Raw genomic sequence first — 72,089 nt, forward strand, 5'->3', positions numbered from 1 at the left:
CAAATTTCAGCGAGATCCATGCAGACGTTCTGGAGATACCTTCCAATATCTTATCTATCTATCCATCTAAACTTTTGCATTTATAATATTTGTAAGATAAAAAAAAAAAACTTTTATCTATTATAAACTCAAAATCTTTAAATGAACATTATGTTAGTAAAAACCATGAAACGTTACTTATGTGTGTTTTTTCGTTAAAAATGTTTTACAAGGACATCATTCAAGAAGTTGTAATTAAACAATTTTATTGTAAATATATTAAAAACATAACGATTTAGTTGTTAAATTTAATACATTCTATTATAACTAACGTAAAAAAAACCTGGAAATGTTACGTCAATATGGCGAGAGATGTTCGCGCTTTATATTCGTGGGTTATTTTAGCACATAACCGCTGTAGCACTGCCACTTTCCATAGTGCTTGAAGTGGCTCAGTTTTTCACATTTAAAAATGCCTTTTTAAAATGACATTTTGTGTACTTTTTTCAAATAGGTAACTTCACCTATTTTCCTTTTAATCACTATGCTTCAAATTGTTTTATTTAATTTCAAGTTAACATTTAAGCTCTGAATATTAATGAGACGTTTACTTTGAAAGTTTAATTAAAAGTAAGTAAAGTAAAGTAAGGAAAGCGTCAATAGCCTAATGGTTAAGAGTAGGGATTTACGATCACGAGGTCGGGGGTTCGAATCCCGCCATTCGACGATTGTCGTAAACCATATCCTAGCACAAGCTTAGAGCTTAGTTGGATTGGTACAAGAAATATAAGTAAATTTACAAACAAATCAGCTAATATTAAAAAAAGGTTCCAAATGAAAACTTCTAATCTTTGTCTATTTATATTAGGAGTTTACTAAAGCTAGGAAACGTTTTCTAACTTTAATAATAATAAAACCTTCTATTTCCATATCTAAATAACTATTTACATGAGTAGTATTTTGTTAGTAATGTTAATAATTCGCTTACATTTATTAGCATTGTTAGATTTATGTGTTTTCTAACATTATCTATCTCTAATTTGGACAACAGGTACAATAATAAAATATGTTTTATTTCAAAAGTACTAAAAAAAAATGTTTTGTTATTTTTTAAATCAAAATACTCGAATCGTAAAACAATAAATAAAATCACAGTATACAAGCCACAATCAACAAAATTAAACAAAACAAATGCTAAAAGTCAAACCAACGCAATCAAATACGATTAATTTTTAAACAATTCCGTTTTACAAAAAAGGGCAAAGCAAAAAAATTTAAACCCCTTTTTCAATTACAACTCTCCTTTTGCTTCCAACTTCAAAGCTTTGTTGGAAATATATTAACGCTTAGCTGCTGAATTATTCATGAAATCTCATGCCATTGTTATACACGATCAAAGCCTTTTTATATCAATTCCATGTTTTTGCAACTTTAATGCTCTTTGTTTAAGTAAGAAGTATTTTTTCCATAATACATATACATACATACATCTAAAATATAATCAACTATATATGTATGATTCTGAGCAAATATGTTCAAATACCTATGTATATTTACGTAAACATTGTACTACATTGGGCCTACTTAACTTATAAAGCAACCGTTAACTAAATTATGTTAAGCAGTTGCTTGAATGACTTAAGTTGACAGATCAAAGGTAATATTTAAAAACGATTTTACTTCTTGACCTATCAAATAACTTTAACCAGCCAATAACTTCCTTATTTGTAAGACCATTCGAAGAGCGTGTACGTGAGTGGCTCAAGGATCAAGCACTTGACTTGCAATGTGCAAGTCCTGGGTTCAAATCCCGCCATGTACCAATGTGTTTTTCCGATTTACATATGCCACTTTATACATTTATCCCACTTTCTTACGGTGAAGGAAAACATCTTAATACAACCTTCACATACTTGAGAAGAAATTCAAAGATATGTGTGAAGTCAACCAATCCGCACTTGGCCGGCGTTGGTTGACTATGGTCTAATCACCCTCAACTTAGGGTAGGCTCCGAGCCCCTCGGTGGGGACGTATAGTTAGCTGATGATGATAAGACAATTCAAACTGTAGTTTATTTGTTAAGCTTATTTGGAGATATCTAATTCTGATCTCAGACATATTGTTAAAGATAATTGCGTAATGTTGGTAATATAAAAATATCCAGACACCATCTGTTTGATGTTAGTGAACCAAATTCTTTGGTATTCGTAATTAATTTAGGGAGGTATGAATTCGTGAGCAACAACAATAGTGGCAGTGCCAGTCTTAATTTGGTTTTATTATCCAAGTAATTCCTTTGTTTCGTGTTCCCGTTGCTTATTAGATATTCTCTTATTGAAGCCTTTGTCGTGCCATCCTCCCCTACCATAGAATGAACTCAATTATTTCGACATACGTACAAAAGACCGTTTAGAATTAATATATTTTTATGAAGTAAGCATTCCACTGTAAATTTAAGTAACTGTCGCAAGCGACACCGTCTACGCGAAATTAAAAAAAAAGTTAATTTGTACTCTATGTGTTCTATCAGACTATGTTTCAGATCCATGCCAAATGCTATCGAGATCACTTCAGCCGTTCTGAAGATATCTTTAAACAAACATCCATCAACATAAGCATTCGCATTTATAATATAAGTAAGAGTTTATTTTTCAATTCCACATTATAACTTACTTAGATATTTTAAAAGAAAGATCCTTAGAATTGATTTTTTACGAGAAAACTCCCAGGAAATTTAATTTTCAATAAAGTTTATTTAATCATAAGTTGATAGCATAAGTCGTAAAATTTTCCTTCTTATTTTCCTCATTTCAATCAAAAGAACGACTCGCAATTGAAGAAAGTCGTTAAAATACTTTCCTAATATTCAAAAGCTTCTAAACTTGTGTTAGAAAGGTAAAAGATTTAAAAGTTTTTAAAGGTTTAAGTAAGTTAATGAATTAAAAATATACTGAGTTTTTTAAGTTTTGAATAAAAATAATTAGAAGTAGGCATTTCATTATTCAATATTAAAATTTCCAACATTTTTCATACAAATATTTAAAGAAGTTTTTTAACTATAAAGTTATTCTTATTATTTTTTGTTATCTGTTACGTACGAGGTCAATTATAACTGAAGCAAAAAAAAGATCAAAGAAATTGAAATGTCCACAAAATAAAAAGAGTTTGAAGCAACGTCCCTGTTGGCGATGTTATTGAGAAACTTTAGCTAAAGTGAACTGGATATTGAGAAATGTTTAATCAAATAGGAACTAACGGAACCGCTTTTATACTTTGTTGGGCCACAAGTTACTATGTCATGAAAATATCTTAATATATTGTATTATAAAACATTAACTAACCGTACAATTTCATTGCTGCGACACTTGTATGAATATTGTCATCTTTTTTATTGTTTTTGACAAACGAACTACGGCAGTGGAATACTATTATAAATAGAATGTCACATAAATTATAATCGACTTTAATATTTTTTCGTGTATATATTATTTTAATATATTTTTCTGATAAACTTGTCATTTAAATGTGTGATTTAATATGGAAAAATATCGCCACATTTAACAATAAACAAAAACAATAAAAAGCAATATCAAATGTAACCTCACGATATAAAACGCCGCAACCGTTTTATCAGAAATTCAATTTTTATTACTCGATCCCAGACACAAATTGTATAACAAATCATTTTGATGGCCATTTGAAAAGTGTTATAAATTTCAAAGAACGTGAGTTACTGCTACTTTTATTAACGACAGAATTAACACATACATGAATGAACAAACTCATTTAATATTAAGACAGGAATAAAGAAAACTTTTCAATTTATTCCCGACTTATGCAAGTTACATACGTTAGGTTTTGCTTGACGATTTTAACATGACATATATATAGGTGACCCTAGCGTGTGTATAACAAAACTATAAAGAATTGAATAGATACGTAAGTAACCTTTTTTTTCCCAGAGAGAAATGCTTTATGCATACTCCGCGCCCTGGGGGGACGCGGTAGTTATGTGGGATTCTCCTTCATAACGGAGGCATACCCACTAAACCTCTCTGTTCCTCCAACGCGTAGAGACGGGGCCGCTATCGCTCTCGTCCGCGACCCCGTTACTTAAGTAACCTAGCCTAACGTGTCTGGTTTGTATTAGAGGGGGAATATTTTTGGCGTTTATCTGAGCATATATGTACTTAGGTTTCAATGTGTTTTGTTTGGTTGCATTCGCTTTGTATTCTTCCTTTGAATATCCTACAATCTATTTGGCTTGTCTTCTTAAATTATTATTATAATTTGTACACGAGAGAGACAAACAAAAGTATGAAATCTGTGACTGCTTATCTGGTTATAATTCTATTTTGCAGAGATGCGGGCTCAATATCAGAATATCCTTTGAGTTTGAATTTTCAATTTTAAATTACAACATTTTTGATAACAGAAAATAATCTTGTACATTTTTAAGTAAGTATAGAATTTAAATGAATATTTTATTTAGGTTTTTTACTATTTTTATCAAGAAATCACTTTAAAATACGTAACTATTCACAGTTTGACATTAATATATCAAAATTATGTTTTGGATAATAATAACATGTCAGAGTTAAATAACTACGTTGGCGTTTGTACAATCGGCTTGAAAAATTACACAGGATTCGGTTATATTTTCTTTCAATTTATCATGATTAACTTGAATTGGAGTCAGATTACGCTCTCGTAGGAAATGGAGTGCCATTTGTACACTTCGTGACCTATCAGGGGATCGGTAGCACGCAATATTTTTTTTTTCATGTAAGCCAACATTAACATAATGCAAGATATCGGTGTATCGTGATGGGAATTTCAATTAACCTTGAAATGTTAATGAATATTTTTATTAGGGATATATTTCACTCCTAGGCCCCGAGATACAGGCCCAGCCTAGTTCGGGGTCTGCAAGATACTTCAATGTATATTATTCTAACGTGTTTTGTGAAATAAATTTATTCTTATTCTTATTGGATTGATGGAGGTCAGTTAATAAAAGTACAGTCGCCGTAGTTCGCGGTGTTACACTTTAACGGTACAAATGCGAGCTTCGTGTATGCTTTGAAATGATTGTTTGTAAAAGTTGTAAAAGCAATATATCACACTATACAATTGTTGGAGGCTGTTTTGAAGGAAAAAAAGGTAGTTTTTAGTTTGACCTATCATCAATAGTAGTCTAAACGTTTGTAAAAAGACAAAGCACATTTTCAACATGGCAATATTTCTGTAAATGGAATACTGCGGACGAAGGCGACTGTACAAATGTTTATGGAACGAGTGAGTTTGACCAATTTTAATGAGTAAATTGGTATTATTAACACCAGTATATCAGAAAAGATAAGAATTTTCTTTTCTTTTTTTTTAAACCTTATCTTTAATCAATCCACTCAATCTATTACAATTGTATGACGTAATCCATCCATTAAAAGTTTGAATGGAATGAAATGTTGACAGTAACAGGTCTATAATGGCGTCAGTAAGTGGCAACTGAGAATTATTCTCACCCTAAGCTGTATTATTAGGCCACAGCTGGTAAACATTTCTGCAAAACAAGTCATTCGCGTTGCAATGAATTCGTTGTATGGGAATTCTTTTAAGAGTGTTAGGAGCCACCGACGCTACGTGGAACTCGTTAATTCCATATCCCATTTTTTATAAGATTTAACGTAAGGCGGAGTTATTAATAAAATAATTGAGTTACAGGCTAAGAAAACAATGACAGAAGTTATAATATTTTATTATAGGTGTCGTTTTATATTACTCGTTTCTCATAAGAATAATAGTAACTAAAATATATTTAACAGTAAAATCTATATATATAAAAGAAAGTCGTGTTAGTTACACTATTTATATAATAACCCAAGAACGGCTTCACCGATATAGCTGTAAATTGGTGAGGAGGTAGCTTAGAGCCAGGAGACGGACATAGGATACTATTTATTCATTTTTTTTTAGAATTTATGCCTTGAAGAGCTGCTTTTTATTTAACTTACTAATATTATATTTAAATGCAAATGTTTAGATGGATGTGATGTGGATGGATGAATGGGTGGGCTTTACTAATTATTTTTTTTTATATATCCACGCGGACGGGGTTGCGGGCGACAGCTAGTGTATTATAAAGTATTTGTGTGTCTATGTGTGTGCGGTAACATTATGTTTCACATAGAGATTTCGGATTTAGAAGCCCATTATTAGTAACTGTGTGAAATTCTAGTATCAAATTATCGTGTCCTGGTTTACAGAAGAGGACGTGAATTTCCTGTACATTTCGATGAAATGTCATTTAGCGTTCAACGCGATTAGTTCGAATACTTGGTATAGGAATATACATAGATGCTAAATTATAGCTCAGATAGTGTAAGTTTGATTCCATAATCGGTGTAAAGCGAATTTATTTCTTTACCTAAACTTCCTCTTGATCTTACTAATGTTATAAATGCGAACGGCTGAACGGATTTCGATGAAATTTGGCGTTCATTTAGAACATAGTGCGGAAGAACACGTAGGCTACTTATTTTGTTTTTTTTAAATTCCACGCGTACTGATTCTCGGGCGATAGCTAGTAGTTTTAAATATAATTTGAGAAAATGAACACAAATATTATAGACAAATACTTCGAATCGGTAACGAAATCTTTGTCCGTTGTCAGTGTCATAAAACGTCACGACCGCTGTCTATCAGGGAGAATTGGATTTTCTTACTTTTTCCATAAATGTATTATTTATAACTAGGAGTCGCCCCCGACTTCGTCTACGTGGAATTTATAAGAGTAGATTACAATATTCCCGCGTGCACCAGTTACCTTCCCGAAGAAGTCTTGTCAAAATCGATCTAGCCGTTCAGGAGGTTACTCGAAACAAACGCAACCTTATAGACAGACATACAGACAGACAAAAATGTTTAAAAACTGATTTTTCGTTATAGATTACGATTTTTTCAATATTACATACAGACGCTACAATTCTATTAATATTTATAGATATACTAACTACGCAAGCACATAGACAGGCGTAAAGTGGGTGTATAGTTGTGTGATAAAACAGCATAAAAACTTCAACGGAAAATAGGTTTAAAAATACGTTCCATTCCAGAAATAGCGTTTCATTGTATTTATTCGTCGTTGTTGAATCAACTGTTGCGATGAAAAACTCATAAGAGTTGTGCCTTGATGCTACAGTGCCACAATTTTTCAAAATAACTATAGTAATTTGACATCAAGCAAAAGGATTAATTCTATAAAAAAAAACTGTACTATAATATATATGTCACAACGGTTTGTTTACCATATGTCTAAGCTTGGTTCATGACGTTTTGAATGTCAAAATCGACCAGCTCTTACTGCTAGAGCCATCTACTGACAAACAGCGACAACTTAGTTGCGCACCTAATATATTTAATTATTATAGAATTCTAACTTTTAAATTTATATAAATATAATTAGTTTTCTGGACTTGTTAATTATCCTCTTTTGTAAGTTCGGAATACATACACTTGATAACGTGATAGTGTTGCCGGAAGTTTTGTAATATTTGATACAAACGACCTTAAAGTTGCTGATAAATAAATTAGTTGGAAACAATTAACTCATAGCCGGGTAAAGTCGACAAAGATAAAACAAACTGTTAATTTTCTTATGATCATTACATTCATAAAATTAAAACAAAACATATTTCCATAACACTACAGATGAGTAATAATTTGTTTAGCAACTGCAATTTTAGGGAAATTTAAAGGTTATTTAACCTTTACTATAAACATATACTCTTAATATTTACAGATATTTACACTAAGGGACGTCCTTGACTAGTGAACAATTGAATAGTAGTAAACACATATATGGTTTAGTAAACCGCCATGACGTCATTCAATTTAACCATCATGTTTTGCTACACCTGTACATTTCCAGAACTCTAGAAATTTACATTCATATATACACTGACTGTACCTATAGATGCTACGAAAAAATGTACGCAATATATCGTTATTGAAGCTCTGATAATAAAATCAGTTCCCAGTAAAACAATTACAGCGCGGACAGATAGTGTCAGTTCGTATTACGTCCGGCAACGCCACGGTATTTTCCACAATGTTTAGCTTTTGACTATAATTATAAAAACTTCCTCCCTTCTTTCCCAATCGACTACTTACATCTTACTTATGTTATAAATAGGATGTTTGGACAGATGGATGTTAGAAGGTATCGCCAAAACAGCTGCATGGATCTCACTGATTTAGATGTAACATAGTCTGGAAGAACATATAGGCTACTTATCAAGTGTAGGTTGTGTCGCGAGTAAAAACTATTATATACCTTATATATAAAATTCTCGTGTCACAATTTTCGTTCCCATACTCCTCCGAAACGGTTTGACCGATTCTCATGAAATTGTGTGAGCATATTGAGTAGGTCTGAAAATCGGCCAACATCTATTTTTAATCCCGCGCGGACGGAGTCGCGGGCGACACCTAGTATATATATGTGTATGTAAACTGAAAATTCGTAGTAGTTATAAGATTCTATACATTCTCAAAGATAGTTAAAATAATTTGTATGAAAGGGAAAACAAAAATAGATCGATAGAGAAACGTTAGCGCCGGTTTTAAATTACTTTTTTTTTTGAAGCGTGTAAAAAAATGTTAATTAAGAATTCTTTAGATAGACAAATATTTTTAGATCGATTACGAGGCTCGGAGATAAAACCACTTAATTCTAAGCATATTGCTATAAACATTTTTCTTAATATATTTTTAAAGAACTTTCTCTAATGATTTCATAAATATTTTATATTACTTCTTTATCTAAAATTACTTCTCTTTGTGTTGATGTTAAGAATACTCTTGTAAGTTGCTTTTGAACTTATAAAGAGATGTTATTATTAAAACTAGACAAAAAGTATAAAAACTTTTTTATTAGCTTACAGGAATTCATAAAGCTATGAGAAAAAATTACTTATCTTTCCAAAAAAAAGAAAATCATCATGTATATCTTACTAATATTATAAATGCGATTATTTAATGGATGGAAGAGGTTAGAAGATATCCCTACAATGGCTGCTTGGATCTCGATACGAACGTAATCTGAAAGAACACACAGGCTACTTATGATCACGTTTAATTTACATGTGTTCTTAATCAATAATCTTATTGTTTGACAAATATTTAGAATATAGTCACGAGTAACACATGACATACTTTTCAACTATTTTTTTAATTCTGCGTAGACGAAGTCCTGTTCAATAAATCGTACTTTTACTAATATTATAAATTCAAATGTTTAATGGATGGATGGATGTTTGTTTAAAGGTAAACGACTGAACGGATCTCGGTGAAATTTGGCAAGTACAAGGCTACTAATTATGTTTTTTTATAATTCCGCGCGGACAGAGTTGCGGGCGTCAGCTAGTAGTCAATAAATACGAAAAATTAAATTCCCCACAAATAAACTGTAATTGAATTCTAAATAACAGTAAGACTTTCACTGTTTGAGATGTATTTGTTTTGTTAATGTAATGCACGCGGTAGTTCATGGAATACAACTAGAGTTCTGAAGAACGTCAAAATAATCTTGTTTATAAAAATGCTTTTAAAACGAAATGGAAAACGCGGTGTGGGTGGTTTACTTTTAAAACTGATGCCTACACTAAAAACAAAGTATACAAATATAATCTACAGTAAAATAAAGTGCCCAATCCATTGAATACAATGCTTGGGTCCAGTTTTAATCCTCTTCTTTTTAGTGAATAGCAATCTAGTGAGGAGTCACCTGATTTTATGAAGTTAAAGTTTTAATAGATATTTGTTATTAAATTTATTTTATTTGCTTGAAAATTAATTTGAAATAAAACGAGAATTATTGTGATTACGTTTATATTACTAGCAATAATACAAATATTACTGACAGATTTAATATTTCATAAATATAGTTAAATATTTTAAATTAATGCATTTTAAATACATTTATTTATATTTAATAAATGGTAATGAAAAATCAATAAGCCTTTTTTAATGTTTAAACACTTATATAGATTACTTATGAGTATATTTGACGATGTTCATAAAATTGTTAATTACTATTTCTAAGTAATAACTAACATTTAATGTTTTTTTACACTTCTACTATCTAAATAATTATGTTCTTTGGTAATTCGATGTTATATATCTACATTAACTACGTTATATATCTATATATAGACTATTTTATAATACTAACAACTCATTTACTACCATATTAGGGCTCATAAATACAGTAGTAAATGAGATAAATTTTTATTTACAATTTATTAAAATCTAAATATCTTATTCAAAACCATTTACATTAACAACCATCGCAAATTAAAAGTATTTTACAAATTTCTATATACATTTTAGTTTATTGTATAAATGTGTTATTTACAATGTATATATGTGCCATTATTTACATCTACAATATAATATATAGCATAGATAAAATCAACAGTAAAATCATTTAATCTTATATATTTAAATGCATTGTACATTGATATTGGATTATTTTATTTATATTATTTTCTTTCGTATTGTAACGGTTCAATATATTAGCAAAACTTAAATATTATATTTCAATTACGTATATAGAATTCTAAAGATGCTTTGGGTCGCATTTTGTACTTAAACGACGCTGATTTGCTCGTTACGCCGCCCGCGACCCGGCAGTGATTCTCAGACGATGTCGTGGCAGGAGTTACCGTTGCCCGTTCTGGTCGTCTTCGTCGGTTGGGGACGACCGGATGTAACGTCGGTGTATGGCGGCGGACAATACATTACCTGAGAACAATAATGTTACATTATTCAATAGTAATATAATCGATTGTAGAAAGACATAAAATTATCGAACACAGTAAAATATCCTTTTCGTGGGTGTTACAGTATAAAATGTGAAACTAACATAAAATGTAAAAAGAAAACAGCCGAATGTCAGATCCACTATCAGTATTTTTCTCACGAATCGCGAATAAGGAGATTTGCCTGCCCTTACGAAAAGAAAACAGAAAAGTATACAAAGATTATTGGAATTGATCCCCTTAAACGCCTTAATCTGAAGACGATAAACAAAATCATAAACTATATAAAGATATCAGTCTTCTACGAAATTGTGGTAAGTCACTAATGAAATTGGCGAGTCAAATATTTTCAAAGTGTAATTACCTTCCTAAAGGCAACCCTGAAGTTCTCGGAGAGGAAAGCGTAGAGCACGGGGTTGACGCAGCTGTTCATGTAGGCAAGCACGTGTGACACAATCTGTGCCGTCACAGAGAAGTACGTTATCGTATACTTGTCCAGCGCCTTCACCAGCAGGATTATCTGCGACAAAATATTTTAAGGTTACATTACCCATCATATGGCATTCTATAATTACGTCATCAAATAATTAGAGGTATTTTACCTGAATAGGACACCAGCATACTGCGAATACCACAACCACGACAACGACCATTCTGGTGACTTTCTTTCTTCCTCTCCTGCTCTCTGCAGACACTCTTCCCCCTGGAGCACTCTTCCATAACCTCGTCAGCATACACATGTATAAAACGCTTATCAACGCTAGAGGCACCACATAAGAGGACAGGAAGAAGGATAGTTGAAATCCCCATTTGCTGTATCCATGGTCTTCTAAAAACACGCACGATGAATGATTTCTATGGAAATAGGAGTATTCCCTTTCCCCGTGACAAATTCCAACAGGTATAGCTGTGGTCAGAATAACAACCCAAATGCAACCTATAGCCATTAATGCGTTTTTCTCAGTCCTGATAGACATAGAGGCTATCGGATGTACGACTGCCATAAATCTATCCAACGACATCAAAACCAATGTGTATACTGACGCATGTGCTGTCACCACGATGAAATATTGAACAACTTTGCACCACCAGTCACCGAATGGCCATCTTGGCATTACATAATCTGTGGCAGTGAACGGCACGCAGAAGGTTACGAACAGCAAATCAGCGACAGCAAGATTGATGATGAGTAGATTGGTAGTGGATCTCATACCAGGGTTAGCGGCCACCACAAGCACGACCAGCGCATTGCCGACCAATCCGACGATACCAATGAAACCGAAGAATATCGGAACAACTCGTGATACGACTTTTTCAAGGAGCTCGCCATTTTCATATTCAGCGCTATAGTTACATCCACTGAAATTGTTTAGTTCTTCGTCGGTTAGATTCAAGCATATGCTGAAGAATTCGTCTTCTGCTGAATCCATTTTTGGTTTATACTATTACCATGTTTGCTAAAATTGTATTTTTTAGTTTTACCTGAAACAAAAAAAAATCTTAAAGAATGATTGTAAAATGCAATAAAATCTTACAGTTATCCATTAAGATTTTAAAACTATATTTAAAACAAATTTAATTTTTTTAAATAAATAAGAACTAGCCTCGCAAATGACTGGCTTATTTCGAAGAAAATAAATATGAGGCAAAAGGCAACACTTAAAATTCTCTTCCGTTAGCTCACAGTGAGCTGAGGCTCATAAATTATGTATCCCAGATGAATTATATCCCTGCACTGACTTACAATGCTACCGAACATTATTAATTCAATGTGCATCTATAATTTCATCTTGAAATGCTTTAACTTGAGGTCATTCACTTCAAATGACACTATTTTAGTGCTATTAAGACGATTTAAACTTAGCTGTAAAATTAATACCACTTGTTATAAATATTTGTTTGTGGCGATTTATAAATCAACATTTTAAAGTTACAAAATAAAACATCGAAAGCCGATACGAAATGCAATCATGACGACAATTTATACTAACTAATGCAAATAAAATATAGCCAGGATTTTTTTTACATGACTCCAAAATTAAAATGCCTATAGCGATAGAGTAAGAACAATAAATTACAAAGACGTTAGACTAATCATTATTTAAAGGAGTTGAAGCTTATAAACAAGCTGTCCTGTCAGATCCAAAGTGTTACATGTTAAAATATATTTACTAGGCCGTTGATTGATTGTATACGAGTGCGGATTGAAGATAGTTAATAAACAGGAATCTTTGGTAACAATTCATCATGATCTAACGCTGTCAGTGCATAAATGTTAGCACGTACAAATTTATCTAATCTATGTTTGCTTGCTCTGATTTGGCCTTGATCTTTCAATAGATCGTTTGCATTTTCATACTAGTTATCGCCCGCGACTCCGTCCACGCAGAATTAAAGAAATCATATACATTAGAAGCCGATGTGTTCCACCAGACTATGTTCTATATGTACGCCAAATTTCATCAAAAGCCGTTCAGCTGTTCTGAGGATACCTTCAAACAAACATACATCCGTCCATCTAAATGTTCGTATTTATAATATTAGTAAGATTTGAAAATACAAGCAAGAGACTATCTACCATTTAGATCTTCATCGTGCTTGATTATGCAACAAAAAATGTAACATAGAATAATGGTTGTGATATAATTCAAGAAATTAATTTAATTAATAGCAAAATTGTCAAAAACAACGGACACAAATGTAAACAGTCGACTAACCCTTAGTGAAGAAGTACGTGACACCATAAAGGGTTGTAAGTTAACAAAGAGTTTTCAGAAAAATGTAACCAGGCACCAGCAACAAATGACTGTCGCAGACGTCAAGTAAAAATATCTTTCCTCATTCCTCTGTCCTCGTTACTCGATAAAGACAATGGCTGTCATTTTATACTTTTACACATGACTTGCTTTCTTTTACGTATTCTTATTTATTGTTTAAAATAAAATTGTCCCTTTGAAAATTTACTTCGTTTCTTTTCCGCTTACAAAACGGATATAATAATTTAAAATTCTAGATAAAATAAGTTTTTCATTATGATAAAAACTGTCAGAGTTTCTAATTATTAAACTGACGTTGAATTATTGGAATGAAAAAGATCCAACACTCGACCCAGTTGTTCAGTATAAGTTTATACTTAGCGTCGTATTATGCAAATAGAATGGACGTTTATAACAAGAGTTAGGGTTGTTTCTTTTTGTATCATAACTTGCCCATAGACATCCGCAATTATAGATGCCCACCTTTATTCAACGGAGAAAGGGACGCAGTAAGAGAACATTTTCTTCCTCCGTCAAATCCACTTTCTCTTCCCATTTTTTCCTAATAGGAAAGGGAAGAGGACTAATAATAGGCATTCGACACGCACACTCATCAGACTGTAAGCAGAATTGCTTCCACTTCGTGCTTGTCTTCTGTGTTGTCGTGGTACTGCAGCAGGGCCCATTTGTACAACATATGTTGTTGCTAGTGTCTACCAATATTAAACTTTTTTTGCATATTATTATCAGATAACTATACGTTCCCACTGAGGCTCGGGGTCTACTGTAACTTGTTAGCAACAAAATCCGACACTGTGCGGGTGTACTGGTGCGACACTAGCATTACAAAAATGTCGACGTTTATGTCCCCTCACTAATCAGACACTTGACTTTGTAACGAAAGCGCGCCATTCGCGCCAAAGAATTCTAACTAATAATGTCTAAAACTAAAACTAGGCTATTGTCAACCATGCTAACTCGTCGCGGGTTGGTTGACATCACACATATTTTTGCATATGCCAATTGTAAAAATACAGGAAAACAAATCAGATAAGCTATTCTGTGTTTTCATTGATTTGTGTAAAGTAACCTAAAATATATTGTATGTTATTCTTTGCTCTAATTTAATGTATAAAATTAGCTAATTAGTCCAGAGCGGCGTCGTCGGTGAGGCAAACATTGTAATTAGTGTCCATCAATCATTCACTAACTCACTTTGACATAGAGCAGCACAGTATACGTACGCTAACTTTAGCAAATGACTGGCATATCTCACCAATTAATTGCCTCTAGGTTTAGATTTATACATAAATTAATTTGGTACGTTTTCCTACGAACAATTACGTATAGACGACATATATTTTCTTAGTATTCAAGCCAAACAATGCTTTACCTCATATTTAATATTGAATATACCTTATAAATAAGTAATTCAATGCAAAAATAATATCGATTTGAAATTCAACGACAGTTTGAAAGTTTTGTCATGACTTACAATCATAACAAAATATAACATACAACATTGACCGATCTTATTCGAGTACATTTTCCGTCTCAAAATATACTTGGGATAGATCAAGAGTTTTCTACAAAGAATAAAAAAACTGAAGATTGAAACAAATTCTTTGATCCTTTACAAACAAACGTTAAAGGTATACAAACGATGAAACATACTTCTCTGGTTCAAGTGTAGTGTCGGCAGATGTATGTACAGTCAGAGAGATAATGGACTTTGATGAAATATGAGCAATTTATAAGATTTATTGTGTCCTTGCGGTTGTATTTGGCAACGGCAGGACACCTCGGTGACCATTAACGCAATCTTGTGTTTAATAACATGACCGGAATACAAACACAACATTGAATCGCATTGCAGCATACATGATTGGTCTAACATGACTATACAGAGAAAAAACTACTGGCTACTTTTAATTTAAAAGAAAAGGGATCAAATAACATGGAACACCTTTTAAAAAAAAAAGAATTATTTAAATCGGACAACTAGGGGCGGAGTTATCAACGAACAAAAATAAAAAAAACATGCAGACCAATTGAGAACGTCCTTTTTGAAGTCGATTAAAAATGGATATAAGAACTTTAAACTTGTAAATATGAATTACTGACTTAAACACTCTAGTATGACAGTAACTTGAACAAAGATTTGTGTACAGACTTCAAAAAACGTGAGATTTTATTCACAGGATTTTGTATTGTTTGTAATGAATCTCATGTACATGTTTCAATTCATTGGTTTCCATGAGGCTGTCGACAATATTACAGTACAGTTGGTACAGATAGAAGACATTAGATCGGTATATCGGTAGCCAGGCGTACGGCGCGGCGTGCGACGCAGCTCTGATGATGAATGAATCACGCAGCGCTGTCGTCACAATAGCAAAGCTTTGCAATTAGTGCTCATCAATCAACTCCATGCTTGCTGGTTATAATTTGTAAACCCTAAGCCTAGTCCTTATTTACCTAGTTTAATCTTGTATTTGATTTCAGTGTTGGTGAATTATTTAATGTTTTTATGACCCAAAAATAATATATATGAGTCAGCGAATATTATTTAACTTGTTGGTCAGTCCATTTTCGTATTTTATCCATACAAACTTTTACTGAAATATCTTTAGTGCGCAATAACTTTCTAACTTATGGAGTTTGTCTATGGGGAGCAGACAATGACTTGCGCTCATAGAATTTTCTCGCTTACCCTAGGTTCGAATGTTTTAATTTTCATTTCGAATGTTTTATTTGAAATTCTTCTTATTTTTCAAATAAAGTTATAATTAATCAATGTGCCAGCTTCATGAACTTCGAGCGCAACTAGCAACTGTTTTCAGGTTAAACCTATTCATGATATGACGTTCACTGGAACACCTTTGTTTGAGTTATCGTTCAAACGCTCAACACACACACATACACACATGTTCAACTTCGCAATAACATTAAGTACTACGTAATGGTGTGTTAATACGAATGGAGAGATTATAAAAATATTATATGGACGCCAGAAATAGTTCGTATCCTAAAAACTCTTGAAATTAAACAAAAATATTTAGAGACAATTTTTGTTTACAGCGTGACTGATTTGATTTTATTGTTTGCGACTCCGTCCGCGTATTTGTCTAAAAAATTAAAAAAAATTTAGTGTTGGACTACCCTTAACATTTAGGGGGATGAAAAATATTTGTTAGCCGATTCTCAGACCTACTCAATATGCTCACAAAATTTCATGAGAATCGGTCAAGCCGTTTCGGAGGAGTATGGGAACGAAAATTGTGACACGATAATTTTATATATAAGATTATTCAGACTAACATAGTTATGACTAACGTTACATTAAAACATGCCGTGTACTTACCTACTTGTATATAAATACATTGTTTAAATAATTGTTATTATATTGTAGCTAAACTTATGTAGTATAAGAATATGATTTGCTAGCAAACATATTGATTTTACACACGTCAATAAAGTCCAAGACAAAGATAAACTGTGCAAAAGACATTTCTACAAATAACATCCCGCCCGGACTCATCTCTCTACAAAAGTTTTATTAATATGGATAGGGTTTTAGTTCAGTTAGAAACTATATTACTTGGAAATTACGAATACATTTTATTAACATTTGGAAACTTGTTTATCTTTGTCGAGAATATAACAAGATCTTTTCTAAATAAATCCAAATTTATATTTTGCCAAAACCATACTGTACTTACTATACCAGGCTATAATTTATTAAGTATTGGGACCAACTAACACGTAACACTTTTCGAATAAAAATTGGACAACCAGGAGCTTTGTTCCGAAGTAACAAAAAATTACACACGAATTGCGAACATCTTCCTTTTTGATGTCGGTTAAAAATAACGCAATATAATCTGTGAAAGAAGTGTTGTCACTCAAACCAAACAGATACCATTTTTATTAACAATTATGAATAAAGTGTCATTAGGGAATGATTTAACAATAACACTTATGTTCAATTTAGTAAATTGAACTATAGAATTTCTAACAATGCTTGGAGCGACAATGAAATTTGACCTATATACCTCTTATTGGTCACATTTTACAATGTCCGCTCATAATGTCTGTGTACACACGTGGTCTAAAACGTAAAATATTATTTTGTTGAAAATAGTTGTAAAATGTAGGTTAGCGGTAATGTACAACTCTCTTCCATTTATGATTATAAACTACTAACTAACCTCCCATAAGTACTATTTAAAAGCCGGTAAAAAAAAGTCTGATCAAAATCAGGCCAGCCGTAACGTAGATTACCCGGAACAAACTAGGATTTGCGGACAGACAAACAGAATAGGGACAGACGAAAATGAATAAAAAGTGGATTTTCTTTATTAGCAACGCAAACTTAGTTCGATAAAGGTTTTTTTATTCAATATTACATACAGACATTCTTTTATTAATTTTATAGATTTAATTACTCACACAGGAAGATAATGTTTTTGTTTTTATGTCAAATTAATTGTAACATCCTGTAGCACTATCATGATATATACAGTCAGTTGTTTTTTCTTAGTTTTGAATTTCTAAATAGTGTAATTACGTATTTGATTTCTTAGAAATCTTGCTCCGTCAGTCAAAAATAAATGCGTTGTTTGTTTGTGTGATACGATATGAATTCGTAGTATTAGATCATGAGAATCAAATAGCTGTAAAGAGTGTTTTCGTGTACATATGTGTTTAGAGTTCATTTAGTAGACAGGGCTTGACTGTTGAATTTGGAGCAGGTTTTGTTAGTAAACATATTCAGTTCTTCTAAAAGTTATTTTTATAATCAAAATATATTAAGTAGTAGAAGTTCCTGTGCGCTTCGTTTAATGTTCTTTTTTCTTAAGTTCATCATCAGCTCGTCATTACTATACGTCCCCACTGAGGGGCTCGGAGCCTACTCAAAGTCACGGGTGACTAGGCCATAGTAATTTCTTCTCAGATATGTGCAGGTTGCATCACAATGTTGTCCTTCATCGTAAGAACGTCGGATAAATGTACATATGTAAATCGGAAATCAAAAAACACATTGGTACATGATGGGATTCGAACTAAGGACCTGCAGATTGTAAGTCAAGTGCTTGACCGAGTCACCGATGCTCTTTCTTAAGTTATGTTATATATAATGAAAAATCTATTTGATTTTTTTTATAAAGATTTTATTTGATCATGAATAGTATCTAGTTATTCTCGTCAGCTCCAGTTACACTGGTGAGTGCAAGTTGTACAGACCGGTGGTATCCAGGAGAATTATTACAAATGTATTCGAAAAACCGCAAAATTTAACTTCACTGTACACCCGCACTCGGCTCACTATTTCCGCAAATAAATGACTACTACAATTGCATTAACATCAAATCGATTTGAATTTTGATGATATTACGCATTAGAATTGTGTCAATTGTAAATATGTGTGTCAACCACGCTGGCCAAGTGCGGTTTGGTTGACTACACCCATATCTTTGAATTTCTTCTCAGATATGTGCAGGTTGCATCACGATGTTTTCCTTCACCGTAAGAACGTCGGTCTTATATACATATGTAAATCAGAAATCGTAAAACATTGGTACATGGCTGGGATTCGAACCCAGGACTTGCAGATTGCAAGTCAAGTCCTTGACCCCTGAGCCATCGATGCTCTAATTCAATTTCCACATCCGTTTAATTAATATCGATTTAACTAAAGGTCTATAGAAAAGATTGAATAAATTATACAAACGAATAACTTAGTCCGGAAATAATCTAGAATAGACCATGTAGTTAATTTAATAGTGCCATTAGCAATTGAGACGTATTTAAATTCCGGAGCAGCGGGCGTACAAGTTAATACACACAGAAATAGTTCGAAACTCAATTAGTGTTGGCTGAAAATGTTATTTGACGAGACAAAATGGAAGCGACAAACTAAGTTGCTCTTCTCAAATTGATTTTATGTCGCGGTAATGTTAAGGTTGAATATTTTAATTAAATACACACTATAGCTAAGCAAAAAAGTAACCAATCATTCAAAATATCACTTATTAATTTTAGTTTTTAATATAGTAGCTGTCGCCTACACCTCTGCCCGCGCTGAATTAAAAAAAAAGTAGCAGATGTGTTCTTAAAGACTATGTTCTACATCTATGCCAAATTTCATCAAGATGCGTTCGGCCGTTCCGGAGATACCATCTAACAAACATCTATACATACATCCAACTATTTAACATTCGCATTTATAATATTAGTAAGATGGTACGATGTATTTATTTCCATTGCTGCTATGTACATACAACAATATGTACAGTATAATCTTATGCTTTAGGTGCTAAAAGTGGTTGTAAGAATCTATTATCGTCAATATTTAATTACAGAAAATTTCTAATTAAGAAGATCTTACTCGTCATAATAAATCAGCGAGAACGAAGTAGGCGATAGCTATTTATAGAGATCAGAATATTATAAAGTGGATTTCGAAGTCGTTGACTTTGATTTATAGTTACCTCAGACTAGTTATTGCTTATTGGGGTTAGTTTCAAACTTTATCATAATTGCTGTATTTTGTAATATTGCAAATATGTTTTATTGTTCGTCGCTTAAACAATTATTAATTAATTTATTTTCATAGACAAGGCTTTAAACATGTGATCTTAAACCAAAAAAATATCTTTTACTATAAAATTAGAATTTCAACCAATGGTCGACCACAAGTTTATATGACCAATGCCTTTAATATAATCTAGTTTATTTAATTAATATTTATGTTATCATTATTTTAATGTTTACTTTGATATTATTTAGCTGTAAAGTAACAGTCGTCCCAATAGGGAGTCAAACGAGACACGTGTTCATAAATTGTTAATAAGCAAATTGAAGAGGGCACTTCTAGGGCACTTAACGTTTGAACGGATTACGTCGAACCAAATTATTCGATCGAACAAATTACACTCACAAACATTATGTTTGATGGTTCATATCAAAAGACCGTAGTATACATAAAATACTAATGTACATGTTAATGTATTTTAATAAATTCGATTGAAGTTATTAAAATACATTCAAATGTTATGACTTATAAAAATAATTAATTACGTATTTTTTAATGTTAATGAAGAAAACGAGTGAATTTAGCTTTTTATTAGAAATGCGCTAAAAAAATTACTTAGTCTACTTATATCATTCATTATTATTCATATTTGTGACTTTATTACTCTACTTATTTTAAATTTTCATCAAACAGATTTGTAAATTTTCTTTTAGCTTTAGAAAATAAATTAAAAGATGATATATAAACACGACTAAACACTCACGACTAGTTTCAAGCCCATCGGGGGCCCTTCATCAGGATGAGTGGTACTGGTATTATTTCGCGGACACGGACACTATATGAGTGAGCGACGGGCCACGTCCGCGAAATAATACCAGTACCACTCATCCTGATGAAGGGCCTCCGACGTGCTACATAACTGAACTAGTCGGTGCCACCACCGTACGTATATACGTGAGTGTTTAGCCGTGTTTATATATCAGTTTAGTATAATGTCTCACGAAAGTTTGAATAATTTAAATTAAAAGATATAATTATATTTCGTTAATCTGTAGATATATACAAAATATAAACCATTAAAAATAAGGAAACTTATGTAATACGAAGTTACCACATCAAGTAATACTCGAGTCACCGTCTCCATCCGTGAGGTAACATCTATTGTTGACAAGAGTACACTTACTTGCAGAGAGGAACATATACGAGTCCTCAAAACTTGAACACATTACTATATTGTAAGAATTTCTTACATTTTATTTCTATCGTTATTCAATATCCGAATGTATTTGAATTTTAGGAATATAAAATAAATAATTCACAATATAAAAATGAGATCGGTACAATATTTGACTTAATTTTTTCATTGTTCTAGATCAGTCTTCCCCAAAGTGGGCGATAACGCCCCCTTGTGGGCGCTGCAGGTTTCAAGTTGCGGGTTATAGTAAAATTTTCGTTTAGAATTCTGCGTTAATATACATATATAGGTCACTATAATTATTTAATTTAATTTGAAGTTATAGTGGTTTTTAAATATGTGAAAATATGGGCAGTAGACAAAATAAGTTTGGGAACCACCGTTCTAAAAGGTTAAGTTTATTTTGGAAAGAGGTACTTTTCAACCCTTAACATAAAATGTCTTAAATAATTTTACAACATCTACTAAAAGTTAAAAACAACCCCTTTTATTCGCTCGTAAAGAAAAGCATTTGCTTTTAAAAATCTGAAAGTAAAAATATTTTGTAGCAATTTTTCCACTAAACAGAATAATCATTTTCCAAGAACTACGACAAAATAATGTATTAACGTAAATAAATATTCTTAGTAAATTACTGTTTGGAAAAGTAAAATAAATATTTAGTAGAAAAAACAAAGTAATCTTTTATTAAATCAACTAAATATAAACAATTAATTAAGATATTTATTGTAACTAAAACAATTAACTTCATCCAACAGTTTAAATGTTTCATTCAAGTTTATTTGCATAGAATAAATTTAATTACTCGAATATTCTTAATTAACATTCTTCAGTTTTAACAAAGGGTTTAATATTACATTTCATTTCGATGACAATATTATAAATCCACAGAGAGTAAGGCTCTATAGGGATTAAGTTAAAAAAAAACTAATTCAGTTATTAAATTATTCAAATTTTCTTGAGACATTATACTAAACTGATATATAAACACGGCTAAACACTCACGTATATACGTCCGGTGGCGGCACCGACTAGTTTCGAGCCCATCGGGGGCCATTCATCGGGATGATTGGTACTGGTATTACTTCGTGGACGCGGCCCGTCGCGCAGCAGAGTGAGCGACGGGCCGGACGAATATACGTGAGTGTTTAGCCTTTTTATGGCAGTTTAGTTGAGTTATTTTGAGTACCTGTAAACTTTATTCGTAAACATATTAAAAATAATACTTTTAAATCTGTAACAAACAACAAAATGTTGTCCGTAACTCAGAAAGGTTAAGAGTTAAGAAGGGCAACAGATTAATTTTGCAAATATGTTAAATTACTGTTCTCAAAGTTCCGCACATCATTCTTAATAAAATACCAGTTTTTAAAACGACGAATACGAAGTTCATCTGCAAAAAATATTGTAGAAAAAAATAGATTTGTTCGCATTCAGATTCTTGGCATTGAATGATTCCGTTCGTGTTCCGATTAATTTCACCGCATTATTGGAATGCTTACATTACATGTCAACTTGTGCATTACCGTGTTTAATAAACAATCAGTAGGATTGTATTCGCTCATTCGCAATTATACATTAATAGAAATATTTGAAAACACAGAAAAATATCAGTCTGTCCTCATCCTAGGCTTTATTTAATTCTTGGTCCTGACGTCTTTGATTCGTCATTCGATCCATTTCTTAAACCTAAACCTACACAATAATCTAATTAATTAAAAATATGCAAAAGATAGCAAAATGTTTGTGTACAGACATATTTGCAAGAAAATAAAACCGAAATTCGTTATATTACAAAAAAAAGTGTAGTAGAAGTTTAAAAATATATGGCAAATATATTTATGGTCTCTATAACTTCATTTAATTATTTTTAAATTGTTTTTTCCATATTAAATAACAATACTTGCATGGTTTATGTCTGCGTATCGAAAATATTGCAAGGTATACAGTGAGTATTTCGAAAATTTTAAGCGGAAAAAGCTTAAAAATAGAACTAAATAAAATACAAAAGGCGTTCACAAACGTTTGTTTATTTCAGTTATGTAGATAAAAATCTAACTGTATTGTTAAAACGGGAATTTATATACTGCGTCTATAAAAATACATTTTATAGAATTTTCACACAAAACACTTTCGAGTAATTTCTATATTCTTTAGTTATTTTTGATTCATCACGCATCACAAGTATTATTTTTAAGAAAAATGACAAACAAGTGGCAAAAGCACCTAACCTATCGTCGACAGATATTAACACATCGGGTTTCAGATAAAGACTTGTAGAAATTATTATTACGGCAAGTTTCTACTGTCCTGACACTTGTAGGCAAAACACTATTACCGTCCTTATCACACTGTTTGAAAATATAGAGATAACAATACGTTTTAATATAAGATTTACAGTAGCGATAAGCAATAGTAAAACATATTCGCTCGTTTGCAGAAGGAACATTCCAGTTTATTGTTACGTGTAAAGTGTTATTTATTTGAAATACTTGGAAAAGCTCAAGGAAGGAATTTATAGCAAAATGCACTAACAGTTTATTGGAAAGTTTACACATACACAAACTAATACCGAAAGCTCCGCGTCGGGAGCTTTTATTTTAAAACTTACGGTAGTAGAAATCTGATACGTTATTAGCATGCTGCGCCTTTATTGAAAACTAAAAAAATATTTAGATGAAACTGTAATGGTATAAAAGTGTTTTTTAACTAAAGACGATTTACTTAGTTCTTATAATACATTATTTATTAAAAACTTTTAATTTGCCTTCAGTTGCGCAATAAGTATTGTATCTAACAGCCGTTCGCCTAAAGGGTCAAATCTCTTATGGTACGTTTCTGAGACCAAAGTCCCGTTTGAAATAAATCATTATCTCTGTTTTGTCAAAGATAATGAGAGGGATGACGAATACATAGATTTTAATCTCAGAAACCAACGGTTAAAAGGTCTTATGAGAGATATAACTATTTTCGTCTGGTAAATAACCATATAACTGACATCCTCTTAACTTTACGAGTACACGACATAAACTATAACCATTTACTTGGAGAAACCTTCTCAAAATCCATTTATGTGGCTTCTTGTGCGGGATTGATTGACGTCGTTTAGTAGCTTATGCAAAGTTGTACCTGACTAAACAACTTCGTTGATAACGCCCGCGTCTCACGGATATTACTTTCGTCATACTAAAATATCTTATATTTAACTAAAGAAAATTAATTAAAATATTTTTTTATATACAGGTGTATGTTTGTATGTTTTTACTACATTTTTAGCCGACTTCAAAAAGAAGGAGGTTATCAATTCGTTTGTATGTTTTTTTTTAATGTGTGTTACCGCGTAACTCCGCCCCTGGTGCTCCAATTTTGAAAAATTGTTTTAATCGAAAGGTTTCGTTTGTTGGTGGGTTCTGTTTTTTTGAAATAATGATGTTAATGATAAAGAAGCGATTGATTTCATCACAGTTCGCGGTTTAAAATTAGCGATAAAACTGTATACAGCTTCACGTCAAATATGAATGAAATTTATAGCATAATAAAATTAACAACGTTATGCAATTCTGTGAATGAAACATGTCGATACTGAACGACAAACTGTAAATTGAAAATACCTCTGAGCTTTTATTCAAAATTGTATTATTTATTGTGTGCTCTAATCAAACGCAATCTTGTTGCAAAAATATAATTTTGAAAATTAAGTCATAATCGACAAGTCAATCTCTTATGCAAGGAATTATTAATTAATAATAATAACTATCTGTGCCCGCGACTTCGTTCGCGTGAAATACTGTTTTTGAGCTACACAGCGCGGTATACAGTAGCTGGACAATGCAACATTACTTTATTTTTCTAAAATAAACGTAGCCAAAGTTACTTCTTATTATTAATAAAAACCCTTTAAAAACGGTCCCGTAATTTCAAAGATTAGTCGAAACAAACAGACAGAAAGACAAATATAGTATTATAAAAAAAAAATTTGGTGTATGTACCGTATATATATTCATATACAAGCAGTAAAAAGGTATATTTCAATATTACAAACAGACACACCAATTTTATTTATATGTATAGATTGAGAAGCACTATAAATTGTAAATTCAATTAAAATTAGTGTGTAATCGTCATGGGGGATTGCGCGTTATTTGCGCAATTCAAATTGTACGTGACGATACCGTGTTGTCGGTATAGCAGACGGTAGCCATGACACAGATTCAGAAAGCACCGCGCCATAAACAAATATAATTTTTAATTCACTTTTTGTAATTCCTAAAATATAATCTTCCTAATATTTGATTTATATTTCTTCTTTATGTGTAACTTCTATGTTCAACAAATTGTGCATGTACTACATTATATGTTTCAATCGAAACCATTTGATTTAATAGACAGGACAACATTACCCATGTTTTGTTACATATACAGCGTGTCCCATAATTCAACGATAAAACGGTAATAGTGCATAGCCAGATCGATAACTACACGGAGAAATATGCTAAAAAACCAAAATATAATAGTTTCAGATGCTAATATTCTGAGTTATTCACATTTTATTTCATTGGTCATTGTAATAACCTTCACAACGACCTTTAATACTTCGGCCAAAATAATGTTTATTTTCCGTCCTAAATTTAATATTAATAATAATGTTTCATAATAGAAAAACTTTCTGAAGTTTTTCATCTCCGAAACGTACTGTATAAGATCTTGTCAAATTACAACACGTGCCCTATTCTTATAGACTTCGCTTTCCATTATTTTTTCAAAACTTTTTATGAGTTTTATTTTTTGTATGTCTTGAATTTTGTTATTAAAATATTAATAACTTTAGTATACACACTTTGATATACAATACTTTAGAAAGGAAAGTATTATATTAGAACTCAAAAACTTCGGAGTCGATTTCAAAAACTCTACCATTACAAAGACTCTTCTTCATCCGGGAAAAAATAAAAAAAGTCGAACAAAACAAGTCGATTTTCTTATGATTTCATTTGTTTATTTCTGTTGCATCAAATGTCAAGGTAAGGACTTTCCATAAACTATGTCCTCAATTTAATATTAAATTTCGATTTTAACCTAATCACGATGTCACTCTTTTATACCATCAAGTTTAGAATTAAATACGAAAAACCATCTCATTTGTCTATTTTTCCCCTGTAAAGTTGTAGTATTGCTACTTACAGCCGGTCCTCATACTCGGCCCAAAACACCTGACCTACTTCGCATCAAAGAATACGCATTTGAATTTTTCCAGTGGCATTCGTGTTCTAATTAAGCTGTTCTATTCAAACGGTGAATGTGTCTGTTGTGTGCTAATGGTGCGTTTCCACGGCACATATTTGTATAGACGGACAAAGGTCGGGCTGTACCATGGAAACAGCGATGTCCATGATTGTGTGAAATGCCGCTAGTAACTCCGAAACTAATGATCGATGCCGTGGAATCAAGCCCTAGTCAGTCACACGCGACTCTGTCTTCGCAGAATTAAAAAAATCTTAATTAATGACCTAAGTGATCTTCCAGACTATGTTCTACATCCATGTCAAATTTCATCGAAATCCGTTGAGTTGTTCTGAAAATATTATACATTGTAACAAACAATCATCCATCCAAACATTCGTATTTATATCATTTACAATTAAATGTATACTGAGTTTTTCGCAGTAATAATTGTTAACAAGAAATTTCCTTTCTGAATCAGCCAATAGTAAATCAAATGATATTCGATTCCGAATAATTTTGTTAAAAAATATTAAAACGATGCAAACGAAAAGATGTAATTATTAATTTCGATGGCAAGTCGTTTTTTTAATAAAATGTAAAAATATTTTTTGTTCATTTAAATAGCTAATTAAAATGAGAAATAGCAGTTTAAATATTTCGTAATTGGTGATCGCTTCAATAATCAAAGGTCGGGAGCAAAACGAAACGAATAAAAGTTGCTATTACCATTGTACAGTCCTATTTAATTGTCGTCCAATTCCCGGAGCTGCGATTTGATTCTGGTTGATAAAAAATATTAATGAATTTCAAATTGCCTGTCAGTCACTTTCCTAATTAACCAATATTTTTATGAAATATAATCTTGAACGTGTTTCTTAATTTTAAAAGCCTCAAATGATAGTTTTTAAATAAGATCATAATCTTGGGTGAATCCAAAGAGAGGTATCATTTGAAACATACTTAAACAAATGAGAAAATGCAAATTATAAGAACTAATGTAGTTTTGGAGACATATATATATCCAAATAACAATATGTATAGTACTAGTATTTATACTAGCTGTCGCCCGCAATTCCGTCCGTGTGGAACTGAAAAATAAACTTAATTAGTAGCCTATGTGTTCTTACAGTCTGTGTTTTACATCCATGTCAAATTACAGCAAGATCCATGCAACCGTTTTGGAAATACTTTCAAACAAAAATTCATCTGTCCGCATTCGCACTCATAAGTATTATTTCTCGTATTAGTAAGATGTAATAAGTATGATATTATGTTTGTTACAATCTAAAGATAACTCAAATCCTTATGGCATGCACGAAGAAAAGGATAAGAAGATTTAAGTTTAAGTTTGTAAGTTTTAAACTTATACTACTTTACAACACAAAGGATTGAAATTCGAACTAAAATTTGTTAGTCATCGCTGTTCTATAGATCTAACAACTTTGTTTCAAACTCCTTCTATTTATCGGTCACTTAGGTACTTATCAGCCGTTAAGTTTTAGCTATTTTCCATAATGAAGCCACTTCTATTGACATTGTTTCGTTCCAAAATCTAATTTCAACTTATTAATTGGCAACTCGTAGTTATTCAAGTCTAAAACGCAGCCGCTAATTGCTAGTAGAAATAAGACCTTAAACACTAACGCACTTTTCGTGCGATTGTACATGTATTGTTTTCACTAGTGCGACCACCAATCACATACAAAGTGGCACGTCATAGCTGGGTCATAATGAGGTATATCAGCTTTATCAAATAAATTTGGCAAGTCATGTTTAGATATCGCTAATATAACAGCAGTATTGCCACGATGACGGTACACATTGAGTTCACTGATAACTGGCAATTACGTTGCTATAAAAATTCAACCTCTGTTCGCCAGGTGGCAGACACAGTTCAGTTTCTTGATTATGACCCTCCCTTAGCAGATTGGGCCAGTGTCGAGTAATCTGGTTTTATTATTTACTCTGCTTATGGAGAAACCTCGTGAGCATACAAGTGGTTTAAACTTTCTAATTATCTTAAAACGTTGATTCCAAGTGACAGACTCACTCCGGATGCCTAATTTTAGTCCTTTCTCGGTTCAAGGGAAGGATGGGAAGGGGGAGGTTGATTTGATAGAACGAACAGGAGGGGAAATATTCTCTTCATGTGCGTCTCCTCCGTCGATTAAAGTGGTTCGCTATTTTGGCGAATGAAGGAGGCGTGTTTGCCAACTTTTAATATAAAAATCGACTTATTAATTGCTCATCTTAATTAACGTGTTGCCAACTAACCAGTGTGTGGGTGGGCGGAGAGCCTGTCAATATTCACCCCAGTTGACGCCACAAGAATGAGAAACTTAATGTAAACTAGAGAATGTCACAGGCATGGAATATTGGAAGTTTCTTTATAGACATGACATTTAAGTCGACTTAAAGTTTGATAAGCTATAAAGCGGCTTCTATTGCTAATAATGATTTATTATTCAAAACCTTTTTAGTGCTAAAGTGTAAGACAATCGAAGGATTCCTGTTTTATAGAGAAACAAATAAATACATCTTGTAAATTTTGGTTGTTTAGTTGAGATTAATAAAGGAAGCGAGAGAATCCAGGAGTATACCAAAAGAACTTCCGTGGGCTCTGTCTACCCCTCTGGCTTACGGGCGTGAGTTATATTGTTGTTTTTGTAATATAATATATGCATAGCATTTTTTGATACTCCCCTAGTTTTTGTATGGTTTCTTAAACATTGTCTTACTGAAAGTTTATTTTCTTATGTTAAATATTTAATTTAGAGCGGACATGTACTAAAAAAGTCATTTATATATTTAACTAGCTGACCCGACAGACGATGTCCTGTCTTACGTTTGGATATTTAATGTTCCGCGTTCTGTATTTTTTAATCTGTTAGTACTTCAAAATAATAAACATATCTAAGTAAATAAGATATAGAAAATTTTCCATCCATTCAGGCGTGATACGATGACCAAGGGAAATAGAGATTTTTTTTACATCTTACAAATATTATAAATGCGAATGTTTGGACGTATGAATGGATGTTTGTTAGAAGATATCTCCAGAACTGCTGTATAGATCACGCTGAAATGTGGCATAGTCTGGACAAACACATAGGCAACTAATTAAGTTTTTCTTATTCTGCGCGGACGGAGTCACAGGCTTTAAGTAGACGGTAGATATGTACAAATAAAATTACTGTTCATCACAAATAAAATAAACCTAAAAATATCTATTAAAATGAAAAGTCAAATCTAAGTGTTCATTTGTTAAAATATTTCTTTTAAAATTGTAACACATTTTTATAGACAAAAGAAAAATTCCCTTCGCTTTTTGAAGCCTTTTTCTTTGGTTTCTTTATATTAAACTGAAACCTGAATGTTCCCTTTTTATTTTACGATAACAATACAATGAATAAGATATTTTTTTCTGAATATTTATTTCGAAAGGTATAAAGATTTTAATATCATAATTAAACATGAATTTACTGGTTATTTTTTAATTAATTGCTTGAATTTATTAATGATAACTTACTCTATTATTTTTAAAAATTAAACATTTAAAGAGGGGAGTTTTATTTCATAACATTATCGTAAATTGTACTCAAATATGACAGCCTCTTTACTTATACAATATTAATAGAATAAACAAAACTTTTAACATAATATAATACATAAAAAACGATATTTCATAGTGCGCTTGTTTTTAAAAATAAATAAACGTGTGCGTAATATTACGGTGCAAATATAAAGCTCCAGGTTTGTTTGTAAATTATACTAATAAAATGTTAAATGTACTTACATTACATCCTGTTTTTGTGAAAAGTCCAACGGAAACAGATGTATATTAAAAAAAAATTATGGAAATTCTTACAGTTTTTTTTTGTGTATTCACTTTACTAGCAAAAATAAACTTTATTTTTAAAATAGTCTCAAAAATAATCACGACCTCACAATATTAAAAAAAAACAATTTTATTAAAAATAAAGTAAAAATTTAGTGCAAGAAAATAACTGTGAAATAATATTCAATTTAAATAATTTTACGATTCATTCTTCGTTCGATACAACTTCAAAGATTTCTAAAGGAGGAGGAACGTCCGAACACGACGGCATCCGAGCGTTGACTGAGAAACTGCGATCTGTGAGATACGAGATGGAAAGCTCTGACGGTGAAAATCACGGCCTACGAAACATCACAGGGAACCTTTGCTAATGAAATCGTGTGTTGCATGAAACGTGTTATTTTGTCCACTTGCGGACTAAATTACGACATGATTACATGTCACAAGATTCCCCTTTAACACTGCCTTTTGTGTCAAATGACCAGATAAAATATATGAATAAGGAAATGAACGCGGAATAATTACTTCACCTCTCGTTCTGTTTTATGAAGTAGCGGTCGCTCGTAACTTCGACAGCGCGGAAGAAAAAAATGAGCGTATATATCAGCTAAATTCCAGTCAAAATCGATCCAGCTGTGTCGGAGCAAACGTGGATTTGCGGATAGATAGTTGGACGGAAAACTTTACTTTACTTTTTTTAAAAGCATCACAAATATGTCATGTTTACGAAATATGATTTTATTTCGAATTGCATGCTGTCTGTATGTCTCCAATATTATTAATTGTATAGATAGATAAATAATCCAAGAGTTAGTTGTTTTTGCGCACGACTCTATTCTTATTATTGTGACTCTTAATGTCTTCTTGAAATGAAACTAAAATCTTTGGATGCTTTTTAAACATAAATTGCGTATCATATTCTAAGTAACATCGTTACTATATATTTCTTTTACTGCGTAGTAATCTCTAAAAAAAAATTATAACTCTTGTTAGTTTTCCGTAAGTTAAAATTTTGTGAAATAATTTCAAAGGACCTTGTTAAGTTAAAACTTGCTAAAAAATTAGTTTAGCTAGCTAATTTTGTCGGCTAGATGTTGCACACGAGAGAAAGCAGCTCGGAATGGTTATGCAAATAACATTTGAATAATAAGTTTCATGTGGAGGATGTTAAAATGCGAGCTAAAGAAGATTGTGACGTACATTTAATTTATTTTTTAATTTATATCACGTATATAAGTTCCAGAATATCTTTTATATTTAATTTTAATGTGAATCGAAATTATAAAAATAAAGGATTGAATTATTATTTCATGCTCGTGTGAAATTTCTTATATAAATTACTTTTACCATACTTTAATAAAATTTACGAAAAATACAATTTCAAAAATGTATAATATAATTTATGTTTATCCTACAGTACACATACATACTCGTATACTAATTATAAATTATGTCCACTGATAAGAAACTCATTTTGTTTTTAATATAATTATTACAGTTACTGTAAATCACAAATCAAGCAATTAACAGTTTCGTTATTGACAGTTGTACGAATCCATTCAGATTGCTTACAAACTGTAAAATTAAAATCGAACGAAACAAAATTAATGTCATAATAACTTGATTGCAATTCCAATGAATGATCAACGGTTTGCATACGTATTTACATATAGCGTAACCTACACTGGAAGATAAGAAGTTAAAATGTATAAAGCATTTATTGTTGAATAGCTGTCGCCTGCGATTACGTCCGCGTGGAATTAAATAAAACTTAATTACTAGCCTATGTGTTCTTCCATACTATGTTCTGGAGATAGCTTCTAACAATCATCCATCTATCAATCCAAGCATTTATGATATTAGTAAGATGTAAAGTCCTTTGTGATATTTAAAAGTAAATTCTAATAAGAAGAAAATTTTCTTTAAACATTAAATGCATTTGCAATTTCTCTGATATCGTTAAGAGGAATTCTACATATATAAGTAATTTTAAATATAACATAATATTCAAATTTTATTAAATTAAATAATTGGTTATATATCTTCGATATGTCAAGGTCTACCAAGATGTTTTACTGTTACTCTGATATGTTACATAATAAACACTTTTCCTACACACAAAATAATATCAGCATTGGAAAATTGGCAAAATGCCTCCAATTCTGTAACATTAACTCAGTATACCATTGGTTAGATTATGAACACCATGTCTCCTTATACTACTTTGCTTGCATATTTCGGAGTGAGTTACTTTCCACTATTACTTTCTATGTTAAAATCAGTGAACAAGAAAATTAAATAGTCCTAATTTATCTTTATGTTTGTCTTTTGACGCATGCGTGTTAACTTAGTGATGTGATTGTTACAAGAATATTGTGTACTCTGGTAACTTAAGTAGGGCGTCCGCTGTTGAAGTCTTTTGTGTACTTTCAGACGTTCGTAATGTTGATGAGTTCGGATGTGCATTATCATGCAAACTTAACATGAAAGCTTTAAATGGAATGAGTTTATACATTAGTGTTATTTTTAAATTAATAATTGATTAATAATTTCAAATGTTTCTTTTAACTTTTCTCCAAAATTAATAAATAATATAATAATTTGTAAAACAAATGCGCTTAAAAATTTAAACACTTTATTATGTTCTTTTCGTGAATTTAATATCTTTAAAAATAAATAAGATACTAAAAAGTATTATTATCTAATAATTTATTAGGATACTTAATGATTCATAAAAAATCGTATCCTAATTTTGTTTTTCTTTTCAGCTATACTTTCTATTCATGCTGGTGTATTTTGTGGTGATCTGCCTGGTCTGTGTACTGGTTCTATTCTGGTACCAACGGAAGCAGGACTCCGATGCTACGCCTTGTGTGCTACGAAATGATACGCCGCTACGGTGTCAATAGTAACTTTTAACATTGTAAAGGGTTACCAAATATATGTTTTTCATATTAATTTTGAAAACATAATTATAAAATAAAATAAAATAATGTAATTATGTATAAATTGTTTATAATACCAAAGAACTGTGTTTGAATTAAAAATAAGTGAATTCTCTACCCAAACTATTTATCTATTGACACTGACACTACTCATACAAATATAACACAAAGTAGAGACTTGATTATTTGTTTTTTTGTATTGAAGCGGCTTCGAAACTACTGTATTGAAACTTTTCACTGTTGGGAAAGTACACTATCCCTGGATGATATAGGCTATATTTTTACTAGATTTTTAATACCGCACTGAAAAAGTCGCAGACAATTTCTAGTGTTTTACAAAAAAAATCAAAAATGTATTTGTTATTTACATGTATGAATTATAATTAATATTATCAAACAATATCCTAATTTGAACAATACATTTTATGAAAATCAAATGATAAAAGTAGGAAGAAAGTACACAATTTTAAAGCTCTACAAAGCTGCTACGCGGCCTCTACGTGGGTGATTCGTAGGCGGGGACTAAGGTTAATATTATACTATATTAATAAGTCTTACGTATCAATATATAATATTATTAATATAACGTTGTTCAGAGTAATTTTCTGGTTCAATCAGCCATTTTGTTAAATTTATAGAGAAGGAAATTTCACTTTTGCGTGTTTAACAAATAACGGTACTTTACCTTTCTTTTTCTTTATCTATTGTACATTGTGTTTCAACGACTGATGAATATGCACTAATGAAACCTTAACATACACAAAACTTATGTAGGTTATGTATTTTTTAATACTAGCAGATTTTCGTTAATTCACTAATATTTCTTGTACCGCTTCAACTAAGCTCTAGGCGTGTGATAGGATATGGTGTAAGACAATAGTCGAATGGCGGGATTCGAACTCTCGACCGCGTGATCGGGAATCCATACCCTTAAGCATTAGGCTATTGGCGCTCTATACATACAGTATTTATTTATTTTCTATACTTTTAAAAATGTTTTTAAAAGCAATGAATTCAGTCGTCTCCTATATTTTAGCATATTTTTCAGAACCAATAAGCGACCTTGAAGAGACGCTGTCGAGCGGAAAATTGCATAGTTAGCTTTATTCATATAAAATAAATAGATTTTGATAATGTTATTTTTCCTTATATATATGTATACTCATTACGTAAATATTATTAATATATATGTTTAATAATTATTTAAAAGACAGTTATATTTTATATTAATTTTTTTACCAACAATATTTGTAAGATTGTCTCAAAATACGGTAACATTAACAATGTCATGTTATTTGCAAAATGAAAAACGAAAAGTAGAGAACCGCGCTACATTTCCCTACGTAACGAAGTCGCCTTCAGTTAGGTATCCGAAACCATTCAACACAAAATTCGTAGAAAAGTACATTTGAAATTAAGTTTCATAATATTTTTTCACGTAAATAGAGAATTTTTAATGGAATTTAGTTTTGTTTTTAAATCAAATTACAAAAAGAAATATGATTGACTACAAAAATATTTTTTTTAATATTTCTATTTACATATCATACGCAACAATACATGTGGTCACTTAAACTATCTATGATATTATAAATAATTTTAAACTTATTTTTTTGTTTGAATCGTAATCGCAGTGAAGCATTACCTTTGAAGATGAGTTTTCTCTAAAGAGATAGTTTGCAAACCGTTCAAAGTATATTTATACAAACAAAATTCTTATTTACTGCCTCAAATACAGTTTTATGAAAAGATTTATACACTTTTTGAAAAGGAAAAAGGTCTCGTATACGGTTTAGTAAAAGATGTAACGTCGGCGGATTAGTCAAATAATTATTTTGACTTATAAAAATTGTACATCGACAGTTTTAAAGCATTTAAAAGCAGATGAACATACGAGAAAAATTTGAGAAGCCTTTCCATCCTATATCTTGAACCGCATACATAGTTTCACGCATCAGTACCCATTAGGAATTCCTATTAAATGCCAACGACATACATGCATACAACTGCCCCATATCCATTTAAATGAACTATGAACATACTTAAAATTTTTCATACATCTTTTGTATTGGAAGAGTATGTTTTACGATATTTTTTTAAAACCATTAGTAACACGCACTTTAAAAAGAATTCTGAACATTTTAGGAACATAATTGATATCACAACCGGTTGCTTTGTTATGTTGTTATACTTAACTCCGAAACATATCTTGGGTTATCTTAATTTACAATTCTTTTATAACGAAAATGTACAAGTGTTTTTGTATGTAATTTTCAATAATTACTAACAATACATAATCGATATATAAACACGGCTAAACACTCACGTATATATGTCCGGTGGCGGCACCGACTAGTTTCGAGCCCATCGGGGGCCCTTCATCAGGACGAGTGGTACGGGTATTATTTCGCGGACGCGGCCCGTCGCTCGCTTTCGTGTTTATATATCAGTTTAGTATAATGTCTCACGAAAGTTTAAATAATATAATACATAATCGATTACAAAAACAGTGAAAAGATAAGTAGTTTTAGTAAACTAGAGGTGGAGAAATAGATGAAGTTTTTAATAGAAGAAATTATAGAGACGTTTTTTTTCCTGTTTCAATAATAATAAAGAGTTTGAATGCTATAACTTGATACTTTTAGCGGCGGGTTTTTATCGGTATATTAAAATTTAAAGTGCTCAAACGTAACTGAAAATTTAAGACGGCCTTTAAGATTGGTTATTTATTTTTTACGTTAATGTTCGTTTTATATCTTATTTACTCGTAACTGGATGTCATAAATCTGAAGTGAGTTTAGTAACGTACGTACGGTTGAATTCTGATACCAAAATCTCTGTTTAAAACATAACATCATCCCCGTCATTATCTTGAAAAAAAAAAAACTATATATCACAACGTATATCAGAAACTCATGGTTACTGATATATGTTGTGATATGAGAAACTGTCATCTTTCAAAGTTGCACAGAACAGTGTTGAAGTTATTGTGACGACAACAGATAGACGTATCTGTTCAAATTCGCATCGTCCGTTTACCCGTAACCCTATGAAAGAGAATCTATTTGTAGTACAAATATTGATAATTTTAATTAAAAGTTATTCTCATAGAAAATATTAAGCACTTAAAACAAAAAACTAATTAAAAAATAATGAATAGAAATGTTACCTTCATTATTTTATTTTATATTAAAGGTAATTTTATGAGCTATATTTGTAATAATTAACAATAAAGTGTTTTATTAATTATATCTTTATAAAGGTGAAATACAAACCATCATGGTAAATTAAAATACGATCCCACTTACTTAGAGCGAATTGTTTTAATATTTTCCAAACTCATACGTATTTTCTCAAGTGGAACAAATATTTTATATTTGTTAGAAAATTCATTATATAGAAATTTAATATTAATATTGAAGTACGTAATAAAACATCGAAAGTGTATAACTTTTTAATAAAATACTTTGTTAATCATTTTTGATGTAGAGTTGAAAAAAACGATTAGAAATTATAAAGATCTTATAAAGAAATCGTAATAACCATCGTCATCTTTTTCATTCCTATTAAATAAACTGTGACAAAACATTTTAAACTTCAATAAAAGTCTTTTAGTTGAGCAATTTTGTGCTTGTATTTTCAGTATTACACAATCTAGCTATCGCCCGCGACTACGTCCGTGACACATTAAAGACTACATTGTATTCGATTCTCAACTCTACAGAAGATGAAAAAAAAATTGAAGATGGATCCTCAACGAGTCCGAAGTAAGTCGGACGCGAATCCGTCCGCGTGGATATATAAAAAAAACTTAATATATAGATAAGTTAAATAAAAAGCACCTCTTAAAGGCATAAATTTAAAAAAAAAAGAATAAATAGTATCCTATCCGTCTCCTGGCTCTAAGCTACCTCCTCACCAATTTACAGCCAAATCTGTAAAGCCGTTCTTGAGTTGTAAACAGTGTTACTAACACGACTTTCTTTTATATATATAGATTTATTGAGTTGAATAGAAGGCCGTTGTATTCAAATGTAAGGGCATTTTGTTGATGTTTGTCTTTTGCACTCGATGGCTCAATGTGCGGATCATAATAATCCATTATTCATCAAAAGCTGGTGCCGACACAGTTTTGGATCAGTTCTTGGAGTTGGCAATGCGCTAAATAGAATAGTTATGAGATTGATTTATTAATATGTTCATTTGTAACATTAGGGTTTTGTTCCTTTTGCATATTTTCGTTTATTCTGAATTTTTTTTTCATCATAAGGTGGCAAACGAGCGACCGGCCACCTGAAATCGCTGAAATAGCGAAGTGACCGTTGCCCATAGACATACGCAATTGCATATGCGTTGCCTACCTGTAATCGACGGAGGAGAGGATGCACAGAAAGAAAATATTTTCCCTTTCCATGCATCCTCTCATTCGGAAAGTCCACTTCCACTTCCCATACTTTCCTTATAAGAAAAAAGGTGGGAAGGGAAAGAGGACTAGATTAGGCCTCCGGGACGCACACTTATCAGACTGTACGCGGAATAGCTTCCACTTGACGCCTGTCTTCTGTGTGGTCGTGGTATTTCACCGGGCGAGCCGGGCCAATTCGTGCGAAGATGTTAAAGCGGGCTCTACCACTGTTAAAGTAGTAATGTAGAAAATGATTTTTGTTAACTTTTATAGTAAAGAAACAAAATCTTAATGTTAAGGGAATATAAATAAATTATTACTTATAAGTTAGAAAAAGAAATTAGACAAATACGAATGTTAATAAGGTGTTTGATAAATTTGAATTTATTGAAAAGACTAACATAAAGACGTTATTAATATTTATGTATTTAAATCAAAAAAACTTCAAATGAAAAAACCTTTTCTTTATAAAAGTTTTTAAGAAAAACATTTTCTAATAACTTTTAATATTTCAGAAAAGAAAATGAATCTGAACTGTTAACGTCCCGAGGTATATCAGTTTACTTTGTCTTAATTTGTCATTCAAAAGGAAAAACTGCGAACATCAAAGAGATATTAAGAGCAAAGCGACAAAGAACCATTTGAGTTTGTTGTCCTGTTGGAATTGTAAAAGGATCTATTAGTAAATAGAGTAAAGGAGTACCTTTGAAGTGGCACTGAAAGAAAGTAGTTCTTGAAATACGGGTTCTTAGCTGTTCTAAGACTTTTGCGCTTGATTTTTAACGTTTAAAATATTTTTACTAAAGATAATAGATAATTAGATTAAAGTAAGAAATTTTTACTTACAAAATAAACTGTCAATAAAATTATTGTACCTTTATACGAGTAGTAAGTTTGTGAAGTTTTGCTTAACTAACTTTGCTCGTTTGCCACCTTATGTTATAAAAAAAAGAAACTAGAGTTTTTTTTTTAATTTCTCCTAAAGGTATAATACATTGTTGGATAATTTTTTTTTAAATAATTTATTAGAAATATTTGAGTAGCTGAGGCAGATGCGCGAGTAAACACTAAACGGCAAAAAATATATCCAATTTATTTAAGATGTACGCTGTTTTAGAAATCAAAATTGACAACTCAAAAGCATTACTCAGTCAGGATTAAAGATATATTCGAAAATTAGACGACTTCGTTTTCTCTTAATCCTCGGATTTCTCTCCAGTTAGACGGATTATCTGAATTGGCAGACGGATGAAGTGACTGGATTACTTTGCGACTTACAACGCACTTACAAAGGTAATTTTATGGAGGAGGTAGTACCCCTACTTCGCCGATATTATTTATCGTTTCATATAAAAATTCTAAATAGACGAGAGGAAATCTCGAATAATAATTAAGCTTAGTAGGTGCCACCCCTAGTTTATTTTCTATATCTAATTTTCACAGGTATTAAAAATTACGTCGATGAAGAGTACAATTTAGATTTAAGATATTAAAAATGTATAGAATATTAGAAATTATGAGGTGATATAAAATTTTATGAATACGACTCGGGTACATTCTATGTTGTAGACAAAGGTAGAATTCTGGCAAAGTGCCACGAGTCACAGTCCACTTATTGACTGTTTTACGAGACGTTAGGATAAATTTTCTCCCAGTATTTTTCAGTATAATATAGGTTAATCATGTTTCTTATCTGGAACAAAAGTAATTTAACACCAACATAAAGTAGAGAGATTGTCTCTACTAATGTTACATTTATAACATAAAGAAAACCCCGTGCGTAAAGCTGCATTTAAAGCTCAACATACTACATAGGGTCAACAACTATCTTTAACCGTGGGTTTATAAGAGCAAAATCCTCCTTTGATACATATTGTTACTTCTGTTTTGTCAAAGATAATGAAAACCAAGATAATCAAAAACAAAAAATAGAGTTGCCGATATGTTTTATACACAGATTTTGGTCTCAAAAAGTCACGGTAAGTATCTCGTACTAAATGACTCTGTGTTAGTATATCACCATCACCCCTAATATTTGAATTAACTCCCTTCTTACGCACACTTTTCACACAATCCATCCATACTTTACAAACAATTGTAACATTATCAACCTTAAGTTTATCCTAATCAATTAATCACCAATAAAAGCAATATTCAAATCAATTTAAGATATACAAAAGCCTAACTGCGGTCTAAAACCAGTGTCCAGTGTACACAAAGTTTAACCTTTGCTTTACGTATTATTTAAAGTCTTGTCTGGGACATGCCGCAGTCATTTGTCACGCCTTTGTTAGCGTATGTCTAATGTTAGACCAGTCCTAAAGCGTTACTACAGTGATTTAACCTATGTTAACGTGTTGGTAATTAATAAACTTGCGCAATACATTATGTCGTTCGACGTATTTATCATACTACATTCGCTATTGAGTTTGATTAACGAAGTGTTCAAATATTATTAGTTAACATAGTTTATCTTATGTATTTTTTTATATCATAACGTGTTAAACGAGCAAGCGGCCATCTAAAATCGTTGAAATAGCGAAGCGACCGTTGCCTATAGACATTCGCAATTGCATGATGTTGACCTTTAATCGACGCCTAAGGCTCCGGCACCACACTCATCAGACGAAACTCGTAATGTCTTGCACTTCACGCCTGTCTTCTGTGTGGTCGTGGGATTGCGCCGAGCGAACTGGCCAATTCTTGTGAATATGTTAATGCGAGCTCTACCACTGTTACATGTCTTTCTGTTTATACGAAAATTTGGAAGGACTCATATGTATTGTTAGCTGCGAGTGTTCACTGACCTTAAACTACTTTCTTGTTTCAAAGAATTTATTACTTTATTAGTATCATATTCAGTTTATTCATGGTCATTAATAATACGTCGTTATAATGTGTGAAATTATATTTTTAAAACATATTGAGTTATCTTATTTTTGTAACGTACAAATTTTATTTTACTCCTCTTCATTGTAACAAATTTAGATAGCTATGTGAAGAATTTGGCGCGGGTCAGCTAGCCAGCTGTACCTATCCTTTATTAGATTTTGTAGGGCTTTATAACTTTATTAATTAAATTATTTTGCAGGGAAATATACGAAATGTTCCCATGTTAATATATAACAGCACTTAGAAACAGAAAAGAGCCACTCAAAAGTTAATGTGATATGAAGAGTACTTCATATCGCTTATTAATTACAGCATATCTCGAGGGTCTTCGAAAGAATTTCATATATATATATATATATTTCATCGTAAGGGGAATATATAAATATGATAGTTACATAAGAGGCCGTTCAAAGATATTTATTTAAAACTTAATAAAGTAATTTTTAAAAAGTTTTTTTTTTATATTTTTAAAAGGAAATTTCACTTAATTATAATAAGTTTCCCGTCTATTCATAACATACTCTTTGTTTACAAAAAATGATAATAAATTTCTTGATTTTGAGATTTTTTACTTGTTGGTGTATTTCTCTTTATATTAATACTTTTGATACGTATATAATATATTGTATGTTCGTACAAAAGTATTTTTGTTTCTCCCCTTCAATTTGCTTGGAATCGATTCCCGCACGGCACGTATTAATAGCGTCTCCGGGAAGGCAGGGGACAGAGTTATGTTTCAATTAGGACGAGGCCTGCGCTTTACTCAAAATGTACTAGTTATTTTTGTACTCTTGGAACAAGCTTAGTTACAATTGAAATTAACTTTATATGAAGTTACTGTAAATATTTTACAAAATTCCAGACAGAAACAAAAGAATAAAGATAAAAAATCGCGATCGTTATCACCTTTGAAACACATTTACAAAACATATTTGCTATCTCTATTTTATTAAAAGAATATGAAAGGAATGGCAACAATCTACTTATCTTACTATATAATATAATCTTAATAATTTCATAAATGCGAATGTTTAGATGGATGGATGTTTGTTTAAAGGCATCTCCAGAACAGCTGAACAGATCTCGATGAAATTTGGCATACATATAGAGCATAGTCTTGAAGAACATATAGGCTATTAGTTTTATTTTTTTAATTCCTCGCAGTCGAAGTCGCGGTCGACCGCTAGTACAACATATTAACTCGGAGTAAAATAAGCACATTTTTGTCGCTGAAATTCGTTAATGAAATACGTTTTCGTGTTCATTTCGTTGTTAATAATACCTGGATGGGGGATTTTAATATATTTTTTTTTCAATTTCCTTTGTGAATTTGGAATAAACAACATCGAGTGTACAGCCATGCGGTAAAAGCAGTCTTCGTTATGTTTGTGATGTTATTGTATAATACTGTATTGCGTAACACTTTGTTTTGCAGAATAGCATATATTTTTCTTTCTATAGAAGGAAAAACTCGACAATCACCCATTGATATTTGTCAAGTTTCATATATTTGAAGGATTTTTAAGATAAAAAGATAATGATATTGAATGTACAAAGGTAGAGGAAGACCAAAGTATGGATGGATTGCGTTAAAGAGGATATGCGTAAGAAGGTGGTAGAATCAGATATGACGGCTGAGAGAGATATATGGAGGAGTTCATACTGTGTCGACCTTCAGCTGGTTAAGGGCTGGTTGATGATGACAAAAGACTTATAAAGGCGTTCAAAGCACTTTACATTTATAAATGTAAACTTACATAACAAAAATGCTGAATTCATCCCACAATTCTTCTAAATACTGAATCCTTGGATTGCTATTTTTGTTGCTGAAACCTTCGATTTTATTTGAAGTCAGTCGCATTGCTAATTATAACTTGGGGATAAGGGATAAGCGAAAATATTTTAGTATAATTTTTGAAGACCTTCATTAAGAACAAAGAGTATTAAAAAAATCTTTTTAATTAATGCAAAATTCACATTTTAATCCTTCATTAGAAAATATTTGGCCTTCTTTAGGTTAATCGTATTTTCAAGGTTATACTTAAGAACGCAAAATCATTACGTGAATAACTTTTTAGCAAAGATAAAATTACAAATATCTTTTTGTACTAGGTTTAAGGTGGTCTGTAAGTGTTATTTATTTGTAATAAGTAAAAATATACTTAAGGTTGAATAATTATTATAATCTTACGAATATTATAAATGCGATAGTTTGTATGGATGTATGTTTGTTACCAGGTATCTTCGGGTCAACGTATCTTGATAACATTTGGCACAGATGTAGAACATAGGCTGGAAGAATACATAGGCTGATAAATCTTTTTAAATGAAGGGTTGCGGGTGACACCTTATCTTAATATAAAAACAAGATATGAAATTTCTCGGTGCCAACACCAGATTAAATGTTGACGGTTTTTATACTTATTTAACATAGATTAACAAATCAAATAAATGGACAGTAAATTGAAATAAAATTCCAGTGATGTAAAACCGTAGTAACAAGCCGTAACGTGTATTTCATTTGTAAAACCGATTTATTTTAATTCCTTTCAGTTTTTTTCCGACAACTGATGTGAAATACATCATTGTCAATACTTCAAACTCAATCGGACGGAACGGAATTGAATCATAACGAATTTAACTGACGAGCTGTGGCGAGGTAACAATTTTTACATTTAATCATTTATTTACTTCTCTATTATTATATATTTGCTGTAATTTATTACCAAGCTTTAATATGAGGTTCATTAATTATATTTTATTCATAACTAGCTGTCGCCGACGACTCCGATCACGCGGTGTTAAAACAAAATTAATGTGTTTTTCCAGACTTCGTTCTATATGTATGCCTAATTTCAGCGAGATGCATACAGCCGCTTTGGAGATACCTTCGAATAAACATCCATCCATCAATCAAAACATTCACATTGTTATTTACTTTTACTATAAAACATATTGTAAACTATAGTGTTATGTACTTAAAGGTTCGCATTGGATTTATATGCTTTATGCTATATAAGAATTGTAAACCTCAAGTGGCGATGGGCCGGCCATATCGCCCGCAGAATGGACGGTCGATGGGGTCGCAAAGTCCTAGAGTGGCGGCCACGGACAGGTCGACGCAGCGTGGGCAGGCCTCCCGCAAGATGGACCGATGACCTGGTCAAGGTTGCGGGAGCATCCTGGATGCGGGTGGCACAAGATCGGTCATCGTGGCGATCTTTGGGGGAGGCCTATGCCCAGCAGTGGGCGTCTCATGGCTGAGTAGATAGATAGATGCTATATTGTTAATAAGTATAATAAAAAATATAACAGTTTAAACTTCTTTTCACTGTGTATTAGTGAAAATAGGTCCTAAATCGTCATATCAAATCTTTACCTCTCTAAATAACATAACCGACAATCAGTCTATAATATTATTAGAAAGGTAACTTCAGTCTCCCAATAAGCTTTGTATTGATCAATAAAGCGACATAGCTTCTATTGTATAGATTGGGTAAAGATATTAGTCTATATCCTTTATTAACGTCGAGGCAACCAATTAATTTGTTCGACTACGGATTAAGGCAGAAATATTATTTACTATGATACGAAATCTTACTCAGCGCACTATTAAGCTCTCGTGTAAGCGTTACACAGACTTTCCCTCATTAAGTACATATTTATCTTAGGATACTGCGAACGAGAAATCAGAGTTAAAAGCGGTATTAGTAAAATGGAGTAAAGAGTACATATTCAATGTTTTTTTGAACCAATCACTGAGTTTATCTATCTAGTAGAATGTCTGTAGTAAAAATTTGATTTACTATAGAAATATTTAATATTCAAAACAAAATTATTCAAAAAATACTGTCTTTTGTATTATGTCTTTATTGTATTTATAATTATTGTTCCAGAGTCGATATTGGCTGAGGTAAATTAGTGACTTATGATATATAAACACGGCTAAACACTCACGTATATTCGTCCGGTGGCGGCACCGACTAGTTTCGAGCCCATCGGGGGCCGTCATCAGGATGGGTGGTATTGGTATTATTTCGCGGACGCGGCCCGTCGCAAACTGCGCGCCTGCGCTCTTACGGCGCGTATATATCAGTTTAGTATAATGTCTCACGAAAGTTTGAATAATTTATTAGTGACTTATATCTGAAATGTGTTAATATTTTAAACATAATAATTGGCATACGCAACTACTCGTTACGTTTACGTTCCTTCCTTGGCTGAAACTTGTGCTGATCGTTAAAATGATATTTTTTTTTAAAAATAATTTATTAAAGACACACATTTTCATCAGTTTCCATTTACAAGTAAAAGTACAAAGTTAAAATTTTTTTTAATACTAACTTTATAACCATACACGCTGGAAACAGGACATGGATAATTACAATATCGTAATGACCGGGCTTTGACATCATGCTGGTTGTTTATAATATATTTAAATACATCACAATAAAAGCTAAGTAATCAATACTCAAAGGAATAGACTTGAGTTGGTGATATATGCAGAAGACTTGCGGTAACACCTGAAAGCTTTTAAACATTATATGTTGGAATGTTGGGCTATGCAATAACGTGAAAATATTCAATATTCTAAGCTTTTTATTATATTTTAGATATATGTGAAGTCAACCAACCCGCACTTGGCCAGCGTGGTTGACTGTGGCCTAATCACCCTTAACTTAGGGTAGGCTCCGAGCCCCTCGGTGGGGACGTATAGTAAGCTGATGATGATGATGATTATATGTAAAACTAAGAAAGGAAATTCAGTATTCAATTTCGTTTATTACTTCTTACTAATAATAAAAATGCGAATGTTTGGATAAACGGATGGATGTATATTTGAAGCTATCTTCAGAATGACTGAACGGAACGGTATGTATGTATATTACTACGCTATTTAAAGTTATCTTTTTTTATTAAAACATGTTTTTTTTTTCAATGTAAAAAATAATTAAATCGCTGTTCTTTTGGCCCCTAATAATTTTATAAATTTACGACACTATAAAGAGGCGAGTTATCAAAAGAACTAGAGACATGTTTCCGCTTTGATTGTTGACTTTTCCTTTAATTGTTTGGTTGTCGTCAAAAGACGTCATGTTGTGAATTTTTGTGTTGTAATTAATAAAACAAGAAGCAATGTGTATGTATTTTTTGGTGTTAAAATACTAATACTTTACTACAGAAATATGCACTAAAACACCGCACGACAGTCAGCTATCGAATTCTCATGATTTATTTTTTGCCAATGCTTGCCGGAATGTTAAATAGGATAATGGACCTTTGTTGTATTTAGAAAACGTCTGCATAATTTCCAACATTCAACTGAAAAAAAAATACGTTATTCGACGGGATATAACTATTTTATTATTATATTTTACCTGTATCTTTGTATCTGTACGTGACTGATTTTAAATAAGAGTAAAATTACGCTTATGTATAGCTATCAATTCCATTTGCAGGCAACACATCTGCGGTTCCTCTGGTATTGCTGATGTCCATGGGCGTCGTTGAATACCTCGGTGTTTCCGCTGCTCGTTTGCCCCTTCTGTTATAAAAAAATACCTAAGGATTTAATTCCTGAATCGATTTTAAAAAGTGATGTTATCCGTAATCTTCGCAAAGTCATGAGTATAGACAGTCAACTAACAAAGTTATACCACATTTGTAAAATAAACATTATTCAACAAATATAAGTAGAAAAACTCTTAACCCCTTAAACCTTAAAAAAGGCTTTACTTCAGTAGTTGTGCGGTCAATGTAAGGTGTACCTTTGCCCGTATACAACATCGTAAAACACGTAAAAGTAGCTCGTAACATTGTATTACTTTAATAAAATCTCTCGTCTTGATGTAAGGGATACGTACCTTCAAGATTTACACGGGGATAGCTCTGCTATGTTGAGTTTTATTACTTTACCTTCATTCAGTGTTATACCTATATAATACTATTAGGATCGATAAAATTATTATTTGTTAGATAAATAACATTTTGTTTTGTTTTTAATATAGTTACTATGTAATTTTTTATTTGAATAACGTTGACAATACCAAAGACTTCATTTAATAAGTATAAATTTGTTACCTGATTTAACTTATTATAATTTTTTTTGTAGAAATATTGTTAGCTATGTTTTATAATATATAGGAAATATGATATGATATGCTATAGCTTAAGTTCCAGGTCTCGCTTAACACCAATCTTACTGTTCTCGAAAGTAAACATGCTTCAAAGATAGTTGGATCATTTTAAATCAAGTAAATCACAAGTGAACACAAAAAGACATACAAGTATACTAAAAACATATTTGAAGCGACAAAAATATTAAAAGTACATTTTAGCCATATATTGCGATAAAAAATACAATGTTACGTATTTTTACAACTTATTTTGCTTAACGTGTTTATAACGACTAAAAAGATTATGGTGTACTAAAATATATTATTAAAATAAAAGCTCAGGAAATAGACAGTTTTTTGGAAAATATATTTTTTTTATTTAACCCAATAAGATAAACAAGTTGTAAGTTATCTAAGACGAAAAACACAATATTTTCTAAGAAGATAAAACTTAAAGAACTTATTCAACTTAAACGGTATGAGAAATAATGAACTTAACTATAAATAATAATATTAATGTGTGAAAACTTTGTACCCCTTTTTAAGGAAATTGCACAAATATGATATGATGGATGTACATAATATTATATACAGTTAAAGTAAATATAAAGAAGTGTATATAAATTTTGAATGAAATTTATCTTAATATAAATTATGATCTAATTTCAAGCAAAAAGTAGCACTAGTATAAATTATGCTGCTTGCTCGTGCGGAGAAGGTCCGTGACGTGTTTGATGTTTATGTGGGTAGCGGGTAGCGGAAATGAGCCGCCAGGTCGAAACAACATCCGGCTGCTCCCACGGATATAACTTGATACATAAAAAACACAAACTAAGCCGACGTCTTAACAAAACGCAGTCAATAACATACTTTACCAATTACCAAAAATTATTTTTACTCGAAAGTATTTGTTTAAAAGGTCAAAAACTCTATAAAATAGCCTAGATGGTACAGACCGTACCGGAGTTTTTGCTTAAAGGCAAAATGTTGTAATATGAATACGTAAATAAATATTAAACGGAATAGACAGTAAATAATGAACGTCAGAAAAGAACTTTGTTGGTGGACATGGTTTCAATAAAGTCGCAACAACTAAACTACGAAGTTCGAAGTTTGCTTATCCAACGTTTTATTTAATCTACTACATTTTCCTGCCCGTCGGTATTCCGCTCGTACTTAAACTTTCAGACAAACATGATATTTTTATATAAACAGAACAAACTTTCAAGAATATGTAAAAATGAGATAAAGACAGGATACGTACTGTACATTTTTAGACAAAGTTGTTCTTAATGTAACAAGATTTCAAAAGTCAAGAGTGATATTTTATGCATAATACCATCCACACAACCTGGACAGCTGTCATTCAACGACAATGCGGTTTTCAAGCTACTTTCTGCCTTGTCCAGCCGCGTAGAATCATCCGTTTTCGAGTGTAGTTCCATACCAATATGACTTAGGGTCCTTCAAGAAACGAGTGTGTCACCTTCTCAAAAGCTGATAACACAACTCCAGTTCTTATAGTGTTGCGTCTATGGGCGTCGTTCAATACATCTGTGCTCACGCTTATCGTTTGCCTCCTTATCTTATAAAAAAAAGTTCGAAAATGTGTTTAGTCAACCTATTCGCATTACGCCAGAGTGGTTGAATACGGCTTAATTATTGTCATCAATCAAACCCCTTAGTGAAAACGTATACGAGCTTACGATACTAATATATATTGTGTTTAGTAAAGTAATAATTTATCCTTCATATTTCTTTGTCCGTTAAATCATAAAAGAATATAAACATGACGGCGCTCAGGTGTGTCAAATAAAAGACTCCAGATTCAGATTACTTTTATTAAAAGCGCAGGTGCTCGGAGACTTAAAGTTTTTATTTGTAAATTTATTACTCTTCTGTTATTATCAAGAACGATAAAAGTATCATTAAAGCTAATTTTATATCCACTTTAAACGTTTTCGACTTAATAGTACATTTATAGAGGCGTTGTCGAATTCAAGTGACTCTCGGTCAAATTCAAAAGGAACGGCCGAATTTTGATCTTCTTTTCGCAGTTCTTTTATTTACGATAGTCTTTTTTTCATTCGTCTTATTTAGACGTTCTTTTGTCGCCTTTATTAAAGATTTTTTTAGCGACTACTCTCACATGCATTTTTTAATAAAGATCATATATTGAATAAGAAACAAATGTAAACCGCCGTGACTAAAGTATTTTCTGACGCGACTGTATTTTTCAAATATATTTTTCAAGTGATTAGACATTATTTTTTTAAATAAAATATTAATAATTAGAGTAATCGTATCTCAATATTATACATTTCTTCAATTCAAAATGGCGGCCGTTACTCCGCAACGGTTGTTTTCGCTCGGTCGGGTGTCTTTCCAATTTAATTTAACTATCCGCCATTTCTCAAGACAGAATTATTATCTCATTAGCAGAGATACAGTGTTCTTGAGTACGTTTAAAAAATAATAAATTCAATATTTAAAGATACAGTTTCTTTGTTTAAGATTTCGGTGCACCGAGGAACATTGACAACCAATAACACATATCCATGTGTTCCTTTTAATATCTAGAATATAGAGATAATCATTCAATGTTTTTTATGGCGAATATACAGAGAATTGGACTTAATTCATATTCATTTTAAGGTTATTACACACGTTCTACATCTGTGCTTTTCAATGAGCTATGAAGAACCGACGCGGAGTTATAAATATGCAAAAACTAAGTAAACGTAACCCACATAAACCGTACATAAATTTGGAAACCTAGGGAGCATATGTCCTCTTCCAGACTATGTTTTACATCTGTGGTAAATTTAATCGAGATCCGGTAATCCATTTTGGAGATACGTAGTAACATTCATCCATCCATTAGTATGATGACATTCCAGTATAGTCAGTAATTGTGACTATTGTCCAAGTAAAAAAAAAACTTTTTAATCTGTAGTAACTTTACAAATGCCATAGAATATAATACATACTATCGCAATAAAGTTAAACGTTCAATCAATTTGCAGAACAAACTAATTAATCTTCATTGTTAGTCTGTTTGTTTAGTATTTTATATAGTTTAGATTAATTGATTTTAAATGAATATCATATTTGTTTACAAATTGTGAACTAAATTACTTACGAATGTAATAATCAATGGAAAAATATTTAATTCATATCTTAACGTGAAATGGAATAAAATATAAATACTCTTTGGATTCTGTACATTATTAAAAGTTTATGTTTTATTTTTTATGAACAAAAAATTGACACCGTTACTTCTTACAAACGTCCATAGAATAAAGTGTAAAGTTTGAAAACAAGATGTTCCTTGAAGTAATAAAAGCTGGGTTATAATGATTTCGTGCTGGAAACTTCATGTCGTTGCCTTCAAACAGTTGAATGTCTGAAATGCAGAGAAACCGTACGCTTTTGTCTAATGAATGTAATACCAAGGAGAATATTGTATGCTCAACCTGGTGGGGGCGCTGCCATGCCCCCGCTCCGAAGTAATTCTGAGGATAGGAAGAAACGAAATGTTTTTATTTTATAAATGAAAATGCATTTCATATATTTAATAATTATATTTCTACCTACATCACCCCTATTTTTACCTGTCTGTTTGTATGTATGTAAATTTATTTGTTTTTTTGTGACTGCGTAAAGCTTAAAAGTCTATACGAATTTTGACGAGTGAGGTGGCATTCGATTCGTCTTCTTCCATAGTTTGACATTGCGTCACAAACCAGATGCTGTGACATAAGATATAAAAAAAATAGCCTCATTCGTTATAACTTATTTATATTGATAATTTTTTAACATATTCTAAAACAAGAAAGTATTACATAGTTTATCTAGCATAAATAAAAAAAAAATTGTTTAAAATCTTTGTTTTTAAAATGCATCCAACAGATGGCGCTATTTCATCCATTGGTGCTGCAGTCAGTTGGATTTTTTTTAATTAAGGTAAGATTACTAATGTCAAAACCTATCACTCAATTAAATTTGTCTCAGAATTTTCTGTGGTTTATACAATTGTTCCACGAAATGTAAATAAACTTCAAAGGATTTTATGAAATAAATTTATAATATACTTATCAAAGACACAAACGAACCAATTTAATTAAGTATTCAGTATTTAATTCAAATAAGTTGATTTTCAGATTTGTATCATAAACATTTAACATTTAACAACTAGCTGTCGCCCGCGACTCCGTCCGCGCGTATTAAAACAATGTTAATTATTAACCTATGTGTTCTTCCACAATATATTGTACGTAATTCCAAATTTCACCGAGATCTGTTAAGCTGTTTTGGAGATACCTTCTCACAAACATCCATACATCCATCCAGAAATTCGCATTTATAATATTATAGTAAGATTATGTTCTTATTTATTTATACTACGGAACAATCATTATATAACTAAATCACAATAACGCACTGCATGTATTCTGACCTCGGCTGACCACTGAGAGCGACCTCTATCGCCGCCGCTATGAATCAAATAAAGTGCTACATTTGACTTCAAATTTGGCGGGAATTAAACGATGTGTTGTGTGTCACCATTTCTCATGTTTACATAATAAGCAACCGTAAGCTTTCACTGTTGAGACTCCGCAAAACTCTGAACTCTCTTTGAAACTCTGATACTCCGAACTAACGCTCAGCGAGGCACAGACCGTATTGAAGTACACAAGGTCATCGGCATTGCTCAGTGCCCCCTCCCCCCCTGTAACCCACTACGCTCCAACACACCTAATGTTTTGTTCCCCAGTTGTTGTAGAGTCTCCAACATTGTTTAAAAACCATTTCACATAAGAATTTCAATTGTTTAAGCTAGATTTTAAAATAAAATTAAATTCTTTGTGAAAATAACGGTCTTTAGCTACTATTGCAAAGCAAGATTATGCAAAAAAAATTTCAAGACCTAAAATAAGGGAACCTACCTAACCTTAAATAAACCTCAACTTATTAAGAATTCAAATGAACGTCAATGCAGTGAATTTATAATGGTATAGCGAAGTAGCAAGCTTGTGAGAACACGGGCCAATTCGTAGGCAACATTTATAGAGCGCTTTGTTCTTACCTCGCCCGAAGGCAGTTTGCGCTAAAAAGACTACACGGACCGGTCCTGAAAAATTAAGTAACTAAAAAGAAAGAAATAAAATACCAGAAATTTTGTTTCAATACGTCAATTTTTTTTCTGTTTTTGTCTCTCGCATTTAAAAACTAAATATAACTGATGCAGCCATTAAGTAGTCTCCCTAAGTGTACATTGATTACACTAAGGGGCTGGTTTAATTACCAAGTAATGACTGAATTCTGTGCAGCATATGTATGTGTTTTACTCTTGAACATGGATTATCACCTGGTGTCTCCTGTGAAATTAATAAGGCCGTTATTTGTTTAAATGTCGCAATTTCATAAGTTGGTCGTTATACAGCATGCGAGGAGTCCCCGCATACAAGCTATCGACTAATATTAATCATCGGTCGATGCAAAGCAAACATCGTGCGGGGAATCAGTTGACAGGAAAAATAAGGACTATAGTCCATCGCATGCGGGCCCTAATGACAAATTAAAAAGATTCTCGCATAACAGCTCTATAGCATGACCAGGGAATCACTCGCATCACGCATGCAGGTTAATTCATCAGCCATTCACCCACATCTGGGCACAGGCCTCCCCCAAAGATCGCCACCATGATCGGTCCTGTGCTACCCGCATTCAGGATACTCGCGCAACCTTGACTGGTTCATCGGTCTCATGCAGGTCCCAACATCAAGTCTACAGTAAAACTAAATATTGGTATAAAAATGGCTTGTAATCTTCAAGAGGATGAAGATCGTGGACATGTTAATTTTACAAAGTTTTATAGTGAAGTTTACATAGTACTGAGAATGGCTAAATAATTGCATGAAACAAGTTTGCGAAGTCGCGCCGCTGCCGTCTTAAAGTGCTTCTTCGGAAACTTTGATAAATTGAATAGAGTTGAATGCTCTTTAAAAGTAAATTTAATGAATTTGCTGCCTTTTTCCAAATAACGCTTTTTACGTTTTATTACAGTACATCACGAGATATTTCTGTTTCGAATTAAAACATTTTCTCGAATAAAGTTCACAAAATAATAAAGATAAGAAATTAATTAAAATGTATGTTTAATAATAAAATTGTTTCACTCTGGTGTTAATCGTGTCATATTACATAAACAGAGCCATCTGTTGCCACTCGGTTTAACACATATGTCGCAAATAACGCTTGTGAAGTATTAAATAGTTACATTTTACTCCTCAAGTATAAAAATATAAATGCAAAAGTTTGGATGTATGAATGTTTAATACATAAAAAAACCATTGAATGGATCCATATAAAAGGAACAGATATAGTCTGGAAAAAATTGAGTTTAGTTTTTTATTTCACGCTATCGAAGTTACGGACGACATCTTGAATTGTAATGAGGTGGAAAAAACGTATGTTTTAAATTTTGTAATTTCCATTTAAGATACAAGTTTATTTTGTAGCAAAATTAAAGGCGGCGACATAACAAAGCATAGAAACGTTAAAAGCTGAGCACCCTCAGGGCATTATGTAAATATATGCAGACGACTTGTTTTCGTTTCAGAAATGACTTTAGTACGTGTTTTACATCAGAGCCTTTGTAAATACATGTTTTATTATCAATTTTATATTTAAATATATCTAAAATTGAACACTAGAACGTTTATTATATTAATAATGTGAAGGTAACAAATTATTATTATTCCATTATTATCACTTATTATTCCAGCGTAGGTAGGCCTCCCGCACGATGGGCCGATGACCTGGTCAAGGTTGCGGGAGTTCACTGGACGCGGGCGGCACAGTACCGGGCATTGTGGCAATCGATGGGGGAGGCCTACGTCCAGCAGTGGACAAGTTTAGGCTGAGTATGATGATGATGATTCCATCGCATAGGATACCCCTAGTTTGGACACCAGTCCTCTCCCTAAAACAAAATATTTTTTTATTACAAACTCCACTCCGACCGTGTCAGTAAAAAAACTTAATTAATAGCCTTTGTGTTGTTCCAGACTATGTTTTACATCTATGACAAATTTCAGCGAAATCCATGCTGTCGTTCTGGAGATATCTACTATCATCCATCCCTCCATCTAAACATTCGCATTTATAATATTAGTAAGAAGTTAGATTTTCATGAGCAAACAGGTTTCTCTAGAAGTATACTTCTCCCTTTCCATTACTTTACCTAGTACAAATAGGTAGAAATGATTGGAATCGTACTCTTACTATACGGTAGTTTATTAGGTGATAAATAGTCGGTAATAATATTTCTTACATCCTTTATAATACTTGAATTGCTTTAAGAAGCGTGAAGCGGCTACGTTATTGCATTTGTTCGAGCGCAATTTGTTACCCGCATTGAACATCGAGTTTACTTCCGATCTGTTTCGATGACGTCATACTTGATTGCTTTCCTCGCTTAAATATTGATACATTTTAGACAAGTTTTTTTATTGATTACAAATAATTTAACTATTAAAAAAATTGGACATTTTATTAATATGTAATTGGTTAAAATAACATTAAAAAAATATTTGTAAGAAATTTAGAAATTGATTGATGGATTATTATAATCATAAATCAAATATTCGTCAATATTATTTGTTCTTTTTTTTGATGGAAATACATAATTAGACCGAAAACTGTCGACCCTTCCGCGCCATTTGGCGACCAGTGCGCGATCCGAAGAACATTTTCCACAACATTGAACCGTTTTTAAACTTATCTATGATAATATTTCAGAGAGCCTCGTATATTTTGCTTGCTAAAAGAAATTCAATATTTTTGTATCTTTAGCATACTATAAGACATTTTGATTATATTATTTAAATATAGAAAAACGTCTGAACTCAATATACTTTTAAAGATATCGGATATCATTGTATAAGTATTATATTCGTGATGAATAAACAATTATTATGAAAATCATAGTAATTTTTATTGGTTATTCCTATGATTTGCATATATATTTTGGTGTTTGACGCCATTTCGCCATTCGAAGATAATGATCCCCTTGACTTGATTTGAAACTATAATTTTCTACATTTGACTTTAAATAAAACATAGCGTTGTTTATGTAGTTGAGTCGTACTATAAGAACACGTAAAACGTTTCGTTCGTACGTCAGATTTTATTGCTGGCTTTTACGATCTCTGACTATGCTGACAATAAAAGCAGAGCTTCGGTAGCGGCGCGTAACGTCGACGTCTTAAGATCGACACTTTTATGTCCCACTGTCCACTATTTAGACCCCTTTTTTATTCTTCTTACTCCAATTGCATTTCTTTAACCTAAAATATAAAATGTCGCAATTTATCTGGGAAATATTCCCCACTAACACTGACTATTATAGCGACTAGATTGATGAAATACCCAAAGATGGCCGGTATTAAGAGCATTGGAACCGATTGCATATACGTAAATATATGTCGAAGAGTCGAGAAGGCTGTGTCAAGAGTGCGTTAGATGGAAGTCTGTGGTCTCTGTGTACCCTTCTAGGTTGTTTTTGGACATAGATTTTTTTCTTATTTTTCAATAAATACACATTTAATATAGCACAAAAATGATTTTAATCCATTTTTTACATGAATGTGGTTTAACAATAGAATGTTTTACTTCCAGGAAACAAGCTCCTTAAAAAATAAATTGCAACTTTATTCTTAAATTATTTCATGATTTTAATAATGTAAGCTATTGTACCAGGTTTTGTGTATTTTGCTTTTATAAAATCTCCTAATAATTTGATCCAATTACGAGCTAAGTACTCAAATGTAAATCGTTGAGTATCGTATATATCTAACGCCTACACTGACCTACACAAACTAATTGACCGGAAAACAAACGAGTCAATTGCATTTGACGCGCGTTGATATGGGTTCCCCTTCCCTTGCCGACGAACACGTCTTGTTTGTGCTCTGATTGGATGACGTCACATCGAAGGCTATTCACTCTTTAATATGGTGACCAATGAATTATTTAATGTAATTTATAACTTAGTACTTCAAATTCAATCTAATATCTTTTTATATGTCTATGATAACGTCGCTTGACGCCATGGTGATGATTAAGTTGACATTGGGATATACCTACTCAAAAAGAGCTGACAATCCCCTGGCACTGACTCTATAAATGGACGACGAATACGACGTAGTATTTTGTGCCTATTTGGCGCTGATGGTAGTGACTTGTAACGGTGTTGTTGATTTGAACTAAAAATATAGATAAAATAATGTGTCACGAAGCTGTCATTTCTAAGCAATCACCTATCCATTTATAGAGAGTGTATCGTCTGATGTTTACTTTAGGTCTTATACAGAGAAACACATTATCAAGTAACTATTTGTTGGACGAACGTAACGCGGACGACTGTTTCCGTAGCTTTGAAAGCTTGAGAGAGACTTGCTTCCACAAGTTGTTAAACATGTAATAAAACTTGACAAACGTACGTTATCTAAATGTGTACGTTTGACATATACAGGATGTCCCAAAGATTAATGTACCAGAACGGACAAGGATTTACTTAAGTACTTTCTTTCATTTAAGTCAGACGTAGAGCTAAGAGCTACGATCCTTTTTTTTCTGGGACTTTATTAACCAAGTTTATTTGTGTATTGCGTCTCATATATTACTAGCTGTAACCAAGACTCCATCTGCACAGAATTAAAAAAACTTAATAAGTAAATTTGGTGTTCTTCCAAACGATGTTCTGCATATGTGCCAAATTTCATTAAGATTCTAACAAACATTCATCCATCCATCTTAACTTCCGCATTTATAATATTAGTAAGTTAGTATTAGTAAGATGTAAATTAAATTAATTATTTAAACACAAATAAACATTTTGCTAACACATTATTTGAGTTTTAATATAATATATATGTTAGGATAATGGAAACGCACCGTAACATATTATTGTAAGTTTAAAGTTAGAATTTTTAGTCTAACTGCTAAGCTTTGCTTAGAATTAATCTGCTTAATGTAATCGAGACGATAATGTATTGAAAAGTTTAAATACACTTAAACACTGACCTCTGTATATGGACAGGTTATAAACAACGGTATTTTATGCCTATTTGATATTCGCCATTTTTGGCGCTGTCGGTAGCGATTGATAGCGGTGGTGAGGATTGGAACTAATAATAGAGATAGAATCAAATGACATGACCTATCCAAATATAGAGATCACTGCCCTTAAAGCAATACTATAATGATAGCTAAACGACTCTCAATTAGCATTAAAATCTAAAAGGTCTCTTAACTGATTGAAAAAGTTTTTATTGAATAGAGTTAAATAGGAGTCCCTTATCGAGCCACATCTAAAGAGAACGTTTTATACCAATACAAGCTTTTGCTTAAATGGTTTATTCTATTCATAATGAATATTATTCTAGTATTAAGTATAGATACATAGTCGTTTTATTTGAAAATTAAATTATTTCAACGCTATCACTCTATCAAAGTTAACAGATTTCATTATGTTCATGAAAAAACAATATGTTTAGTTAATCTTACTAATATTATACATGCGAGCATTTGGATAGATGGATGGATGTATGTTAGAAGATATCTCCAGAACGGCAGCATGGATTTCGCTGAAATTTGTCATAGATGTAGAAAATAGCCTGGAAGAACACATAGGCTACTAGTTAATTTTTGTTGTTATTTCGCGCGGAAGAAATCGCGAGCGACATCTAGTAAATTATAACTGCAACTTTCTATGATTACGTAGTAACATACACAACAAGACATGTACAAAGAGGAACTCGAAAGCCTGAGTAATATGAAATAACTTCTGACAAAGTTACATATATTAAGAACAAAACTCAAATATAACTTGCTTCTGTGCATTTCTTAATATTTTCCAGGTCAGCAGCTGAAATTTTATATACTGAACTACAAAGTTATCTGGAATATTTATTTTATAGAGCGTAGGAAACAAAGCAGGTATATTTGACCCATGCAATGAAAAGAGTTACATTATGAAATCTCTAAAGAATTTTAACTCTTTTCATCTTTAAATACTTAAATATGGTATACTGAGTTATGAAACCTTCAAGCATATGAACACCGACGGGTGTTGTAAGCGATAACCTTAATTATTAGTTTATTGAAGTTCTACAACTACCTTTCTTGTCTATTAACTTTCCTTACACTTTAAGTTTAAGTCTTTATGTATTTCTTACAATTGTTTCCTTTTACGGTGACTGACTGGCTGACTATCAGCCAAGTCGAATTGACCTCATTCTTGTAAAAAAACTGACCTCATAAAAATACTTTCGCTTATTTTTTGCAATAACAGCCACGTAAAGTTACTCTTCGAATATTCGGTGGCTTTCGTTCTAGCTATAAAATAAACTATCAAAGAGACGTATCGTTTTAAGATTTATTTTTTTGTTATTCTGGCTAATATTAATGCTTTTATAATTATGAGCGCGTTACAGAAATTATGAATGGAAAATGCATTAAATATTATATAAGTATGATCACGTTTTACCTTTTATTTGTTGTGTAAAAAGTTTGAGTTTGAATTCTTCAAGAAACAAGCGTATCTCTTTCTCAAAGATCGGTAACGCTTCTGCAGTTCTTCTAAAGTAACCTAAGTCCATGGGCGTTGATGATCACCTCAGTGATAACTTTCTCGATGCCCTTCTCTTAAAAAAATATATTTAAAATTATTATTTACTTAGGAAAAATGTAACCAAAAATTCGATACGAAAATACATTGAAACAAAACAGTGAGAATCCACTAAGAAACCTATACGAGCATATTTCTCGCATTGGATTTGAAAAACTCACGTTTTAATATACATTGGCAGTGGAACCCCACGGCGTAAACATTTCTATGTTTATAGTGAGCATAGCTTTAAAATAGCTGTATCTGAGGTGAAGCTATCATGACGATGAGTGCGAACTCTAATATCCGGTATCTTTGCAATACGCTGATAGCTATTTGTAGTTGTTGAGAAGCCTGTTAGCTAATAGCTTGGGAACATCGGCACTTTTATTAGCTCTAAATGTACCTCAAGTTCAAACATTTTAGAATTTAAGAAACTATATATCGTAACAACTGCCTGCGACTTCGCTTGCTTAAAAACTGTCTCTGAGTAGCATTTTAATTATTTATCCTAATTATCTTATTTAAACTTATAAAACATAGCGGTCGCCAGCGACTCAGCCCGCTAAAAATTAAAAAAAACCATAACTAGTAACCAATGTGTTCTTCCAGGTTGTGTTCTATATATATGCGAAATATATCGATATCCGTTCTGCCGTCTTACCTTTAAACAAACTTCCATCCATCCATTCAAACATTCACATTTAATATACATAGAAGACATACACTGTACGAGAATTAAAAATAGCTATATATTCACTTGTTCATTCACAAGTACGTAATAAATCATCCGACTTGTAAAAGTGCGTGTTATTTCCATTGTTATGATTTATAAACCGAATGTAAACACAAACCTTTGTAGTTCCCGGAATCAAACTCAACACAATGTTTGCTATTGTGATATTTACCAAATGTGTTTTATATCTTCATTGAAATTTAAAAAAAAACGCCTTAAACTAATTATTAGTTTTAACGTATGTTTGTACTGAACGTAGTATACATAGTTACAATTACGTACGATCTAAATATAATCTTACTAATATTATAAATGCGAATGTTTAGATGGATGGATGTTTGAAGATATCTCTAGAACGGTTGAACGGATCTCGATAAATTTTTTTAATTCACTAACGGAGCCGCGGGCGACAGCTGGTATTAAATATTATATCGGTATATCAATTAAATACTGAGAATTGTCTTCCTGAAAACTTTATTTGTAATTTCGAAATATGAAAATTGCTTCACTTTTATTATTTCGTATTTGTAAGATGTTTTCAAATGAGACTTTACAAACTTATTTCTGTTACGTTGTTTATCAAAACAATGTTATAAATTAACTCTAATTTGTAAAGTTTTTGTATATTTTTCATAGCGAAAATTTCTCGTGGAATAATATTTCTTTTCAATTGAGATTAATTAAATTTTCGTCCAAAACCTTTTCGTCAAAGAGCCAAGAAAATCATCCCAATTGTACCAGAACAATCGCGGCCCTGCAGACAGACATACAGACACAAAAAAATTATAAATTGGTTCTTCTTTATCAACAACGCAAATACTCCACGTGTACGATATATATATTTTTCGATATTACTTACAGACACTCTAATTTTATTTCTATGTATGGATGTGTACAGCGTAACATTAACTTGTACTTAAGCCTGTTATTAATCCAACTTGACTGTAATCGATAGGGCCAAGTTAGATATAATTTAGATGTGTCACCGACTGTCGAAATCTTGGTCAGTTTTAAATCTTACTAGGTAAATTATTAGCTAACGGCGAATACAGTTTATGTATAATTTTTAGGGTACATACATCGAAAGGAAAAAAGGAACCCTTAGGATCACTTTGTGGTCCGTCTGTCTGACTGTCAAGACAAAGGGTCTTCAACAGTTTATCTACCGTGGTGAAACCGTTAAATTATGTTTTTATCTTTTGCTTTCGTTACTTTATTAAAGTTACATAGGAATAGTTGGTAATGGTAGTGTTTGATATGATACGTGAAATTTTCGATGATTTTGTTCCTATGTCTGGTCAGATTATAAACTGACGTAGCTTTCAATGGGTGAGTAACATGTACGCATTAAGTTAATTTGTGATATGTAGCTATGAACAACAACTGATTACTCTGGAATTATATCATTAACTAGATGTTGCGAATGTCTATAATATTACTAATTAATAATTATTTAATTAACTTAGGATTATTGTACAATGGCCGATAGATAACAAACAACCTTACTAATGAAACTTCTATGGATGTATTCGATATATTTTGGGTGAAATTGAAACATAGCCGTGAATCGCTAATTAAAAAATTCGAAAGTGAGATATTTACCAGCTACGAATACATTAAACATTTTAAAAATGGAACCGTAAACGTCATAACGTTTACGATTCATTATCATTACGGTCGATTAAATTCATATCCAAAAACATGTTTTTGGATATGAATTTAATCTGATTTTCCTCTATTTTATAAAATAATGTGTAGACGCATCTAAATGTAGTGTAGGTAGTGATCAATAGAGGCAATGCATTGCAATAGATTTGCGGCGAGCTTGGCATTGCTGGGCGGCTGTGGGGTGCGCGGGGGGTGTGCGGGGGATGCGCGGGGGGCGAGCTATGTAATATCGGGACGCCAGGGATGTTCACTTCCCTAGATTTCCGATGCGGTCGATTTAAATGCGCTTTAATTGAAAATGGTTCGACTTTGATTTTAAGCTTTATTTCTGATTTTTATTTACGCCTTTATTATTGAGAAAAGGTTTAGAACAAATCTTATCCTTTTTTTTGAAGACTCTTTTCGAATGACTGTTTCCGATGAACAAACTGCTACAGTTCTTCTTCCATGTGAACAGACAATTTTATTTACGCCTTTATGATCCCCCGTTGGGTCTACATTAGACTACATGTTGTCCATCTGGACCTTTGGTTTCGTCGTTTAGATAGGAATTTATATGACCAACTATAATAGTACGCCGATGCAAGTTTTAGTTAGCAAGATTCCAAAAACTGGGTCAAGTCTGCCATAAATCGCACCTTTTCACTCTCTTTATAGAAGCATTATCTTCCATACAGAAGTATACTATGATTACGAAACAAAATGAATTTTTGACGTTGATAGTGGGCGATAGTGAGCTGTCATAATTTAATTCGCTTTATGTCCACTGGAGATGGGTTTCTGAGACCAAATTCCCTGTTTAAAACACATCTCTGTTTAGAGAAAGATAATGAAAAGGATAACAATATATTTCGTGTTGCTAAATGAGAAGTTTGTTAGGTTGCAATATTCATTTCAGTTAATCATTTTTGGGTTAACTTTTAACTGAGCAATTATTTTGCATGAAAATTTTAAATTGAATCTTACTTTCGGGGAAATCGCCCTTGAATCAAATGTTTCGCGTTTTATTTCGTGGAAAATTCGGTCCCGGGAATTCCTTGAATTTTGAGGCGAACATTTTTTGTATATGTAAGTTTGAGTTTAGCGTTGTTTAAAATGATTACGTTTTTTAATTGACTCCACGTATAATTCTAAGTTACTAAAAAAGTCTGGTAGAAACATTAAAGCAAAGAAGTGCAGACCACAAGCTGGCAAGAGTCGTAAAGTTTGAAGACAAGCCTGCAATGCACCGCGCGCGTGCCTTGAATAACAAAAGTTACTAACCCTAGCAATGCAGACCGAGATTCAAAAAATCTTTTATTACTTTTAGTTACGAGCAGATAGCAAGGGTCGGATAACAAGAATCAGTCTTCCAAACTGAAAAGAGCGTACACCTTCCTTAAAGGCCATCCGCAACGCATCTGCGGTTCCTCTGGCGTTGCGGATGTCCATGGGCGTCGGATCAAATAATATTAGGCAATTCGTTGCTAATTTGCCCCCTTCTAAAAAAAAAAAACTTGGGAACTACAATAATGAGATACAAACCTTCACTGAGAATCGTGTGGTCACTAAGGAAGTTCCCCTAAGGTAATTTAGTAGTAATAAAGTTACTAAGCTACAGTTAAGGTAATCAGTTAACGATTCTATCAAATTATAGTTTATTATAATCTATGTTTGTTGATGATGTAATTAAAAATCACTTAATTTGTTAACGAAATTCCATTTTGAATTTAATGTTCCGTCACTTTTATCGGCCACAGCTGTACCGGCTCGGCTGTGTCTGACAGATTAGAAATTAACTTTACATTGTAATAATAACATCAAATTAAATCCGAGAAGTGCTTTGTAGTTTTCATTTCCTTTGTTAAAACCTGATACGACGCCAGAGACAAGCTCGTATTTTATTAGATAATGTTCTATTATATTTTCCAATTACAGTTTTATTCTTAAATTATATTAGATAATTTTAGATCTCTTAGTTTAGATCTCTTAGATTAGATTAGATTAGATTTGATTGGATTGGATTGGATTGGATTGGATTGGATTGGATCGGATTGGATTGGATTGGATTGGATTGGATTGGATTGGATTGGATTGGATTGGATTGGATTGGATTGGATTGGATTGGATTGGATTAGATTAGATTAGATTAGATTAGATTAGATTAGATTAGATTAGATTAGATTAGATTAGATTAGATTAGATTGAGAACAATTTATCATCTAAATATAAATGATTAAATGCCCTTTATCAATAGATAAAAATTATGTAAATGGCTGTCGTATAATATCTTTGTTTACTTTAATTTTACAAATAATTCTACAAATTTTGAAGTTGGAAGAAGAAATAACCTTACCATAAATAAAAAAAAACGAAATCCCGACTGTCTACGACCCTGATAGATGAATTTAGCGCCATCTATTGCCTGCATTTTAAAACAAAGATTTTAATCAAATTGTTATATGTAACACTTTCTTATATAAGAATATACTGGAAAACAAATAAAAAAGATCAAGTAATGAAATAAATGGCTAATGACATTTGAATTCGTTATTTTCATATTTTTTTAGAATTGCATCTCTCATGTCCAACTACATTTATGTGTTTGTGCCAATGTAACATAACCTAAGGCTTTACCGTAACAATGGAATTTACATACATACAACCACATACATAAAAACATACTCGCGAAAAACATTACTTTCTTGTCAGTCGGCTAAAAAAACGTTAAAACTCGTGTAAGATAATCCTCTTACAAATTACTTTTCATTTTCAAATGGAATATAAAGAAGAATCTTATGAGTAAGTTTGTAAAGAAATGAATGTAACAAACCTCAAAGTACGAGGCTTTTATTTTAATGTGGAAATAACTTTTAAATGTTTCAAAAGAAATCGTAAGCTCTGTTTGTTACATTCATTGTATCATAAGTAAATATTGTTTTATAAATATCATTGAACACAATTATGTGGGAGGAATAAAGAAGTCTACACTGTTCGATACTGAATAAGACCTAATAATTGTTAAGAAATCAAATCATCATCATCATCAGCTCACTATACGTCCCCACCGTGATTAGGCCATAGTCAACAACGCTGCCAAGTGCGGGTTGGTTGACTTCACACATATCTTTGAATTTCAGCTCAGATATATGCAGGTTGCATCATGATGTTTTCCTTCACCATAAAAACGTCGGATAATTGTACATATGTAAATCGAAAATCGAAAAACACATTGGTACATGGGATTCGAACTTAGGACCTGCAGATTGTAAGTCAAGTGTTTAACCCCCTGAACCACCGACGCTTAGAATCCAAATATATTTGATAAATTCTTCGCCAATATCTTACTAATATTATAAATGCGAATGTTCAGATGGATGTTTGTTAGAAGGTGTCCCCAGAACCGCTCGACGGAGCTCGCTACTCAAAGGCTACTAATTAAGTTTTTTTTATTCCGTACTGACGAAGTCGCCGGCGACAGCTAGTATAAAAATAAAACTTTCTAAAGTTCTAATTATTTATTTTCTAATAATTAATTACTTAGATAATAAGATCGGCTGTGGATTGATAGATCTATAATTAAAGTCATTTATCCTAAAATATTAAACATTTCTTACGATATTGTAATTAATACTGAAAACCGTAATTTGCAAAAAAAAAATTACATCGATCGACGATATGATTTCACAAGAAGATGCCAACTAATATAACTCAAGACTACCAATATCGTGGAATTAAAACGTACAGCCAAATATCGGCACGCCAGATGGTTGGCTCGAAATTGTCCAGTTCCCTTCGATATCTACATGGAATTTGGCAAGCTGTAAGTTTGATAAACTATGTAAACATATAGTACTAACTATAACAATGTTACGACTTGTTAACTGCTTCTATTTTATTATTAAAATATCTGTAATATTATGAAGGAATGAACAAAAGGTGTTGAACCTACATCTTACTTCTTACTAATGTTTGTTCATTGTAAAACAAACGAGCCTCGAATCCAATAACATTAATTTATCCGACTCTCATGGACTTCTACAACGCCAGAGGAACTGCAGATGCATCACTGGAGTTTTATACACGATCTTTTCCTGATGTTCTTTGTATGTATTTAAATACATCAGTGTCAATCTGGTTTTATTACACGTAGATAAGGTCGCGGGCAATAGCTAGCTAAACTTCGCAATGAATTTATCTTAAACATTTCAAGAAAATCTGAATAAAATTTTCCTAAATTGAACAGTAATCCGGCGGGGCGGAAACGAAACGGCGTTGCCTAGCAACGGCCCGTTAAATCCTGCTGTATCTACTCTTTAACTTACATTCCTCAAGATTCTAGAATTTTACAAAGATAGTAGAGAGATTCCTTTGCGACAAATACGCTGAAAGCAACTGAAAATTGTATTTAGCAGCAGTCAATTTTAAAAACATTTTCACATGTCACAAAGAATTTGTTCAAGATCCATAATCACTTTTTTCGACATTTATAAAAAAATTGGTCTTCATTAGATTGTTTTTCTAACTTATTAGTAAAATTGAAAAAGAGATGACTTACTTAAAAAAACTGCATTGAAATTAAAGGTACAAAGCCCCTTATTTTGGGATACGTAATATGGCTATGAGGCAAATTTTGAAATTATGAAAATTGTTTAAAATAGTTAAACGAGTGCAATTTTGATCGGTCAGTATGCACGTGCCGGCGCGGCGCTGCGCAAAATAAACGAGAAAATGCGCAGCTGAAATGTTGCCAGCACATTGAAGTTTTAAAATGCCTTTTTAACATTTGAAGAGCACGTTTAGTAAAATGCTCTATGCATTTTTAATGACATGTTATGTAATTAAAGTTTTAAGTAACGGTAATTTATCTTTTACTTTAATAATCTTATTATTAAACTATCTTTTTTTTTACAGTAATCGAGATAGGAAAAAAATTCTTGGATAACAATTTTCTTTTGCGATCACAAAAAGAAATTGTTGAAAAGAGATGATTGTAAGTTGTAACATTTAACTTGTCTTAAACTTTCTATAATACATTTGTACTCACGTACATAAACTAGAAGCCTAAGTCGATAACATAACGACGAAATTTTAAAATCAAGTTTCAAATAAAGTCGTTTCCCCCTGTATGAAGAGAGAGAATTTGAACATTTCAATGAAAACGGGAACCGCTCGTATACTGAGATACGGGAAACTTTACAATCACGGAACGTATAAAGTTGCAAATGACAGACATGAAAGTAAATACAACCGACAAGTTTTCGAAACACTCAGATAATAAATTCAGTAGCAAATATATTTAACCAATCCGGAGACCTTCTAACAAACATCCATCCATCTAAACTTTTGCAATTGTAATATTAGTAAGAAGTAAAATTTACTTTGTTTGGGTTAAAAGAAAATAAATATCATATTATACTAGCAATTGCCCGCGACCTCACGCACGCGATTCTGCCGTGCAGAATTATAATAAAATCCGTTCTCTTTATAACATTAGCAGAGGTATAATTCAAGTGAGAGAAGACGGGTGTAACTCATTCACATATTAATAATAAAACAAATAAAATTTGTAAACGTTTTATTTAAGGTAATCGACTTGTCTAGACATTACAAATTGGAAATTTAATCTGTATCAACCTTGACGAAAATTAAAAATTTTATTAAAGTATTCGATTGTCAGAACGAAATATTAAATATTAGTACTTAACAATGTTAAATCAGATAGTATCAAAGAAAGGAAAAGTATTGAAGCACCAACATATAATTGCTGTTACACATTACTTTGTCCAGATGGAATTAAAATCTCAGCTATCTTGTAGTAAAAGTCTCGTCAAAATCGTTGGAATTTACTCTGAACAAACGTAAACTTGCTGACTTATCAATTGTATATATACATCATATGACGTCACAGTCACGTCACGTCATATTATATTTCATATTAGAACAATTACTTTTTTCTATATGCAGTTACGTAATTTCATAATCCATTACCTTTCACCTAAATAAAGATTTTTATTCGGTAGCTGAAATACTTACTAATTTGTTTTATGTATTATAATATTTTAAAGATGATCTTATTAATTATCTTATTATACTTGCGTATGGATTTGGACTTTGATGTATGGATGGATGTTTCTTATAAGCTATCGCCAAAACGGCTGCATGAAATTTGTCATAGACGTAGAACATAGTCTGACAGAACACATAGGCTACTACGACAGAGTCGCGGGCGACAGCTATCATTTGTATATTTTGTATAGTATCAATAGTTTAAATTATTATGTATGTCGTTGCTAAGGAAGACTGTCTGCAGTTGGTTGCAGACGAGGCGCCGGTGTCGGTGCTATGACCTATCTGCTCACTGCCGTTGTCTCTCTTCCGCCACGTCAGCCATAATCAGCCTTAAGCCTTGTTTAATTTTATAAAATAAATATTATATATATATATTTTCGAGGGTGGAAACTCACGTAAAAATAATCTGACAAGGATTTATCATTTGGCATTCCTTTAATGAATTTAGATTATCTGAATGTAGCATCACAGATTTTCTCTACAGCTAATAATTAATTTCTATGACGAGTGCTTTTTCTCAGCTAAAGAAACAAAGAATAAATAAACAAAAGTAGTCATAGACCTTAATTCAAGTAACAAAGACAATTTATCACACCACAAACTTCACTGTATACACACAATTTTACGAAAGATTAATTACTAACCTGTTATAATAAGTAAAATCCTGTTTCATTTCTACATAAAGGATTCTTCGCCAGTTTACTACCGAATATATTTAATTAATAATTAACTTTATTACTGCTCACAGCAGCGAGTGCGGCTCACCACATCACCACTGCTATTTAAAATAGCTCTAAATTGTGTTTAGAAATATTTTTAACGGTTTAAAACTAATTCTTTACATAAATAGACTTTTTAGAAGCTTTAAAATATGCCTCCAAGTAACTTAATATTACATTTTGTTGCTTCTGATATCCACTTCGCACGAAAATAAAATAAACTTAATTAGTAGCCTACGTATTCTTCCAGACTGTGTTCTTAATTTATGCCAAAATTCAGTAAGATCCATACAGCCATTCTGGAGAAACCTCCTTACCACCATCCATCCATTCATCCATCCGTCCATCCATCCATCTAAACTTTCGCTTTTATTATAATAGTAAAGTGTAAGATTTATAGAAGTTACATTCCTTTACATCCAAATTCAATTGCATCACTTTGTTGTTTATTTGCCTATTTAAATATTTTTTTAAATTATAAAAATCAACGATGTATATTAATTGCATATTATTTTTATAGTATGTTGACATATTTAGTAAGATGTTACCAGCATGTTACTATGTAATTACATCCCAGAATATAATATGCTAAAAATGTAAAGATCAAAGAAGTATTTGAAGGAAATCAACAAAGAACTTCCGAGACCAAACGGCTCCCTTATTCCTAAAAGCGTTTCCTTTAAGGCCATAGATAAAAATGTGCTGCCTTAAAAAGGATTTATTTTTTAGCATTTTTGTAAGCGTAATTTATATAACCTATTCATAGTTTTGACAACGATTGGAAAAAATAGAAGGAATAATAAATTATTAATCAAGCTTGTATTTTAATGCATAAATTGATTAATCTTCTTATTTCTTTGACAAAAACTTTTTATTTCTTTAAATATAATTTTTATGTTTATTAAGTAGTAGTAGTAGTTAAGTATCCTTTTCTATATACTGTTGACTCTTAAATAAATAATATTATACTAAATATACAACTTTAGTTATTTTACTTTTACGTCGTCATCTTTGCGGTTTTATGTTAAACTGCATATAGTCCATCAGCATAAAACTCGTATTGTCAATTTAAAATATATCTTAAATCCACATATATATATATTATATATTCTCTTATATATTATATGCGATTTTATGTTTTATGAAAGTATAAAAACGGACAATGGCGAATTTACGAGCACTTTGAATTTATATTAAAACGGTTGTCGACCTTCAAAGCAATCTTCAATAATTTTTGCTATCGAAACCCGATTATTGTTAACTAGCTATCGCTCGCGAATTTGTCCGCGAGAAATTACAAAAAGGAACGTAATACTCATACGTAGCTTATGTATTCATCCAGACTACGTCCTACATCTATGCCAAATTTCAGCGTAATCCCTTTTGTTGTTCTGGAGATACCTTCTAACTAACAGCCATCCATCTAAACTTTCGCATTAATGACATTAGTAAGATAGTTTTGTATGTAACCTATAACATAACTAAGTATAAATTGACAGCAAATACTGAACAAATAAATATAATAATTCGTGTTTCTTCTAGACAAGCCTATTACTAATTAGAAAGGATATAGCATAGCGTAGCTCAGAAACAATTTTACTTATAATAGAAATGGATCAGAAATTATGCAGCCACGCGACTGTAGTGCTCTTTAATAGGAATTCCTAAAGAGTTCAAGCGTGTGCCAATATTTAAATCATAAAGCGTTGTAATTTAGTCGGCAATCGTCCTATTTTAATCTGTAGATTGTAGGTTCGATTATCAAAAGGTTTCAATATTCTTTGTTCTTTGTTCTAGCAAAAACTTTCTGTGTTACTTAAGGAATAAGTTATTTTTTCCCTGTTTTACCATCTCCCCCAGCAATACCTGCACGTGTCATCACTAATATAAAGCCCTTTGTACACAAGGCAACGTTAATGGATGAAACTAATCTATTTATATAAAAGAAAATCGTGTTAGTTACACTATTTATAACTCAAGAACGGCTTTATCAATATGGTTGAAAATTGGTGAGGAGGTAGCTTAGAGCTAGGAGACTGACATAGGATACTATTTATTCATTCGAATATGCCTTGAAGAGATGCTTTTTATTTAACTTATCTATATATTAAGTTTTTTTATATATCCACGCGGACGGAGTCGCGAGCGACAGCTAGTATTGTATGAATGTGTCCCGAGAATCGCGTTACGCGCGTTTCGTCCGTACAACGTTGCATTTTCGACGCGCCGGTCAATACAGGCTATAGATTAGTTCCATCTTTAAAAAATGCAACGAGTTTTTACACAACGATGTTGACAAATAGGTTGCAAGCGACTGTCTTTAGCGATGACAGATAGAAGTATCAACGATACGCGCTGTTTACTAACTTTTATGACATTGTATTAGCAACTACAATCGCCAGGTTCCGAAGATTCAATTTACCTTGTGTAAGGCCTAAGACTACAATGTATTAAGATGAGAATTAAATATATATTAAAAAAATGTCTAAAAGCAAAGAAATTATTATAGCAGCTCATGTTCTAAGTTCTTAAAACGAAAATAATTGAATTTCGTCTTTAAACGTAGATATATCTTTGCGATTCTTTCATAAAGAAAACTTAATTTAAACGGTAAAAATCCCTTTTCATAGCCTTAAAAAGTGAAACGCGCTTCAAGAGGCTCAAGAGAAAATAAAATTCACATTCAGTAATAACGTTGCTGCAAAATCCTGACAAATTGTATTTATTTACATAAACGTTTCATTTTGTTTGCAGGTAACATAGCCCATGTAGTGTGCCCTTTGAGAAAACGAATATATTCCTTTTTACTTACGTTTTTTACTTTTTTTTACATTAAAACTAAATTAATAGCCTAAATAGCTTTTTCTCGCAATTTTATATAACACATAACTTCCACAAAGAACTGTTTATTGGAAGTTTAACTAGAAAATTATCTCGTGAAAAATCTGTTGTTCACATACGTAATTTCTTTTTCTTTGTTGATTTATTAGTTTAAAAAAAATAACTCAAAAGGGAAAAATACCTTGAGAATAAAATATTTGAGCCACTACCTAAGGTCAACGCTCACCAAGATGTAATTAATCTTGTCAAAAGCTCTCGTGCTCTCTTCGCCCTAATGAAATTTGAGTCAAAATGTATGTAAATGTCAATCTTAGTTTGCTATTATATTAAAATTATAAATTAATTTGTTCTAAAAGATTTTATTTTCGTTGCAAAGGATTTTATATTAGTACTAGCTGTAGATATAAGCGAAAAAAACACTATTTTGAGTTGAACAAAAACATGTCGACAAAGAAAAGTGAGTTTGAAAAGAAACATGTATCTGTTCGTGGAAGCAGGAAGTTGTCTCAGCGACGGCAACTTTTCTATTGTCACTGATTGATTGATAAAGTTAAAATCAAGTTGAACAAAGTTGCAATAAAATTGTTTAGCTTTTGCATACCGAAATTTAGTAAGTAGTATATGCATGTTCATGTCCTGGATGAAATTTTTTAAAAAGGTTAATTCTTACACCATCCAAATTATTAAAATACTCAGTATTAAGAGCAGCTAAAACCGATGTGCGTGTTTGCGTATATTTGTGAATGTATAAGAAACGGTAGAGGTGTTTCAAGACCCTGCCAAACGGAGGTCCGTGGTCTTTGCCTAAGCTTCTGGGTTTTGGGCGAAAGTTATATTGCTCTTATTAATAATTTTTATCTAGACAGTGAAAATTTAAGTGCAGTTAAACATTTTTTACTAACTCTTTGTAAGAGTACCAGCGATTAAAACAGTTTGTGAGAGATGACATCTTTCTTGTTATTTAAAGAAAGTTTGTTTTAAATACCTGATTATTATGTTATTACTTTTACTTTACAATTTTATGATAAAAGGATAAATTAAACAACTTACGTTCATTCGTTTTGGTATCATTACGTTTACTTTTCACTTTACCCACATCGTTCCCAATTCACAAAGCAAATATTCTCTTCTCGAGTACAAATAAAATACAATGAGAAGGATCTTACCGCAGTACAAATGAAACGTTTGTGGAAATAAATGCAATTTGTCTGGATTTAACAGCAAATGTTCAAAGTACTAAATGTAAATTTTGTTTTTATTTCTTTACATAAAACAATACGTAGATACGTTTAAATTCAAACGTATTCCATTGTTTTTATTTCCTTGAACGCAAAAATAATCAGGCATCATTTGTACAGTCAGCTGCATAAACATGTATACATTTACAAACCTTTTGACACTTGTATACGCCTTCTGATTCTGAAATACTTTATGCACGCATTCGTCGATAGCATGTATTCATGGTTGGAACAAATACATGCAAACATATTTTAAAAATCGAATGCGTAAACAAGTTTTTAAAGCTTTGCAATTTTTACTTCTAGTATTTAATATCATAAATGCGAATGTTTTTAGAAGGATGTTTGTTAGAAGGTATCTCATAAACAGCTCAACGAAGTTTAGTGTAGGATATAACCTTGAAGAACACACTTATTGAGTTTTTTTTTAATTCCGCGTAGAAAAAGCT

At 31.9% G+C, this 72,089-nt stretch overlaps 1 protein-coding gene across 1 annotated transcript; it reads right to left on the reverse strand.

Annotated features, from left to right (window-relative positions):
• Window positions 1-10,518: 10,518 nt before the first annotated feature.
• Window positions 10,519-30,622, reverse strand: AstA-R1 (allatostatin A receptor 1). The gene is made up of 4 exons (XM_013313590.1): window positions 30,311-30,622; window positions 11,405-12,284; window positions 11,167-11,322; window positions 10,519-10,785 (listed from the first exon to the last, which is right to left on the reverse strand). Exons 2-4 carry the CDS (start codon window positions 12,230-12,232, stop codon window positions 10,681-10,683), a joined length of 1,089 nt encoding a protein of 362 aa, XP_013169044.1. The 5' UTR covers window positions 12,233-12,284; window positions 30,311-30,622; the 3' UTR covers window positions 10,519-10,680.
• Between the last annotated feature and the right edge of the window lie 41,467 nt (window positions 30,623-72,089).

The sequence above is a fragment of the Papilio xuthus genome, unplaced genomic scaffold, assembly GCF_000836235.2.
Source record: "Papilio xuthus unplaced genomic scaffold, Pxut_1.1 DF827542.1, whole genome shotgun sequence".
NCBI lineage: Eukaryota > Metazoa > Arthropoda > Insecta > Lepidoptera > Papilionidae > Papilio > Papilio xuthus.

Bases quoted from the DNA above. Each gene is read 5' to 3' on its own strand.
- AstA-R1 (XM_013313590.1), bottom strand. From the start codon at position 12,232: ATGGATTCAGCAGAAGACGAATTCTTCAGCATATGCTTGAATCTAACC. The intron at 11,323-11,404 runs GTAAAATACCTC...ATTTTGTCGCAG, and splicing joins TATGCTGGTGTCCTATTCAG to ATAATCCTGCTGGTGAAGGC. The intron at 10,786-11,166 runs GTAATTACACTT...TATTGTTCTCAG, and splicing joins TCAGGGTTGCCTTTAGGAAG to GTAATGTATTGTCCGCCGCC.